We start from the raw sequence: 72,089 nt of genomic DNA on the forward strand, positions 1-72,089 counted from the left end.
TTTGCAATATCGCATGATTTTAAATTTTCATTTGATTTGTAGCTTTATAGGATATCCCCTTGAGATGCAACATCTAATTTTCAAAGGTGACATTCCAACACATACAAATAGTAATAATGTACAAAATAAAGGTAAAGAATTCTGCTATGTTCTTTTTTTTAATCACCCTTACTTTCTCATTACTTGAAATTAATGGAATGTTTGTTTCATTTATGAAACTGCATTTATCATTTTAAACTACTTTTTTTGTTGATAATAGAAAAAAAACATTTGCCATTGAAATGCTTAAATTTAAAAGGATTTAGAACAATTCAAACATGCTCTCAAAAATGATTAAATAATTAATTGGATAGCCAAGTAGTTGATTAATTGTTGCACCCAGTTGCTTGTTTGTCCAAATATGATTCACTTTTTTACATGGTTTAAAATGTCTTCTTTAATTAAAAAAAAAAGGGGGGGGGGCACAATTACATTGACATTACAGAATTGAACGTCTTTGGCGAGATGTCTACACAGCAGTTACTTGCCTCTACTATGCTGCGTTGCACCAAATGGAGGAAGATGATCTCCTGGACCTGTCCAGCAGTGTTCACCTTTTCTGCTGCCATTATGTCTTCATTCCTCGCCTACAAGCCCAGCTTGATGTTTTTAAAGATGGCTGGGACAGTCGAGGGAAATCGTACCCCGAACCAAATGTGGCACATGGGACTGCACTATAATTTACAAGAGTCTAATGATGTTGTAAGTACTTTTAAAAATTAGATTTTTGTCTAATAGGTTTTCTGGTGAGCTAACAAATACACACACGCACGCACGCACGCACATACACATACTCACCCACACACACAAAAAAAAAAAAATGTATATATGTATGTATGTATATATGTATATATATATATATATATATATATATGTGTGTGTATGTGTATATGTATATATATATATGTATATATATATATTTAAAAAAAAAAAAAAAGTAAGTACTTTTAAAAAATTGGTAAGCAAAACTTACTTTAAACAGTAGACAATGAGTTGTTTTTCATATCAACTACAGGATTTGAACATCCCCCTGATAAACTGGGAGAGTAGTGGCCTTGTGTCCAGCAACACCGACTCTTGTGTCTATGTGCCTGAAACTGACTGCCCTTTGACACCTCAAGAACTGGCTGGACTCCATGCTGCTGTGGATCCAGCAGGACCTTCTACACGCATGGGAGTAGACCATTATTTGGCTGCAGTGAACTACATGCACAGTGTAAACTATGTGTAGGGTCTAGCCAAGCGCTTCTGGGCTGTTATTTGTTTAAAACTGCCTGCACTAAATTACATTTTATAATTTAGTGCTATATATTGTCTTTTCGTACAAATTGACAATGAACTGTAATAAGAACCTATCTAGCAAAACATCAGAACTACATTATTTAAAGTAATGAAATAAAGATTTTGATCTATACCAAACCAAAACCAGTATCAGTTGTGGCGATGCAGTTCTTTAAATGGTCACTGAATTCTGTGTAATGGCTGTAGTGGCCAGGTAACTTTAAGTTTTGGAAGCATGTAGAAGACGTGGGATGTTCCGCTCTCACCACCTCCACTTTCATATCTGGCATGGGTATCTCCCATCCCACCCAGAACTTCAGGAGTCTTTTAAGATTCTCTTGAGACCCTAAAAAAAAGGAGAAAAAAAGTGGAATTAAGCTGTGCATGCTATTAAGTAACAATAATCAATTAGATTACTGTTTTTATAATTTAATTTATGTATTTTTTTGAGAAAAAAACAGGTTCTGCAACATCTGGGAAAAAAAGTGATCCCTGCTAGAGGATGATCATTTAAGAAAATCAAATCACAGATGTATCTATAAATTAAAATTCTGCCTTGTAGCAATATGTGTATGCTTATGCTTAATACTCATAATACAACTTGTGTTCATAAACAAGAAAAAATGGTTAAAAAAACCTTGATTTTCAACCACATTTGAAAATCTGCATTTATGCATTACAAAATGTGCACAAATATCAACATGTAATTTACCTGTCCTCACAAACTGACGCAAGTACCCCATTATTCTACATCTACAGTCAACGGAGTAACCATCTTCATCGTCCAACCCAGATTCCTCAGGCCATTTGATTAGGTCCAAAACAACCTAGGACAGCAAATGAGACAATCATTATGGCACCATAGTTGGCATTGAACCAATTCATTCTATTTTACAATTTTCTCTCTAATTTATACATATGGTCAATCCACACATGGGGTGTTAATTGTGTGAAGGCTGATGTTGTGGTCTCAACAGCCTAACAATGAAATGTGTATCCTGCTGAGGAGAACATGTGATTGTTGATTTCTCATCAGACTTTGTTCAAGGTTGGAATTGTTCACTGAAAATGATTCCAAATCAAAATTTCCTTGGAACAAGGAAAAAACATTAAAAATGTTTGCATAACTGAACATATGATGACGAATATTCAATAATATAACCCTAACCCTAAGCAAACACTCTCCCTCTCATTTGGATATGGGCTTAAAGGTTGTATCTAACTGTGCGTCAAAGGTTTGCATGCAAGGGACTGTGCATGTAGCGAGTTTTTCTTTGTTGTCAGTTTTTAATTATTATTTATTCTAAGGTTGCAAAGATGTTCTCAAGACACTTGCAAAGTATATTTACGGCACCAAACATTCTATGTAAATCGCAAAGGAATAATGAACATGTTGAAATTTCTTTGCGAGTGTCTGCCACACAGCGGCCGAAATGAGTTTCTTCCGTTGGGTGTCCGGGCTTTCCCTTAAGAGATTTGGTGAGAAGCTCAGTCATCCGGGAGGGACTCAGGGTCGAGCCGCTGTTCCTCCGCGTGGAAAGGAGCCAGTTAAGGGGGCTCGGGTATCTGGTTCGGAAGCCTCCTGGACGCCTTCCTGGAGAGGTGTTCCGGGCATGTCCCACCGGCGGCAGACCCCGGGGACGACCCAGGACATGCTGGAGAGACTATGTCTCTGGGCTGGCCTGGGAACGCCTTGGGATCCAGCCGGAGGAACTGGTTCAAGTGGCTGAGGAGGTCTGGGCTTCCCTCCTAAAGCTGCTGCCCCCGTGAATCCGACTCCGGATTAGCGGTAATAAATGGATGGATGGGTGGTGGGTCTGGCAAACATCTTTGCAACCTTGAACTAACCCTAATGAAAAAATAAATATTTTTTTGTTTTGCCAGACTGTCACATCAAATCAAAATTGATATAGCTCCTTTCATACATTACATTGCAACTCAAAAGCGTTGAGTGAGTAAAACATCCATAGTACAGCACAAAGAAAACCCTAACCTTCCCCCCAACATGCCCATGAGCAGGCTCACTCAAACTCGCACAACCTTTAAAAAAAAGTGTAATTAAGTTATCTGGTCAATCTTGACCTAATGAATTCCGTTTGCATTCCCATAAATTCCAGTTAATTCCCATGCAAAAAAATTTATTTTGAAAATTACAGACATTTTGGAATCCTAGACATGCTTCATTGAATACCTCCACACTGCACTCAGACTTTGTTTCTGTTGGAAAAACTGATGCCACTGCATCGGGTCGAGACTCCAATAACAGCATAATGAGGGTTTCTTTTAGTCCTTGCTTCAGCTGTTTGAGTTGGCGGGAGTTTCGGCCGAGCACCCTAAAGTATCACAGGGGTGAGTGAGGTATGGATGAAGGGACTCCAAGTAAATATATACATGCAGTAAATTCAATTCAATTATTACTCTGTGCACATTCAAACACTGGTCTGTATATATTGCTGTACAGCCGATCGCCCATACACACCGTGCAAGCCATTGGAGCCACAGGGCGACCATCTTACCTCTCCCATCCTGAGAGAAGACTACTATATATACTATAGGTATACATACAGATTAGACATATACAGCTCCTAGGCTCTTAGTGTCGGGCCGGGAGGCAGGTGTGGCAAGGTGGTCACAATTTTTTTAACAAGTGGACACTGGACAGTATGTGCTGCTTTGACGACCCCTTTTTTCTTTTATCGCTCAGTTCTTTAGACCCCAATATTAGATTTGGCAGAGGCATCTTTTGTTGAGTTAGTTATAATTAATTTATTAAAAAATGTACAATTTTCCTCCTACAACCCTCATTAAGCATATAATGTATACATGTATTTAAGGCAAGTTGTAAAATGTCTGAAGTCCTCTTGTTTATGTTTAATAAATTTATAAACATCGTAAATCAAATGTTCTCCAATTTCAATACGGTAAATATATTCGAGGATCGTGTGTGACATAATGTTCATTGTGACATATTGTGATGGCTGCGAGATATCAGGAGGGTATAATTTGATGCTCAAAGCCTGGTTTCCAGTTGATGCTGACAGGGTTTGTGAGGCTCACTTTATTACCGGTAATTACTTGAGCCTATAGATTTGTTATTTGGAGAGGATTTAAAAAACGAAGAAATCGAGTTTGTGCAGTAGCTATAAAAAAACACTAAGTCATATTTCTTTTTCAGTCTTATTCAGGTGTTCCAAAGCATGATCAACAGCCACCCTGACTTGTTCGTCGCCTTGAAATGGGCGATATTGTTTTACGTCTCATCTATACAGCGCGACTGAGCCCGCTATCATTTTCTGTCACACAACCAACCGCGCATGCGCAAACATTTTTCATCAAAGATCCTCCTATAGGATTGTGTTAGAGTAGACAATATTAAGTATTGTACTCTTTGCGTGTTCAATTAACTGAATGGTGAGATCCTGGTGAAGAAGTCCCCTTGCAAAGGTGAATATTTTTCAGAAGCTTCTGATCACACAATTGAAGTCACCCAAGCAGTGCTCTGTTCAAATGTGTCTTCTCTCCAGCCCACATCATTATTTATTCAAAAGAGGGTTCATAGAAAAGTCAGCCCACAACACACCTGGTTACAACTGAATGAATACAAGAGAATCCGTTCCCATGGGTATAAATCAGATTAGAAAAAATACAATAACAATAAGCCTGACTCCCTTCCGACACAGCAGAATCCGGCCCTCCCATTTAGAGATAGCGAATGAATAGACAGACCCGTTGCTCTTTCTCATGAAAGTAACACAGATAAGAATATATTTCTATTCATTCAGCCATACTGAGTTAACATAATTATACCTACATCTACACAGCTATAACTAATTACAAAATGGTTAAAATATAAAGTAAAACAGTAAAAATGTATACAAAGTTAACAATTGTATGCCGAGAAACATTTATTGAGAGTAGTAATATGGAATTGGCCTATCGGCTATCCAGTTACATATACAGAGGTAATGTGTAAAATGTACATTTATCAAAGCATGATATACTGTTAGATAGGAGACACTTAAGTAGGACAACTTTTGATGGATATAACGCTAGTCAGCCACACTTACTGCATGCTGAAGTAGATTGTGAAGGAGCCAGGTGCTGTTACTAGCCGTTAATATAGGCATGTCCCATGCCAATGCCAGGTCATTAACAGCCGTTGTCTGACACTCATTGAGTCCTCTTTTTTCACTTGTTTCTTCCTTTCCAGCAGATTCTTGATTCTCAAACAGCTTTAAAAAGAAAATACCGCACATTTATTTCCAATAAATTACATTTAAAAAGTAAAAGTATAGTCCATATTTTTTCATTGAATGACAATGTTTTCCAATGGATAACCTTGCACTTTACCGTACTTACCGGGCGTATGGTCTCCCTGATGTCCATGTCTGCCACATCTTCTAACATGATTGTCGCTGTCTGTGGTGATTTACCAAGCAACACATGAATTACTGCTGGGCTAATACCTAACAGACAAGGGCCCCCATGAAGGAAAGAATGCCCAATCATTCTTCCTGCCATGACAAACAGGTCATTCTGTGCAAATACTTGGGAAGTGGCAGGAATTAAATGATCTGGTTGGCCTTCAAACAGCACAGTGCCGCATGCGGTTCCTATAAAAAATTAAAAAAAATGTTAATGGGGTTTGCCATTTTATGTTCAATACGGTTATAATAACCACATGATTGCAATTTCCTGCCTATGATTGTGTATTAATCTTTAGATTGACAGATTTGTCATGTGTTATGGCTATGCTGTCTGTTGTTAGTTATTCATAGTATAGCTGAATGATAACTTGTATTTGCTGAATGATTAATTTACAATAATTTGCAATATAATCACTGACCATAACTAAAGCTGTCTGCCAGGATGGTGCACGTAATTCCTTCATAAGATCATGAGTCAATTATCTAACATTTATGTTCTATTTTGCCTTGCAACTTAAACAAACAACCTTTAGTGGAGTTGGGCCAGTGTCTTTAGGATTCTTTAAGACCTACCGCAATCAAGTTTGAAACCATGTTGTAACTTGTGCATTATCATACTGAAGAAGTGTCTGTTAACCCCTTCTCCAATGGCCACATCTCCTAAAAACACAAGCAATCACATCCATCTTTCAGGTCATGGGTTTTCTGGCCTTCAAATTTGTATTTTTCATGTTTTCATATGTTCATGTGGGATTGCTGTTGTTACAGCATTGTACTCCCACAATAAAAATATTCATGCAACATGCAACATGGACCACTTTCGTGTCATTACATATTTTGAATGACTGCCGTAGCCACAGTACAGTGATGCGAAGATAACTGTCCTTCTGGCAGCACTTGTACGACGCCTTCAGCCACATCTCCATGCAAATGCATCAGTTTCCAGGGAGATAGGCTACTCAAGCTAGCTGTCTTAGCGGTTGTTCATAGAAAGCTTTAAGTGTGAACTTAAAAAAGAAAAGAAAAAAAAATAAGTTTAACAAGTACATTACTACATTATTGTAATTTTGGTGCTCATGCGCACTAACATGCTACTTATCTGCACCCCTACAAATATATAAAAAGCAAAACATGTTACGAATACAATACTCAAAAACAACATGTTTGAATTGAGGTTTGTTTACAGCACCTTTTAGTTTAGCTTGAAATGGTTTGGCCCAATCTATATTGGGAGTCTTGTAAAAAGTGAGGATTCTGGCTTCCTGGTCCATTACGTCTTCTCCAATGTTTATTATTATTTTTAGGTATGGCTTATCTTCATTGGTTTGCAGACACTGCCTTCTGTACTGGTCAGCTGCTAATTCCGGATCCACTACGTTTTGCCATGCTGTAGTAACACACAAAAAATAGAAGAAAACAACTGTTTATTATAATTGAAGTTGTAATTTAAAAAGTAATGAATTGCACAACATTCACTACTCTACAAATTGTGCCTATAACCAATTTGTAGAATAAACAAAGACATATGCAAGTCTATGACAAACTCAATAATTGTAATTCGATTTTTGGTGAGATGGAAAAAAAATTACAGCACTGTAATGAATATTGGCATTTTAACATCTTTCAATGTGATTGTTTTTCTTAACTTTCACCAAACATGTCATTATTTATTCATAATTTTTTTTAGACAAATACTAACGCATCTCATCCATTTCATCAGGTCTGGACTGTAAAAGGGTATTGTCTGTTGAGAGGGTCGCTGTTGATGTCGTTATATCAGGTGATGAGCAGATAACTGATGCACCAGTGCTGCTTTGAGTCATGTGGTCACTCGGCATATATGATTGTGCAGAAGTGGAGCTACCACATGGAAATCTTGAAAAAGATTGAATGAACACACGTTTTAGCACACATATTAAGAAAAAAAACAAACATTTTATACAGTTTGATTATCACACTTGCATCATCCAAAAAAGAAAACTCATACACAGTGGTCATGTGTCAAATTATGTACAATTTTATATCTTGAAAATGTACCTGACGATTTACATGAAGAAATTTACGCTTTATTTATATATTTTTTATTTTTTTCTTAAAGAGCTCAGTATTGTTCATTCGGAAATGTCATCATCATTGCTCTTTATTTATTTTTATTTTTTTTATTTTTTTATTTTTTTTGTGTGTGTGTGTGGGTGAGTATGTGTATGTGCGTGCGTGCGTGCGTGCGTGTATTTGTTAGCTCACCAAAAAAACCTATTAGAAAAAATCTCATACCGTTCACCTAAACCGAACACCGCCGTCAGGAGACCCGAGGGGACCAAAGAAAACCAAGGAAGGTGAAATCCAGCACCGACCAGGCACCACCCACCAGAACTCCTCCCCAACCCAAGAAACATCCAGACCCCAACAAATCCAAAAAACATAAAATCAGGGAGGCCTCAAGAGACCGAAGGAGAGACCGAGAAAAGGAAGGAAGGACAGACGAAGCCGAGTGAGATCCACAGACACCAGCCTCCACCGATTCAATGACCTGAGGAGGAAACAGATTGTGTCTGAGTTTCGGTAGATGCTGGTGTGGTGGATCTGGCATGCTTGAAAATCTCCACCAAAGAGGGGAGCCGTTGACCCCTGCCGGAACAGAGCAAGCGCAACACCTCAGGGCCCCCCAGGCCGCGGCAGCGCCAAAGGACGACCCCCGGGCCCCGCCAGGACCACCGGCCGAAGAGCAATCCCAGGAGCAGGAGCGCCCCCCGCCCCAACACGGCCCGCGCCCCCGACCCAACGCAGCAGAACGGGGCACTGCAGGCCCGCCAGGCACCCCACCGGCCCCCAACCCCCGCACCCCCGCCCCCCATCCACCCCCGCCACCCACCCCAACCCAGCCCCAGCCGCCCCCAGGTCCCCAATTCCCCAGACACCCCACCACCCCCACAACCCCCACCACCGCCCCCGGCGCCGAAGAGGGGCCCGACAGCGGAGCGGAGAGGGCAGCCGCGCCCACCCCACCCCCCGCCCGTGTGGAGGGACGGAACACCGGGGGCAGAAGGAGGAGATGGGGGCACCGGAGGGCGGCCGACACCCCCGAACCCCAGGCCCAGCGGGGGAAGGCCCCGGTCGTCACCCCAGCGTTCTTTGTGAAAGTTAACCCCTGTTACTGAGTCCGCCAGCTCGCCGACTGGCGAACTCTACCCCTAAGGGGAAATTTACGCTTTACATTTCAAGCACCATTATAAGTAATAAATTAATTGTAGTATTTTGTGCATATTCTCATGCAGTTTTGATATCTCTAAATTTACGTCTGTCATACCTGTCACCACATGAACTTGCATGGTGTGCAACAATTTCCGCAGGAAATATATTTCCACAAATTGGACAGGAGTCCTAAAAGTACCAAGCATATAGAGACATGGTTTCATAAAGTAGAAGTAACATAACTGTTGAATACAATATAGAACAAAGTATAGCAGATCATGACATTTGAATAAACACACTACTGTTACACAAATACACGGATTGCTTACCTCACTAATTACTTCTAAATCATGTTCTGCTGTCGGGACCGTTTCGTCTTCACAATCATCCTTCGTCTATGGAAAATATGGAATCAAATGAATAGAATTTTCATAAGACAAACTTGACAGTTCCACCGAAAAAGCCAAATGTTCATAGACAGGTGCCTGTGACAGGAGTTTAAAAAAGAAGTAATTTGACAAAAAAATTGCTATGCTTAAAATGACTTTTATCTGTTAACCCTGTGATTTTTAACAAGTGTGCGGTGAGAAATCGTCAGGTTTTCTAGTGGAAAATAATCAAATGTCAATTACTAGTTAATAAAAAAAAAAGTATATTTTTTTATTGATTTATAGCAACCAGCACGTATAGTAGCAGATATGGGCAACATGCCACGGACTTCCAACTTCTGTAACGCTGCTCAATTGAACGTTGCCGTTGATAGGTGTGAGTGTGTAGGCCAGGGTGTCTCAGTTCTCCAAAGCACTTCGGAGAACTGAAACACCCTACACACGAAAACAGCATAGGTGTCTGACTTACTCAATGCTGACTGAAAAAGAAGTGGGTATACTCAGTATACCCGCGTATACCCTGGACTTCACCACTGGGTGTTATCAAGGGCTTAAAGTTAAAAAAAAAATCCTGAGCCTGAACTTTTCCAGGGAGCGGTGGTGCAGTGTCCAACATGCCGATTCGTTGTTCGACCGGCATCAAGCCATTACTATTTGATTTGTCGCCGTGGATGGACTGGGCATTTGGGAAACTCATTAAATTCCCAATTGGCCAGTCCTCCCCAAGCGTCAGGTCATCTCTTTCATTATCCATTTATATTATGTATGGTACAGTATAGCATCCCCTCTAGTGCTGCAGCTATCAAATATTTAGGTATTCAAACATCATATGGAAAATTCTATTGAATAATCAGGTATTTGGATTAAATATAAATATTTTCGCACGGTGAAAGAACAATTATGAATAAAGAAGACAATAAAAATATATTCCCACTTACTAATGATCGACCAACTTTCATTTCTAGATAATCAACTTTTTTGTTTTACTTAAATTTAAATTGTGCTTAACAGCACATTATTTTCCTCTCTAGAAAGTTTGGGAGATTTTACAAAAATCTCTCCCCATGGATTGAACTTCCGTTAAATATTAGGACACTTTCATCTCTACCCACTCTTAAAACACACTTACTTACCTACTTTTTTTTCATTTAATTGACTTATTCATTTACCCGCTTAAGATAATTATTGATTTTTTTGGTGATATTTTTGTTTTACCTCTTTACACACTTTTATATCCGCTGTCGCACACACTTGTTTTTCCCACGGACTCTTAGAAACAACCCCCAAACACTTCCACCTTGCCAGCGCTTCTGCAGAGCGTGAGAGCGTGCAAACGCCTGACGTCACGCTCAAGGAGAAACCTTACGTTTCCGTCCCGAAACCGTCATCATTATTTGACAAAACAGGAAAAATAGGGGCAACAGCCATTGTGCCACAGTAGTGCCTCCTGTCCTTTAACATTTTTCTTAAGCATGTGTGGGTGATAAATATGGTTGTTTTAACACTCCAAAATTTGACATGCGCCTTTAAGTTACGTGAACTTCCTGCCACGCATATTCAGCCAACATTCAGCCAGTCACGAATGTACGTATGGATGTAGGCCGTGTGCCTCACAATGAACTGAAATAATAAGTAGAGCCATTATCATTGGCCAGTAAAGGAGTAGTCAAATACAACAAAAATCAAACCAAGTGCAGAGTAGACTGAGCTTTGCACTATATTAGAGCTGGGTACGAAAAGATAGCCCTTAGACTACAAAGATAAAGAGAAAAAATGCTACCACAGCTGAGCAAATGTAATAATTTGATTTTATCTATTAGGGAAACATTTGTAAAGACAACTTACATGAGCTCTACAGGACTCAATGTGGACCTGGATCAAGGGCAATGGAACCATCTGGCCACAGGTCATGCATCCATTTTTGGGCATTTTGTTGAACTCAGCAGCATCATACGGCAGTGGGGTAGTATCTATTTCTTCTTGAAGAGGGACAATGTACAGCACATTTTTCCCATTGTTCGAAGCAGTTTTGAGAGATTTGGCAGTGTATCTTTGTGAACCTTGAGCCACAGGATTTAATCTTCTTTGTCCACCGCCTCCTTAAAAAGTAAGAAAAACAAACAAAGAAACTGTCATGTCTGGGAAGATCTGGTTTTGGTTGAGGGTCCCGATTGGTCCTGAGTGGGTTCCAGCCTTTCCGCGGGTTGACCAATCCGGGCCCTCGGCCACTTGTGCCTGGCCCCAGGTGTGGCGAGTTACCCAATTAGTGTGGGTGTATTTAGTTCCCGGGTGGTGATCAGTCGGCGTGCGATCATTGCCGCTTGTCACGGTCACCACCGGAGTTCTGGCTGTCAGTTTGATTTTGTAACTTTTCAGTTTGTTGTTTAGTTAGCATTAACCAGTACCCTGGTTAGTGTTTTCTGAAAAATAAAGCACGCCAGTCTCGCTCCTGCTGTGGTTCTCCTGCCTCCCTGCATTTTGGGTCCTCCACTTCACACGCCGACAGACACCACACCGCCCCGTGACCACACCGTAACAGAAACTATACAAATTTGAAGGACTTTCATCAACAAACAAAATATACCACCATAACCTTTTCAGATATTCACAAAAAATATATATATTTGTGATATGCCGCAAACTATCGGTAGTTTGCAATTCCACTGATCACAAACAGTTGTGGCGATTACTTGACTACTTAGATCATGTTCAGAATAATAACGCATCACCAACTTGCTGCAGTTAAATAACCATCATTACTTTACAGCTTCAATTCGTTGGTGTATGCACATAATTATAATAAAGACAATTACTATGATGGTTAAATTTGCAGCTTGTAACAGCATTCCAGACATTAATAAATAAAATGTTACACTCACAATTAATTCAACTACGCAAAGTTGCAATAATACTAGGAAACCATTCTGTGGCATTAGTAGGCATAATTTAGAAGTATTAAATTGATCAACAAAATTAAAAAAAGAGGTATGTACCTGAAAGGGGGGGATTTTCAAAGATTATGAGTTTCTGCTGAGGCCTTGTGACAAATATGTCATGTTTTGTAACTTTCAGTGTTTTCATTGACAATTGTGATGCTACGTCAAAATGGCAGTCATATACTGCATATGGTTTGGAGTCAGATTTATCCCACTGGGAGTGACCCAGTTCTGGCCTAAAAGCGTTAGAGGCAAATGTAAACAGCAAAGATTGCTGATTACAGTAATTTATTTGTTCTGGTTAATACAGTCATTCCAAAACACATTGTGTCACGTGAACATATTATATCATGTATTTACTGTGCATTTTCCTTGAACGCTTTGAGGTCGGAACTGACAATCTAAGTGGGATAAATCCGATTTTCCACTCAAGTGCAGAAATTATCGTTGGTGAAATGAAGCTTTCCACTCGTTGAAAAGTATTAGACTTTGGATCGTCGTAATTTGATTTGTGAGGATTGTTTTGTTTTGAGAACGTGAAAAACTATAATTTTAACAATATGCCTGCTTTGTATGCTTGTCACGTTGTTGTCACGGTGTTACATTGTGGAAATATAAGAGATGCCAGAACTTCGGAATTGTCAATTTGAGTTCGTAAACGGAGAAAGTTGTGAGCAAGCATGTGTGTTCCTGTTTTGATGTTAACTACGGGCGTACAGTAGCTTTGTTTTAGCTGTTAAAAAACACGAGTTAACTGACTAATGTTTACATTACACGTGGCAGTGTGTTAGCGCACCAAACAGGACATCGTGTACCATTACATCAAACACACATGACAACCTGTGTGTGCTCAGGCTATCTTACTGACACGAATGTACCAATGGATTCAGGCATCATCCGCAACGTGCTTTTCTTTTTATATATCACATTTGATAATGCAATTAATTGTCCATGTAGTCATGATTAACCAACTTATCTTAATTTGCAACAACTGGCAGCGTTGAACCTGAACAAGTTAAACGAACAAAAGCCCATTAATGCATGTATATTGCTGCCCGATGCACACTTAAGTTAGTGTGGTTAATTTTGGCATCTGAGAATGGCAGTTCATTTTCATTATACACTGCCAGGTTTCACTAGACATCAATGAGAAAAGCTGTAAACAAGGCTTCAGATGAAGGGGACCAAATGCCTTATTTGGCAACCACAGCCTCGAAGTGTCACACTGTCGGATAATTTAGAGCTTGGTATAAAAAACAAAATTAAATCAAAGAAAATTGAAGTATGTATTGTTAGAGTTTACAATATTTGTATTCTACTCTTTGCGTGTTCAATTAACTGAATGGTGAGATTCTGTCCCTTTGCAAAGGTATTATAATTATCAGAAGCTTCTGATCACACAAATGAAGTCACCCAAGCAGTGTTCTGTTCAAAAGTGTGTGTCCCTCCTTCTCCTGCACATCATTATTTATTGAAAAGTGGGTGAATACGAAAAGTCTCCTCTCCCCTCCCATTCACAAAAAGGCAGAAGTTCCCAGGAATACAAATCAGATTAGACCTAAACAATAATAAGTCAGCCTGTCCTTGGACTCGACCGACTGAGACTGGTACAAACTCTACTCCCTCTTTCCCAGGCAAGAGAGACAGATAAGAATACAATAGACAATACTATTCATTGAGCTACACAGCTATAACTAAATCCAAAACGGCTAAAATATAAATTGAAACTGAAAAACAATGTTAATAATTCAACAGTATCCAATGAAGAACCATACCTGTAACTTTTTTAAGAAACCAGCCACCTTGTAAATCTCGCATCCTGGGATATTCTTCTTGGAGCAGTCTGCTTATCTGAAAGTAGTAAGCAAGTGCTGCTGACATAGTTAATTGTTATATGTATAAATTTTCATAAAACTTTGTTAGCTGCAAATGAAAATTAACAGTTTTGCGATATGGTGGAAAATTCAAATGACGGTATCGGGAGGGTAACCAAACAGACCGACCGACATCTTAAGATTATAATTCGTTGTCCGTTTGACAGAGGGAGTCAATGCGCACAAGGATCAGAATTAATTTATTTATTTGCAGTAATTGCGGAGCAGTTTTGCGTATCATGACTTCATTTGAGGAGCAAATTTCTTTTTTCCTCTCCTTTTTTTTTCTTTCTTTAAGGAGCGAATTTAGAATTTTGTGGAGCAATTTCTTTTTTCTTTTTGTACCCGGTTAATTCCAGGGACGCTTAGCCTGGCCGAGGGTCAAGAAAAGCCTGGCGGCTCGCCGCTCTATTAAAACGCTGGGGAAAACACTGGTTTCCATTTAGTCTTTTCACGATACCGAAATTTTGACTTTGATACTAAAACCTGCATAAAATACCTCAATGCCGGTACTGAAACGCTAGACAAAACTCTAAAACATCAGCAAAAGCAGCAAAATTAAAACTGGCTAAAGAACTTCAAATTATTTTTACTTATTATTAATTTGAAATATTGGGATGTATACATGTTAAATTTATGTACATACGGTATATATTTATGTTTATACTGTATGTGCTTTCACATTGCATTCTGTATTCTTGAAGTGCTGTATTTGACTGCATTTGATGTCATCCGTTTTAAAAATTGGCAATAGTGGCACTCCAATAACTCAATGTAACGTTGCTTGATTGTTCGTGCATGTCTCGGCTCTTCTCCATTTCGCTCCTAATTAGTCGAATGCATCATCAAATACTACAAATTGGGAACAAAATAATTCAAACTCCACTTATTTTTAAGGGAAGTGTCAAAAATGCGTCACAACCTGTGTCTGTTGCTCTGTCAGTCGTCTGAGCTTTTACTATGCATAAGTGTGATATCCTACTGTGTGCCTGTTCATTGAACGCACCGTGCCTAAGTCCACTGCAGGAATGATTGCTGATTTTTCTTCTGCTTCTTCACGAAAAACATTTGCTCTTGTCACAAAACCTTTCTAAAACTGAAAATTGAAAACCACACGTGTTCTTCGTGTGCTGATTGAAAACATGCGTAGGCAATGCCAATGCTGTTGCATAGCTTACGTGGACGTCCAGCGAGCACTACACTTAATAAGCTTAATTAGCGCTTCATGCTTCTCCACGAGGAGTGCACGTCCAGCAAGCGCTTCAGTGCGTGAAGCTATCTTCCTGCGCCCTCTCGCACACACGCTAAAAGAGGCGTGTCGCTTACTTAAGGCGTTTTCCACATATCGGTAGATAGAAAACAAGAGTTGGCGGGCTGTCTCGTATTTTTTTTTTTAAGTACCGGTACTAAGAAAAAAATTATACCGAGCCGTTTTTGACACCAAAACATAAAGGTACGGTACTGGCACCGGTATCCCGTGCAACACTATTTTCATTACACTTTTGCGAAATACTTGTATTTAGACATGTCTCAAAAACCATGGGAAAATAAAAAATTTTGGGCCGATATTTGCATTTTTTTTTAAATTACAGTGTTTCCATTAACAGTTTGCTTTTGCACAACTTGCATTTTGCGCAAATCTGAGGGTAATGGAAACACACATATACAGAAGGAAACAAAACATTAAAAAACAATACAATGGCAAGACTCAAGTGTAGAATTGTCTTTTAGGCTTACCTCTGCGTGATCGGCATTGTCACCCATATTTATGGTCCTCCTCCCAAGACCCGCTTCCAAGAGAAAAGTTTCCTCTTTTGGCGTTTTTTCCAGGTTTGTTGATAGCAGACAGAACTGCAGTTCTATCAACTTACACACAGAAACATTAGGAGGATTTGCCAAACTTCTTTTGCGCTTCTGACCTCGAGAAGCAAACACTGGGAAACATCTATGAAGCACAAAAAGTTTTTAATTAGTGAACATTAAATTGTCAAGGATCTAATATCTGTCAGTGACTCAAAGACAAATATATATTCTAAATATATTATATTTAATAAAAAAAATTAAATTCAATGGTACAAAGTTGTTGTTTTTTAAAGCTACATACCACATGAGTACTCTCATTCTAAAATCATAATATCGTTAACCAATGTAATATTGGCTTCCATTTTTCAAAAACAAGCTAGCACATTGTAATGGCCACTTACCTCTGCATCTCTTGCTGCACTGTGCCTGGTCTGGCTATGACACTGCTGGTAGGCCTCATAGCTGCTGGTTGAACAGTGTGCTGGGATGTAGGTTGAGCAACAGGTGAAGAACTTGTGGTGCTTCCAAGCTGATGACTTAAGCAGTCAAGCAGCACACGGACTGCTGATTCCACATTTAGTGTATTCTGAAAATATAGAGGTATGTGAAGGCTGCATACAGCAATTAGAGACAGCTGGAACATGAGATTTTTGAGTGACTAAATGGATGTGTTGTCACATGTGCTGAACAGCTGAAAAATGAAAAGATACATTAATTAAATAATTGTTTAATGGATCAAATACAAGACATTCCCAAAAAAGAGGGGGAAACAACCAACTACAGCACTACAAATCACACAAAAGGGCTCATCTCGATTGTCTTAATTGAAACATACAACTACGAGCTCCAAGTTGTCCTTCAAATCTTTGGAAGCAACTCAAAAGATTTTCTTATGCAGCCGTTTTAAGGAGGGAGTAAATTGTTTTAAAGACACATCTTGGAACAAGGATGGACCACTGAAAAGATTTCATGGGTCAGCTTAAGTAACGGGTCCGCTGATAGATCCTCTAAGGAAGTCATATAGCTTCTTGATGTTGAGGTTTGAAAACCAGCTGGACTGTAAATGATCATAAACTAATATTGCATTGTTTATCATATTGGATAGTATATCATATTTCAGATTTAATATACAGTAAATATTTTGTTGCAGTATGTCTGTTCTTTTTTGTGAAGTGTTTGATACTAATATGACTTAATTATATGGGTGTTAAAAAAAGATTCAGCAATATATCACGAAATTACAGCGCACAGCACAATTCTTGAATTGATTTGATACGCGGCCGAATCTATTTTTAAACCTCAATTTTTTTAATGGAAATATTCAACCAACGTCTTACTTTAGGGTTAGGGTTCATACGTTAAACATGGAAGAATGTTATATTAATGGACATTAAGCCTTAATATTTTATTTCAATACTGTTCAAACATCAAACAGATTTCAACAGATTGTTGTTAAATACAGTGGCTCACAGTTATGAACCTGAAGTTTAGTATTAGTAAATAAATAAATGTTCATACAAATCTTACAGTGTACACGTACAAGTTAACTGATGAGTATTTTCTAAATTTGAGTTAAAAACAAACACACGCAATAAACAATTTATAGATTCGTATCAGGATTAATTGGTATCGAATAGAATCGTGACCTATGAATCGTGGTACGGATCAAATCGCCACGTACTAGGCAATTCACACCCCTACTTAATTACACTGGCTCATGATTACCACATCTAAGAAAGTGATACCACCTACGCCTGAGGAATTTGTCAAATTACACAATCAAGGGATGACGTCTCATTTTCCTGAATTATTTACAAAAGGCCAGTTGTTGTTTTTTAAGGTTGGTTGGGTTATTCGAAATGCTCGTCCTGTTGAGTGTAACAGTAGTAGTAGTACGGCATCATAACTGATAAATTAATATTAAAAATGGAAACTCCCGTTAGTTGTTATGTAACTATTGTATACATATATGCTATACATATAAACTTGCTACCGGTAACTCTCCTAAATTAAACTACATCAGGCTCACAACTTTGCGTTTAGACTACTGCATAACTATTACTTTGACAAGAACCGCACCAGGCCCATGGTGTGCGTGCTGAATACTGTATGCAAAATAGACCTGAAAAGAACTCAGACACTGAGTTGAAGCTACGAGAAGCTCAAGGGAGCGCTGGTGAACTATATGTCGACCACCCACTTAAAAAAAACACACCATTAATGTCAAGACAGTAGCGATATTCCGCTCACCTGCTGCTGCAGCGAAGAGCTGTTTCTCTGATCGGTCATTTTTCTAGAAGGCAAAACAAGATAAAGAACACTATGGAGTCAAATGTGTACATACATAACATCGATTGGGTGCATCTTCCCTCCAGTACCTGTCAATGGCGCATATGTGAGCTACATGAATTAGTTTGTTAGCCAGCTAACTTATACAAGAAATAACAATTTTAACCAACACAGGGGAGCAGCGCACTGCACCATTCTTGGCATATAATGAAGTAGTTTAGTTGTTCATTGTTGTCATATAGCCACAATATTCCAAAGCATGAGATGCAATTAAGTCCGTGGCGCCAGAAATGACGATAACGACTAGACTGCTTTAGAATGAAATCAAATGCCAGCTAGCTAGAAAGCTAAATATGTGATGCTAATCATAAAAACAGGTTGGATGACCATCGTCAATATTTGAAAGAATGATGAAGTAACATAATACTTACCTTGTAATAGCAAAAACCAAAAGAGACTGAAGTATTCTTAATATGTATGTTGGTTGGCGACGATGTGTCCTGCTTTTATCCTTCCGCGAGTCCCGCCACCGTCGTTCGCTAAACCAATGAGGTTGCGCTCCAATCCGCTCAAATCCTTCTCACTTGATTGGTCAAAACAACCCTTCATTACACCAAAGCCCACCCCCTTCTTAACGAGTACAAATCACGGCGCTCTACAAGTACAAATTAGTTTTGCTCCATTTGTAGCGCGACAAATGGGGCAAAACTCACGTCACTGAACAGCAGCAGAAAACCCACTTGTGACTCCTAGTGGAGACTTCTTTGACTACAAGTTGTCATTTCTACAGGTACAAATCACAACTTTTACAGATACAAATTTATAGTTTTTGTACAGGTACAAAAAAAAAATTTGTACAGATACAAATCATGACTTTTGCAGGTACAAATTTGTTTTTACAGATACAAATTTGTTTTACACATACACATTTTTTTTTTTACAGGTACAAATTTCTTTTACAGACACAAATTTTTTTTTACAGGCACACTTTTTTTTTACAGATACAAATCACAAATTTAGACTTTTTTCTACAGGTACAAATTTTTTGCACAAGTTAATTTTGCACCATATTTACCTCCATATTCAAACACATCAAATACGTTTCAATACATCGCCAGTATTAACGTGATGTAGTTTAGGATGGGGGAAAACTTGCAAAATCTAACTTATTTAGCATTATACATCAGACTAAAAATAATTGCCGTGCAACACTTACCTCAGACGAGATGAAATGGGACGAGACCGTCGTCGAGAACCTTCTAAAATAGTCTCATTCATGCGTCTTTAATTGGCCACAGCACAGACAAGCAGAAAACGACCAATCAGGGAAAAGAGATAGGACAACACGAACTCCAACTATCAGCAAGAGGGGTCCGTCGTCTAGAACCTTCCAAAATCAAGCGAATGTCATTGGCCACAGCACAGACAGGGAAAAAAGCGGACCAATCAGGGTTAGGATTAGAAAAAAACGCGCGAGAGAAGACAACGCGAAGTCCCAACTATCACAAGATGGGTTGCAGCCCGATGGTGAGGTTGGAGCGCGCTGCATCCGAGGAGGAGTCCAGTTTAAGGGGGCAACTGCGCTGCGTGCAGCTGCAAGGTTCAATAATGCGGATTGTGTCATACAACACTCGCGGGTTGCGAGTAGGACATACTGCTACATACAGGACAGGCTGTCTGGTAGTGGATGCGCTGCTTGACCAATTGTATGTGTTTTTTGCACATCAACATAAAAAAATAAATACATATAAAAAGATAAAAATTGTAATTCAAACATCCACTTTTTTAACCACTAAAAAGAACCAACCATTGTCTAATTCATATCTTTGTTTTCAGTGTTAAGGGAGTGACACATATTTTAATTACTATGCATTTAAAAAAATCTGATTAATCTGTTATTTTAATTTCAGCAATTATCACCTGTCTAAATTATTCAACACAAACAAATCTTTACAAGCGATGAAATATTTCTACAAAAAATCCAGTATTATATATTTTATTATTGGCTACATTGTACATGTCACTGATTTTTTTTTTTTTAAGTATATTGAACATAAAACAATCTAGTTAAATGAACCTTCCAATTTGAATTTGTTGATTTACACCATTAACCAAATTTTATTAACATCTTACAAATTCCTTTTATATGTCTATGTGTGCCCTGAGGAAACTGTGGAGACAACATGCGCACAGTCACTGTTTGTGCATCTTGAAGAACTCATCAATATCACAAAAGAAAACATTTACTTTAGCAAAGGAAATGGACAAGTTTTAGTATTAAATAATAAACCATAATCAGCAAAAAACACAGTAATAGTCACGCTACAAATTTGGAAAATAATCAAATAAAAACATTTTGTGACTGAAAAGTCCTGGCTGTACCTAATCAATTGGCCAAGATGGCCGCCGCCCCGGGTGGGCAGAGGGGAGAGAATCCTTGGTGTACCTAATTAATTGGCCAAGATGGCCGCCGCCCTGGGTGGGCAGAGTGGCGAGAATCCAGGGTGTACCTAATTAATTGACCAGAATCCTGGGTGTACCTAATCAATTGGCCAAGATAGTAGTAGTAGTAATAGTATTTGCAATAGTAGTAGTCGTATATAGGCCAAGCCTTGAGTACACCAAGAAAAAAAGGGGCTGAGTTGAGCTCAACAGTGAGAGATGAGTGGCTGAGGCAGTTGCTATGCAAAAACGACAGATCATTCACGCACCCACAGTTGATTTTAACTTGTTGCGAGACGTCACGCACCCACATTCCATTGATTTTGTATAGGATACGCTCACCTCAAACAAAAGCCTCTCACGACCTAACGGTTGAAGATGCAGATTCCAGAAAGGGCTCGTTAGAACGGCAAGGGTTTGGGGAACGAGCATGTTCTCAGTTTTTTAATCGGATGAAAAATGACCAACTTAGGAGCAGGTTGAAAACTTATGATTGATCGAAAATGAAGAGGGAAAAACGGCGAAAATAACATTGAAAAGAGATCGAAATAGTCCGACTTCTCCTCGCTTAAAGTGAAAATAAAGGTACTAAATGACACCTTAGCCAAATAAAACTTAGTTTTTCAGAAAGCAGAGGCTTGTGGCTACAAAATGTGCCAATTTGATGTCTAGTGAGCAAAGATTGTGGCCATGGTGACGAGTTGAAGTGAAACTTTTGGAAATATATTTTTTGGTTCCCGTCACTGAAGCCTTAATTAGTCACACTCTAAATAGGCGACTTTCACCCTTTGCTCACTGTCTTTGAACCCGCACAGGGGGGAGAGCTTTCATTCCTTAATTTTTTTTTTGACACTGAGCTAAAGATGACAAAAATTCCAACAAAATGAGCTAAAATTCATATCGGTCGGTCAACGTATGCGCGCGCAGCGTGTCTTGGAAAAAGGTGTTTGATTGGAGTTGATGTCTTTCGGATTCCCATTCATTCCTATGGGACTTTATTTGGGAGTTTTTTGGGAATAGCGTCGCCATGGTAACTGGGAATTCCCTTGCGGAAAAATCGGTGGAAGATTAAAAAAATAATAAAAAGAAGAAGAAGAAAAATACTAGAAAAATTTCCGCGGAAATTTTGAATGGGCCTGCTGACTCTTGCAAGGTGGAAACATGCATGCTCTGAACTGTTTGCCAAATGTTGGTGTACTTTACCTCTCAATTTGTGTCAGCAGGAATAGAGTTCAAGACAATTTGTAATAACTGCAGTTATTACATGTGTAATGGCTTCCCTTATGTCTTGATTGACATTTTAGTCATATCAAAAGGGAATCAGTTTAATTTCTTGCTTATAGTGTAAGTGATTAACTAAAATATAAAATGCAATATACTGTATCATGGAGCAAATACAGTATGAATGCAGTGTTTAAATTTGACATTGCATATTAAAAGGCATGTTGGTGCTGATCAATATTGCAGGAATATTACTCCAAAGTACATGTAAAACGGCTCTTAAAAGAGCCGTTTTGGGTCTTTGTTACACAGCATCTTCATCTTTTCCTGAGCACACAAAGGAACAAGTTGTTAGAAAATAGGCAGCAAAACTGAACAGTTAAAACTTAATCTAAATACTCATCCAATACACATGTGACGGTTTTTCAGTGAGGAATCCTGTAGAATAAATCATTTTGGTCTACGTTTGCGGGATCCCTATTTTCATCTTTTCTCTCCACCAGTTGTACCGGACATAACAACCTTGATATCCTTGGCCATGTCAAGTAGCGCCCCTTGCTGCGCTCCATCCACCTGTATTGCATGTGAAAATGAAAAATGAGTGTTCAATGTTTGCCTAGATCAATTCAGTAATCAATCATCCCTTACCATTGCAGTTCATCCCTTACCATCGCAGTACCTCACTGACACCAACACTTTTCATTGTGTTGTAGTCACAATCACAATAAGGACAAACAAAACATTCAAGTCCAAATGCACGATGTCCTGCTAACAGAAAAGCACACTGATTAAAAGTACCGTCATGCAACACTGCTCAAAATAAGGGAGCGCTTAAATGACATATCCCATGTCTTAAATTCAATTTAAAGCTCAATACGTTTAGAACTAACTAAATGATAAATATGTCTACAAAAAAAATGATTGGCCGCTCTGATTTTGAGTGTAGTTCTGTTATGACACCAATTTTGAACGAGCAAAGGATTTAACTTTTCAGCCTTTACAATTTAAAGTACAGTATCCCCCTCTTTTGAGCAGTGGTATGAAAGGCTCAATAACATTTGCAAAGGCACACTTGTGAAAATGGTGCCCTTGCGATCTACAATGAGCTGACACAAGAAGTTAACACACAGTAGACCGGACTGTGGAAACTGTAATAAGTGTGCAGAACGCCTGATTGAACACAACAATCTGGGCGAGATATGTAAATGTGATCAATCAGTGTCTGCTTTCCAGTTGTGGCCTGGGTGATCAGCTGTGAAAAGCCTCTGGACTGAAACAAGTCCAGAATGGATTTCTTTCCCTTTGAAAGCAAATCCTCATTAAAGTCTCCGCAAACAACAATAGGCTGGCAGTCCATCACGGCCAAGGCATCCAAGAGACTTCCAAGGTTTGGAAGAAAGGTGCCAAGACTCAGGTTGGGTGGCCTGTAGACCGTAGCTATCAAAGCCTGGACGGGAGCGTCAACCCTGATGACAGCAAATTCCAGGTCAACCACATTCCGAATAAACCGACGGGGCTCCGCTCGAAGACAATCGCGATAATAGACTGCGACTCCGCCACCCTCTTTTTGGGCCACGTCCAGTCTATTTGAATACGAAACTTGTCTGTTGCGCACAAAAGTGCTGCATCCCTCCAGTTGCAAGGGAGAGGGGGGGAGAAGGATCTGCGATTGGCTGGCAACCAGTTCAGGGTGTACCCCGCCTACTGCCCGAAGCCAGCTGGGATAGGCTCCAGCAACCCCCGCGACCCTTGTGAGGACAAGCGGTACAGAAAATGGATGGATGGATGGGGAAGAAGAATCCAGACAAATGAGTTTCAGTGAGGCAAAGGACATCTGCCAGCCTCAACTCATGATGAGACTTTAAGTCGTCAATATGAGATGGAAGGCCCTCGGTGTTGTGATGAACAATGGTCAAGGTGGGAAAAGCAGTTTGCGGCATTTTGGAAAAGTACAACAATGGTCTTGTACTTTGGAAAGAAGCGCGCGTCATACTGTCCATTGCCGCCGTGACGTTGGGATTGGCGTAGATTTTGGATTCGTCAAAGTCTATGACCCTCAATCCCTGAAGTGACGTCGTGCGGCTTAGGGCAACATAGGCCATTCCAGGTTCAAACACACGCTTAAGAGACACCACTGCAGAGGTCATCGTCATGCCTTGCACTTTGTGAGCCGTGCATCCAAAGGCAAGCTTCATGGGGAATTGCCGCCTGACCACGCCTTTTATGCCCAGGTTTTCCTCCGACCTTTCGATATAGACCAAGTCATCCGTCGGCCCCAGAATTTTCTTGCTTAATTTCTGGCCCGCTTCGGGATTGTCTAGCCTCAGTCCGAGCAAGGTCACTTTCTCCGCCGACCCCTTTGGGGCGTTTTGAACAATGTTGCCTATTGTGCCAAAGGTCCCGTTCACCAATCCGTCCTCGACATCCAAATTCCGAAGAAGCATAACCCGTGCTCCTACACCAGCTTGAAGGGCATCCGGTAGATCCCTTCTCGACCCAATGATGACTTTGGTCACGGTGACCATCGCCCCCGACCGTGGGCTCTTCCTGTAGTCCTCTGCGGGAATATTGACCACAGTCAATTTGAGAGCAGCCACAGTTGCTGCATTGTGCCTATCCACCTCTTTATTGGTGGCAAAGATATGCAGAGTATACGCAGGGAGGTCTCGCGCATCCGTGACAGCCGTGGTGAGTAACGCCCTGTCACCATCGCCGAGTGGATCAGCCTTCCCCTTCTCCCTGATCCTGTTCAAAAGCGACGTCGTCTTTTTGCCGCATGATTTGAGTAAGCTTGACCATCTGAAAATCTGTCCAGAGGTCAAGAAGATCGTTGTCAGAAACGCAGAGGGGTTTGGACCTTCCGAGGGGTGGCAGTTGGTAGAAGTCCCCAACTGCAAGAACGGAGATGCCCCCAAATGGTCTCTGGTTGCCCTTGATTTGCTGAAATCTCCAGTGGACATAGGCAAAGAGTTCCTTGGAGACCATGGAAATCTCGTCGATGATCAAAATTTCCACGTTGCAAAGGGTTGCTCTCAATGCGTCCAACGTATTCCCCAGCGCCTGGTAAGGAGGCTTTAGAGTCCTGGGGAGTTTCAAGAGGGAATGAAGCGTTTTCCCTGAGATGTTGTAAGCCGCCGTGCCAGTAAACGACGTCAGCAGCACAGCAGGCTTGGCCATATCCGCTTTGTCGCGGAACCTGGGAAGCTGGCGGATAATCTTACTGGCCTCCTGGTAAATGCACTTGATGACATGCGATTTACCACAGCCAGCTCCTCCGGAGATGAAATAAAAGAAGGGCTCGAGGAGACGATCCGAAACGCGTTTCAAACACCACTCGCGCACAGCGTAGAAGACGGACGCTTGCGTTTCATTGAGACTGCGGTACATGTTCCTCACAAATTCGGCGCTCAACTTTGGCGCCTCAAACACCGGCAAGACCGCGCCGCTACCAGGAGCGTCCTGGTAGGCCGGAACCTCATCTTGCGGGTCTTCCTGTAACGGATTAGATTCGCGTTCGGCGGCACACTCCAAACGCTCTGCTTCTACCTCCGGCGCAAAAGTGCTCCACGCGTTGAGAACCGCACGAAGCTCTTTCAATTTTTCGAAGGCATTGTCCACGGTCTTTCCCCGTCCTTCGTACCGCCCCCGATTGCGGTCGAATATAGCCCGCACCCGACCGAACTTTGAATCCCCGGCACCGTAGAACTCCTCGTACGTTTTGAGGTTTTCAGACCTGAGCTCGGCGTCGTCTCTGTGGGGGAGGTACAATTTAAGATGGGTCCTGTAATACTTCTCAGCATACTTTTTGATTGAGAAGCGAGTGAATCTGATGACGGCATCTTTTCCAATCCGCTTCTGGATGAATCCCTTGCCGTGTGAGAGGGGAATGACATTCTTGCCCTCAATCTGCTGACCGTAGACGACCCGGTATTCGGATGCGAATTCGGCGAGACACATCCGCTCAAACATTGCCGTTCTAGGTCTTGCCACATATTTGTCTGGCAGACCAGACATCCACACGTTGTCTGCGTCCGGATGCATGGTCCTCAGTCTACTCATGGGTAGACTCAATTTCACGCCATCCTCAGCAGTCTGGATGAAAACTACGCTGCGCGAGCACTTCTTCAGAGGGAGACTGCATGTCCGCGCCACCGCTTCTTGAGCGCTCACCTCTCTGTGCTTGGAATACGCCGCCATTATTTTCCTCATCTCGTCCTTTTTGTCGACAAGAGGCTTTGTCTTCAAGTCTTTGACGACAGACGTGAGGCACTCTGACATCTCGTGCTCCGGTTTGGAAATGTACGACATCATGTACATGAGACACGTGACGTCGAGCACGTACTGAATATCCATGTTGGCGTTCCATGCCCACAGCAGATGTGGGTTGTAAGCATTGATCCAGCTTTCCGTTGGAGCACGCTTCAACATGACAACCATTCCGGAGGTCAGATTAGTGACGCTGTCCTTGTAGCTGTCCATTGTCAAATTGGCCTTTTTGAGAAGCTCCGGCAAGTCCTGCGGGACATCCGCGTCCATGAGGATCTCTCTGATGCGTTTGAGCTCTTCTTTAGCCTCCCTTTGTTTTTCGGTGAGGCGCGCCGATTTGGCCGCCTGCTTCCTATGCTGGCCTTCCACACTCTTGTCCGTTGGGACGTCTTCAGTCTCCGTCTGGAATGGCAACGTGATGGTGGTTTGGTCCATCGGCAGTTTGGGGTACCCAAATCTGCAAGAAACGTTTCCTTTCCGACAAGACTTTGTGTGTTTTTTGCTGTGTGCCTGAACGCTGGTGACAATGTCGTGCAGTTCAGGGTCCTCAATCGGGTCTGGTATTTTGCAAGTGATGTACTTGTCGATTAAGTCAATGGCTTCTTGACAACATCTGAGGTCGGGTTCTTCGATGACTGGCGCACCCTTAATCCAGAGCAGCATGTGAGCGTGCGGACTTCCTCTGGCTTGAAATTCTACACGATAGAAGTGGTCTTCTACCGGACCCAGGGACTGTGCAGGAGACAGGATGAATGCCATAAGAGCATCCATCCTTTTCTCAAAAAGGCGCATCACTGTGACCGGATTGCTGCGAAGAACATCGCATTTGGCATTCCAGTCGAGATGGGAAAAGTCCCCTTGTTCGCCTTGCTGCGCTTTGACGACCTCGATTACTTCAGGCCATCTCATTTCCGCAGCAGAAAAGGTAAGGAAGAATGTGGGCTTGCCCAACTGCCTGGTCATTGCATGGAGGTCCCTAAGGGCACCCTCCCAAAAAGCCGGCGTGCCTCTCAAGGGCTGCATGAAGCGCATCGCATGCTCTCTTTGGATGAGCTTCTCCAGTTCATCTTTGTCCTGAAGCATCCGGTTTGAAATCTTCTTCCCATCCCGAGTGAGGGCTGTCCGCTTGCGGGCCTGAATGGACATGCTGTTGGTGGCCAGATGCGTTTCTGTCACAAACTGCGCAAAGAAAAGGTAACTTTGATCTTTGGCAAATCGAGTGTCAACGGAGAATAACCTTGCATTGAAATACAAACTGGGTGACAGCTTAATTTCTCTCGCCTCATCGAGTGAATTCTGTCCTGTTGGGAACTGAACGGGAAAGGCCATGGCTTCGAGGTTTGGCACGGCAAAAAATCCCACCGGCTTGTTTCCTTGGGCAGGAGCGATGCTAAATATGCCGTCCGCATATGACAGCTTTTCCTGCGCGATGTCAGGAGGCTGCATACAGGTGTCGAGTGTCAAGCCCGGCCTGAGCTCCTCTTTGCTCTCTTGGGGAGTCTGTTGCTCTTTGTTTGCGGGGGTGTCGCTGCTCTCTGGCTGTGCATCGGCCTCAGGGATGTCCTCTTCTCCTACCCCCTCGTCTTCCTCTTCTTGGAGACTTTCAAACTGAGCGCTTTCATCTATCGATACAGTTTTGTATTCTGCATGAATGCGTTTCAGTGTCCTCAGCGCTGCCAAGACATTTGTCATGTTGACAGTGTAAAAATGCTGGTAACCTTTGTACACAATGCGGCACTTCAGCTTCACCTGGAGAAGCTGGGCCTCACTGCGCGGCCTTGGGAGGGAGTTCACTACGGCTTCCATCTCTGATGGAACGCACACCACAGAACCGTGTACGGCCCTTTGCCGTCCTTTGGGCAACGCAACAATCTTTGCAAAAGGGATGATTTTTGCAATTAGCTGTCGTTCAAGTACATTTAATTCCGACAGCTCTTCGGGAATGGGTGCCAGTGCCAAGTTATTTGCCACCGCCTGGGGTGGCATGCCACCTCTGAACAGATGGTTGTCACAGGTATGACAAATCCACTCCTGCATCCGTTCTTGAGGAACGGTACATGGGGCGGGGCAACTACAAGTGTGAACAAACTGGCCTGTCAAGCACGCAAGCGCCACATCAACATTTTTGGTGTATCTGGCTCGTTTGCAACGCTTTACTTGATTGGGGAAAAGCGCACGGTGGCACACTGTGCAGATATACGTAGGCCCATGCCGAACCCTTTCCCGGAAAGAAGCGATGGTGGCTTCCATTTCTGGATCTACGAGTGCCTGCTTCAATTCCACAGAGACGTCTACTACACCATTTGCCTGATCCTGCTCAATTTCCTGACACTGGGGAATGACGCGACTATATTTATTTTTGATTTTCACAGCACAATTTAACTTGTGGCGAATACGTTGCAGCGCGTTTGAATCACGCCTGTCCTTTTTGTTTTGTAAACAGCGCCTAATATGAGAAAGCCGAATCTTTTTGGTACCTCTCTCGCACGTAATTTATCTTTTTACTTTGAAAAGATATATCCTTTCTGTACCTCTCTTGCATGTACTTTTTGTGTTTACTTTGAAAAGAAATATCCTTTCTGTACCTCTCTTGCATATAATTTTTGTGTTTACTTCGAAAATAAATGTCTTTTCTGTACCTCTCTCGCAAGTAATGTTTCCGTTTACTTTGAAAAGAAAGGTCATTTCTGTATTTCTCTCTTACGTACCTTTTCATCAATATCTTCTGCTTTTGTTGAAAAGCAAGATTGTGTTGGTATTTATTAATCAGATATTGCTGCCGTTTTGCCTTAAAAGCAGAATCACTGTTATATCTATTCTTTTGATAGAGCTTCTTTTTTTCCTTAACGCAAGGATCACTGTGATATTTAGAATTAGATGACAGTTGTCGTTGGCACTTACGAATGTGTTGACGTTCCCTATACAAATGTTTTGCACGCCGACTTTTACTACATTTGGAAATATCTATATTAACATCCAGCAGTTTGAGTCCTTGCTGAGGTTCCGGAATATTTTGACTCTCATTAATTTGACTTGCTTGGCTATTTGGTTCAACATGTACCGCACTATGTAGCTCTTGATTTGGTACAATACCGATCACAATTTGTATCGCTTTAGTTGGGGAATCACCTAATTCAATTAGTAGCTCTTCATTTGCCTTTGATATGGTTGTAGTAGAATCCCGATGCGTGTTAATGGAACTGCCGTCAATATGAAAAGAGACTGGCACAAACTCATAGGTTGCAAACCGGCCATGTCCTTCAAAAAGCTGACGCAAATGCTCAACCAAGCCACACAAGTGAGAAAAAGTCAACATAATTGCAGTTCCGTTTGGGTGTGGCAAGCCCACTTCAGATCTGGAATGTGAATCAAATAACCCAAAGTATCCTGATCTGTCACGGAATACTGCAAAACACTCTGGATTCACAATCAAGAAAGCATGAGTGACATTTTGTGACAAGCACTCAAGCTGAGCTCCAAGAGACAATCCCAAGTCTCTTTGGGAATGACCGTCATCTATGACATAACCAACGCTGAGCTCATGCATCTGTACATTATAGACATTGGTGTCCGTCATGACTTGTTTTGGCATCTCCTCGACAGTCAAGTGATCATTCCCAAAGTTATGGTCCAAAATCAATTGCTGTTTAGCACCCACGTAAAGAGAGTCCCCGTGTTCAAGCACTCTGTCAAGTTCAAGCGAATTAAACTGCAACCCCTCAGCGTGGAAGGCCAAGAAAGTGAGAGCCATACAAGTACACTGGTGGTTGCGAGAAAAACTTGAGTACCTTTCATCCATCTGTGAATGTGTGGCCCTCACGGATAGCGTGCGTTGAGGAAGTCCCACAGCAGGATCCTGAAATGATTGAAACCATTTTAATTATCTTAAATTCTAACTAATATAATTTTAAACATTTCATATGTTAATGGTTAATGTTGTGAGCATAAAAAAGTTACCTCAGTCCCAGGACGACGGGGGGATGATGGTCTGGAAGGAACCTCCGCAAGGGCTGGCCTTTCCTCTGGCTGAAACGACAAGCAAACAATAATTCTTTAACACACAGCACTTGAGTGAAGAGTCACTAATTTCTGTTTGTGATTTTAAGTAAGACTTCTCAGGGCTGATAAGAATGCAATGCAAACCTGGTGCTCTCTCCGTGTGCTCTTATGGGCTGGCCGCTGTCGTCTGTGCCCTGCGGTGGATGTCTAACAAGAAAGAGCAAAAAAAAAAAAAAGAGAAATATATATATATATATATATTTTTGCTTTTACTGCGAAGCATTGTTACTACAAGAATGGACAATTAACTATACTTTTTTTTTTGTCATGAAGATAGATATGTAAACATAACGGGCAAACAAAATAGGAAAACTGAAATACCTTCTTATCCTTTGGATCCTGGGCAGTCCTCAGGGCTGGAAAGATGAGCTGGAGACAGCTTGTCCATCGCCTCCAACATGGGTGGGCTGGACCAGAGAGGGTTCAATGGGATGTTGCACTGTAAAAAACACAACAAAATAGAAATAGAGAAATATAATTTTAACATGTGCCATGGTAAAAGGCTGAATGAATCCATGATCACCATCACAAACCTGGAGAGTGCCCATCCACCCAGTGGGCCCACAGGTGACCTCAGAGTCCACAACCGAGCTGCTCTGAAATGACTAGTGACATTATTGCAACACACACATTCATAAAATTTAAGGTTTTCAAAAACATGTTAGGAGGTTCTCAAAAACATGTTAGGCTTGCGTTTACCTCCTTGGCCTTCCCGACGAGTGTCCAGTCAAAAGGGTTGGAAGGCTGAGGCGCAGTGACCTCACCCTTAACAACCACTTTTGGTCCGAACACTCGAGCTGGTGGCGAACGCTGAGGAGCAGCCGGTGCAGGTGGTGCAGTCCTCTCCATCCGCAGGTTGACGGCAGCCCACAGCAACCGCGCAAGCACCGACATCCCATCGCTGTCACTGAGGTGTACCTTCCAGACATGATCAGAAAAAATATTATACATCTACAAACATACTTTTGATAGGAGGAGCACTAATAAAATGTTTGTTTTTTGCAGCAATTAATGTACTTACCCCGTCTCTACACCACAAGTGAAGATGTGACAGCGGGAAGTGGCCAGCAACAGATAGGTAGCGAATACCTACAGTAACAAAGAAAAAAAAACATTAGCCCAAGAGTCCCCCGCTGAGACACCAATGAAATCAGATCAGGAGGTGACTTAAAGAAAAGTAGAACACTTTGTGTGTGAAAACAATTTTCAACATGGAACGTACCCATAAGTGCTGCCACCCGGTTGTACTCCTGGCGAAGAAGGTCCTGCTGGGCCAGCTCGACGTTCAGACGAGGGGGGAAGTCCAGCACAACGACCTGCACAAAGTTTAAAACTGTAAAATATACATCTGGAGCAAGATGAACTTTCAATCGTATTCCATCCTTCAATATTCATTAACTGTTTAACTACGGGAAAAGGCTGAAATGTATTTTAAACAGAACATATTTGACATATGCAAGTACATACTTGAAATGTAAATGTATGATCTATATAAAGGAAATGTGTGAACTTCCGTTGGGCCAGCGGCTGCAGACGGTGTGCAAGAACTGGCCAAAGTCAGCCGCTGCCTCAGCGATGGGGCGGCCCAAGTTGTTGCTGGGAGCCAAAATGCAGACCACCTCGGGTGACCGAGGCAGAACAGCATTCAGCACCTCAGCACGCAACTCGGAGGCCCTGGCACCCGGGGTGGACATCACGGCAAACGAGAAACGTCCCTCCGGCATCTTCACAACCCCATCGGCAATGGCTCGCAGGTGGGAGTCACCAACAACCAGGACAAACTATTGCAAAAGAAAAAAAAAAGTAGTAATTGAAAAAAGGAAAGAAGTAATTTAAAAAAATAGACACAAATGAAGGTTGTTAATTTGTTATAAAGGCAGAGTTGATTATAAAACATACCGTGTTGTCCTGGTTCAGTGCTGGAATGACCAGTTTGTGCCTCCGCCCAGTCACAGCTGAAACTGGCCATTCCCGAACTCTGTGGCGCCAGCCAGTGCCTCTGCCTAAAATGATGCACACACAGAATACCATGTCAAGTCTCAACTTCAATTGCTGACAATGCACAGTACAAGTACATGTTCCACTTTGAGTGTATATGAACCTGCAAAATATTGGAATTGTTTAAAATAATCGATTGTAAAACTGCTGCAAAAGCAATTAAAATTATGACTGACCTGGTACCAGAGCCTTGGCACCAACAGGGGACACCTAAAACATAAAGCATAGACATTACACAATTGTAGGCATGTGCAGTCACCATAATGCAGAGTAAAAAGCAAACATGGGTTGTAATGGTTAAATTAGTTTCAATTTAAATTGACCAGGTATTTTGTACATACAAGTGATGTTAATTCAGGCCAGGTTTATTAATGAAATTCTTAATCACAAAAGAGATTCAAGGACTTAACTGATACTTTTGTTTGTGTCTGAAATGCAGTCACAATTGCTCAATTTTGCTAGAATTTTCTGATCAAATACATGAGCAGAAAGGCAGCAGATTGTACCAGATTAGATTATAGTATAAAGGAAGTATATAGAAATATGTTTATGACAAAACAATGACATACACTGTTTAGATAGACATGAAGTCTAAAACAAAACATTAGTTATTAAATATAACCGTCTTAGTTATTATTATTTACATCTGGTCTATGTAACTTAAAAGAAACCATGTGAAATATCTGTGTCCGGGCTCGGCATCTCACAAATTTGTGATCAATGTTAGTGAGTTTATTTTCGACATCAGTAAAATTTTTGAAATCTTGTTAAAAACAGACTTCATCACAATTAAATTCAGAATTAGTTTGACATGAATAAAGCAATGCACAAATATCGCTCAGTCATACACTATATTTGTCAAACTATGCCCTGGTGAAGACAATCTTGTGTTGAAACATATTGGTAGTCCATTTTTAATAAAGGATTTTTTTACATTACTATTGAGTGTCTTGAATACACAGACTGCTTTTTACATAAGCATTTTAGCATTTTTTTCTGCTTGACTCTATATTTGTAGCCGGAAATAATGTGTATTGCACATTAACAAAGTTAATTGCATTTTGCCTGCTGTGGAACATACCTGGTGGGTAGCCACAGTAGAGGTATGCGGTGGGGAGCGGGCGTCCACAGTGGCGAGCCGACTGGCTGGAGCTGAAGTTCGGACTCTGGCCTTCTAAATACACATTGCAAATGTTTAGGATATTAAAAAAAAGTGTAATAGTAATAAAAAAATGATAAACTCCTGCTAAAATATGGCGTGAAACTCGTACCTTGTTCACTGGAGACTGCATCGTGGTCCCATCACTGGTGGCAGAGGGTGGGGACCGAGGCTGAAAACAAAATATACAGCACATTGAGGACCTAGCAGTGTGACTCAAAATAACTCAACACAGAATACACCACCGCCAAGTGCAGAATTGAATAGAGGCAAAGTACCTGCTGGGGTGCGATGTTTGGGCTCAGTTCCGGAGCAGCAAGGTCCAGCTTCTTCCATCGGCGCTTGGCTGCCTCGGAACGCTTCCCCTTCCGCGGCATGCTGCTACAGCTACCTTTACTGTAAGCAAAAAGAAAATAAAAAAAACTTCCCAAGACAAAGTCAAAAGTAAACTGGCAGTAAAAAAGAAAATAAATTTAAACACAACAAAATAGTAAAGTAATGATATTAAAGTGTTTGTAATGTGCTGTTGAGTGCAAGTTCAGCTGTATTTGCGTTCTAGACTCTGTGATGTAGATCTTATATATGTATTATGTTGTTTGAGGGCAAGATGGAAGCAGGTAGATGAGGTGGAAGTCCAAGGCGGTGCTGAAGGTTTGAAATCCAAGTATCACGGTCAGAAGCTTTCCAATTCGCACAGTGCTCAGCGGATCGCTAAAAGATTCAAGATAAAATTTGTAGTTAATCTCAGATGTGTATGAAACATTAAAAATGTACATTGAGTCTAATGAGGCAGTGGTGTCATTGTAATAAAAATAAGAAACCGTCATCAATTGAAGTATAGTAACATCACACATTGTATAGTTCATTGATTATAAATAATGGATGGGGTGAGCAGAGCCTTCAATAAATCCTCAACAATAGAAAAAATGGATCCACTATAGACTTCCTTGTTTACTTATTAACAAAGAAAACAGTATTGTAATAACATTGTTACTTTTTTTTTCTTTTAGATTAATTTCCATGAGGTGAAACGGTTTGGCAAAATGGATGGATATTCTGGATGGCCGTGAAAAAAACGATCGCTACAGAAACCAACGGTAATCTTTCAAGGGGGAAAATAAAGGCAGCTTTGACAATTTACAAATGTGTGCTGTAGTCAATCAATGAAGGTCATTTAACAGTGTAAAATACTTCCAAAATCCCTCATCGGCGCCGCTCCGCGACACGGTCGAGCAGGACACGCCACTCAACAACCGACGCCCCCCTCCCCCACCCCCACCACGACGATGACAGACGAGACAAAAGCCTTACTGTATATTGTAGCAACGAGGGCTATACACAATTGAGATTTAGAGCCTACTCAAACTTTTCTTTGTTTTTGTTTTCTTTTACTGCACATTAAAACCTTAAAGTGAGATCTGCTAGCTCTAGCTAGCGCTAGCAGGTGTAGTTAGCATGTAGGCTACCATGTCTAGCACTTAACTTTACCTATCTTGTTAAAACAGCAGCCGGATAACACAACGTTCAAACACATCAAATACGTTTCAATACATCGCCAGTATTAACGTGATGTAGTTTAGTATGGGGGAAAACTTGCAAAATCTCACTTATTTAGCATTATACATCAGACTAAAAATAATTGCCGTGCAACACTTACCTCAGACGAGATGAAATGGGACGAGACCGTCGTCGAGAACCTTCTAAAATAGTCTCATTCATGCGTCTTTAATTGGCCACAGCACAGACAAGCAGAAAACGACCAATCAGGGAAAAGAGATAGGACAACACGAACTCCAACTATCACAAGATGGGTTGCAGCCCGATGGTGAGGTTGGAGCGCGCTGCATCCGAGGAGACCAGTTTAAGGGGGCAACTGCGCTGCGTGCAGCTGCAAGGTTCAATAATGCGGATTGTGTCATACAACACTCGCGGGTTGCGAGTAGGACATACTGCTACATACAGGACAGGCTGTCTGGTGGTGGATGCGCTGCTTGACCAATTGTATGTGTTTTTTGCACATCAACATAAAAAAATAAATACATATAAAAAGATAAAAATTGTAATTCAAACATCCACTTTTTTAACCACTAAAAAGAACCAACCATTGTCTAATTCATATCTTTGTTTTCAGTGTTAAGGGAGTGACACATATTTTAATTACTATGCATTTAAAAAAATCTGATGAATCTGTTATTTTAATTTCAGCAATTATCACCTGTCTAAATTATTCAACACAGACAAATCTTTACAAATGATGAAATGTTTCTACAAAATATCCAGTATTATATATTTTTTTATTGGCTACATTGTACATGTCACTGATTTTTTTTTAAAAGTATATTGAACATAAAACAATCTAGTTAAATGAACCTTCCAATTTGAATTTGTTGATTTACACCATTAACCAAATTTTATTAACATCTTACAAATTCCTTTTATATGTCTATGTGTGCCCTGAGGAAACTGTGGAGACAACATGCGCACAGTCACTGTTTGTGCATCTTTAAGAACTCATCAATATCACAAAAGAAAACATTTACTTTAGCAAAGGAAATGGACAATTTATAGTATTTAATAATAAACCATAATCATCAAAAAAACACAGTAATAGTCACATGCTACAAATTTGGAAAATAATCAAATAAAAACATTTTGTGACTGAAAAGTCCTGGCTGTACCTAATCAATTGGCCAAGATGGCCGCCGCCCCGGGTGGGCAGAGGGGAGAGAATCCTTAGTGTACCTAATTAATTGGCCAAGATGGCCACCGCCCTGGGTGGGCGGAGTGGCGAGAATCCAGGGTGTACCTAATTACTTGGCCAAGATGGCCGCCGCCCTGGGTGGGCGGAGAGGCAAGAATCCAGGGTGTACCTAATGAATTGACCAGAATCCTGGGTGTACCTAATCAATTGGCCAAGATAGTAGTTGTAGTAATAGTATTTGCAATAGTAGTAGTCGTAGATAGGCCAAGCCTTGAGTACACTAAGAAAAAAAGGGGCTGAGTTGAGCTCAACAGTGAGAGATGATTGGCTGAGGCAGTTGCTATGCAAAAGTGACAGACCAGGCAGTATAGCTAAAAAAGCACTATTTAAATAGCAGTCCATTCCATTTCATTTAAAAATAATAATAATGTGTGTGTATTGTGTGTGTTTTTTTAAACTTATTATTTTTTTTAAATGTAAATGAGCTGAACATCAATCGGTCAATAAATGTGGAAGTTAACCATAATCAACTAAAAGTATCTTACTGTCCCTTAAAGAAACATGCACATTCACGCACACACATTTGATTTTAACTAACATTTCAATGAGCTGAACAGTTTAAAAATAGGGTTTTAAACTAGGGTTAGGGTTTCAAACTAGGGTTTTACATTAGGGTTAGGGTTTCAAACTAGGGTTTTATATTATTGTTAGGGTTTCAAACTAGGGTTTTACATTAGGGTTAGGGTTTAAAACTAGGGTTTCAATTTAGGGTTAGGGTTTCAAACTAGGGTTTTACATTAGGGTTAGGGTTTCAAACTAGGGTTTTACATTAGGGTTAGGGTTTCAAACTAGGGTTTTACATTAGGGTTAGGGTTTCAAACTAGGGTTTTACATGAGGGTTAGGGTTTCAAACTAGGGTTTTACATTAGGGTTAGGGTTTCAAACTAGGGTTTTATATTATTGTTAGGGTTTCAAACTAGGGTTTTACATTAGGGTTAGGGTTTAAAACTAGGGTTTCAATTTAGGGTTAGGGTTTCAAACTAGGGTTTTACATTAGGGTTAGGGTTTCAAACTAGGGTTTTACATTAGGGTTAGGGTTTCAAACTAGGGTTTTACATGAGGGTTAGGTTTTCAAACTAGGGTTTTACATTAAGGTTAGGGTTTAAAACTAGGGTTTTTAAATTAGGGTTAGAGTTTCAAAGTAGGGTTTTAAACTAGGGTTAGGGTTTCAAAGTAGGGTTTTAAACAAGGGTTGGGGTTTCAAAGTAGGGTTTTAAACTAGGGTTATGGTTTTAAAGTAGGGTTTTAAACTAGGGTTAGGGTTTCAAAATAGGGTTTTAAACTAGGGTGAGGGTTTCAAAGTAGGATTTAAATCTAGGGTTAGGGTTTCAAAGTAGGGTTTTAAACTAGGGTTAGGGTTACAAAGTAGGGTTTAAAACTAGGGTTAGGGTTTTAAAGTAGGGTTTAAAACTAGGGTTAGGGTTTCAAAGTAGGGTTTTAAACTAGGGTTAGGGTTTCAAAGTAGAGTTTTAAATAAGGGTTACGGTTTCAAAGTAGGGTTTCAAACTAGGGTTAGGGTTTCAAAGTAGGGTTTTAAACTAGGGTTAGGGTTTCAAAGTAGGGTTTTAAAGTAGGGTTATGGTTTCAAAGTAGGGGTTACGACTAGGGTTAGGGTTACAAAGTAGGGTTTAAAACTAGGGGTTAGGGTTTCAAAGTAGGGTTTTAAACTAGGGTTAGGGTTTCAAAGTAGGGTTTTAAACTAGGGTAAGGGTTTCAAAGAAGGGTTTTAAACTTGGGGTAGGGTTACAAAGTAGGGTTTTAAACTAGGGTTAGGGTTTCAAAGTAGGGTTTTAAACTAGGGTCATGGTTTCAAAGTAGGGTTTTAAACTAGGGTTAGGGTTTTAACATAGGGTTTTAAACTAGGGTTAGGAATTCAAAGTAGGGTTTTAAACTAGGGTAAGTGTTACAAAGTAGGGATTTAAACTAGGGTAAGGGTTTCAAAGTAGGGTTTAAAACTAGGGTTAGGGTTTCAAAGAAAGGTTTTAAACTAGGGTCATGGTTTCTAAGTAGGGGTTTAAACTAGGGTTAGGGTTAAAAAGTAGGGTTTTAAACTAGGGTTAGGGTTACAAAGTAGGGTTTTAAACAAGGGTTAGGGTTACAAAGTAGGGTTTTAAACTAGGGTTAGGGTTTCAAAGTAGGGTTTTAAACTAGTGTTAGGGTTTTGAACTAGGGTTAGGGTATCAAAGTAGGGTTTTAAACTAGGGTTATGGTTTTAAAGTAGGGTTTAAAACTAGGAATAGGGTTTTAAACTAGGGTTAGGGTTACAAAGTAGGGTTAAAAACGAGGGTTAGGGTTTCAAAGTAGGGTTTAAAACTAGGGTTAGGGTTTCAAAGAAGGGTTTTAAACTAGGGTTAGGGTTTCAAGCTTGGGTTTAAAATTAGGGTAAGGGGTACAAAATAGGGTTTTAAACGAGGGTTAGGGTTTCAAACTAGGGTTTTACATTAGGGTTAGGGTTTCAAACTAGGTTTTTATATTAGTGTTAGGGTTTCAAACTAGGCTTTTACATTAGGGTTAGGGTTTCAAAGTAGGGTTTTACATTAGGGTTAGGGTTTCAAACTAGGGTTTTACATGAGGGTTAGGGTTTCAAACTAGGGTTTTACATTAGGGTTAGGGTTTCAAACTAGGGTTTTATATTATTGTTAGGGTTTCAAACTAGGGTTTTACATTAGGGTTAGGGTTTAAAACTAGGGTTTCAATTTAGGGTTAGGGTTTCAAACTAGGGTTTTACATTAGGGTTAGGGTTTCAAACTAGGGTTTTACATTAGGGTTAGGGTTTCAAACTAGGGTTTTACATGAGGGTTAGGTTTTCAAACTAGGGTTTTACATTAAGGTTAGGGTTTAAAACTAGGGTTTTTAAATTAGGGTTAGAGTTTCAAAGTAGGGTTTTAAACTAGGGTTAGGGTTTCAAAGTAGGGTTTTAAACAAGGGTTGGGGTTTCAAAGTAGGGTTTTAAACTAGGGTTATGGTTTTAAAGTAGGGTTTTAAACTAGGGTTAGGGTTTCAAAATAGGGTTTTAAACTAGGGTGAGGGTTTCAAAGTAGGATTTAAATCTAGGGTTAGGGTTTCAAAGTAGGGTTTTAAACTAGGGTTAGGGTTACAAAGTAGGGTTTAAAACTAGGGTTAGGGTTTTAAAGTAGGGTTTAAAACTAGGGTTAGGGTTTCAAAGTAGGGTTTTAAACTAGGGTTAGGGTTTCAAAGTAGAGTTTTAAATAAGGGTTACGGTTTCAAAGTAGGGTTTCAAACTAGGGTTAGGGTTTCAAAGTAGGGTTTTAAACTAGGGTTAGGGTTTCAAAGTAGGGTTTTAAAGTAGGGTTATGGTTTCAAAGTAGGGGTTACGACTAGGGTTAGGGTTACAAAGTAGGGTTTAAAACTAGGGGTTAGGGTTTCAAAGTAGGGTTTTAAACTAGGGTTAGGGTTTCAAAGAAGGGTTTTAAACTTGGGGTAGGGTTACAAAGTAGGGTTTTAAACTAGGGTTAGGGTTTCAAAGTAGGGTTTTAAACTAGGGTCATGGTTTCAAAGTAGGGTTTTAAACTAGGGTTAGGGTTTTAACATAGGGTTTTAAACTAGGGTTAGGAATTCAAAGTAGGGTTTTAAAGTAGGGTAAGTGTTACAAAGTAGGGATTTAAACTAGGGTAAGGGTTTCAAAGTAGGGTTTAAAACTAGGGTTAGGGTTTCAAAGAAAGGTTTTAAACTAGGGTCATGGTTTCTAAGTAGGGGTTTAAACTAGGGTTAGGGTTAAAAAGTAGGGTTTTAAACTAGGGTTAGGGTTACAAAGTAGGGTTTTAAACAAGGGTTAGGGTTACAAAGTAGGGTTTTAAACTAGGGTTAGGGTTTCAAAGTAGGGTTTTAAACTAGTGTTAGGGTTTTAAACTAGGGTTAGGGTATCAAAGTAGGGTTTTAAACTAGGGTTATGGTTTTAAAGTAGGGTTTAAAACTAGGAATAGGGTTTTAAACTAGGGTTAGGGTTACAAAGTAGGGTTAAAAACGAGGGTTAGGGTTTCAAAGTAGGGTTTAAAACTAGGGTTAGGGTTTCAAAGAAGGGTTTTAAACTAGGGTTAGGGTTTCAAGCTTGGGTTTAAAATTAGGGTAAGGGGTACAAAATAGGGTTTTAAACGAGGGTTAGGGTTTCAAACTAGGGTTTTACATTAGGGTTAGGGTTTCAAACTAGGTTTTTATATTAGTGTTAGGGTTTCAAACTAGGCTTTTACATTAGGGTTAGGGTTTCAAAGTAGGGTTTTAAACTAGGGTTAGGGTTTCAAAGTAGGGGTTTTAAACTAGGGTTAAGTTTTCAAAGAAGTGTTTTAAACTAGGGTTAGGGTTACAAAGTATGTTTTTAAACTAGGGTTACGGTTTCAAAGTAGGGTTTAAAACTAGGGTTAGGGTTTTAAGCTAGGGTTTTAAACTAGGGTTAGGGTTACTTAGTAGGGTTTTAAACTAGGGTTAGGGTTTTAAAGTAGGGTTTAAAACTAGGGTTAGGGTTTTAAACTAGGGTTTTAAACTAGGGTTAGAGTTACTTAGTAGGGTTTTAAACTAGGGTTAGGGTTTCAAAGTAAGGTTTTAAACTAGGGTTAGGGTTTCAAAATAGGGGTTTGAACTAGGGTTAGGGTTTCAAAGTAGGGTCTTAAACTAAGGTTAGGGTTACAAAGTAGGCTTTAAAACTAGGGTTAGGGTTTCAAAGTAGGGTTTTAAACTAGGGTTAGGGTTTCAAAGAAGGGTTTTAAACTAGGGTTAGGGTTTCAAAGTAGGCTTTTAAACTTGGGTTATGGTTTTAAAGTAGGGTTTAAAACTAGGGTTAGGGTTTTAAACTAGGGTTAGGGTTACAAAGTAGGGTTTAAAACGAGGGTTAGGGTTTCAAAGTAGGGTTTAAAACTAGGGTAAGTGTTTCAAAGTAGGGTTTTAAACTAAGGTTAGGGTTTCAAAGTAGGGTTTCAAACTAGGACGAGGGTTTCAAAGTAAGGTTTAAAACTAGGGTTAGGGTTTCAAAGTAGGGTTTTAAACTAGGGTTAGGGTTTCAAAGTAGGGTTTTAAACTAGGGTTACGGTTACAAAGTAGGGTTTCAAACTAGGGTTAGGGTTTCAAAGAAGGGTTTTAAACTTGGGGTAGGGTTACGAAGTAGGGTTTTAAACTAGGGTTAGGGTTTCAAAGTAGGGTTTAAAACTAGGGGTTAGGGTTTCAAAGTAGGGTTTTAAACTAGGGTTATGGTTTTAAAGTAGGGTTTAAAACTAGGGTTAGGGTTTAAAACTAGGGTTAGGGTTTTAAACTTGGGTTAGGGTTACAAACTAGGGTTTTAAACTAGAGTTAAGGTTTTAAACTAGGTTTAGGGTTACAAAGTAGGGTTTAAAACTAGGGTTAGGGTTTCAAAGTAGGGTTTAAAACTATGGTAAGTGTTTCAAAGTAGGGTTTTAACTTAGGGTTAGGGTTTCAAAGTAGGGTTTAACATTAGGGTTAGGGTTTAAAACTAGGGTTTTTACATTAGGGTCAGGGTTTAAAACTAGGGTTTATAAATTAGGGTTAGGGTTTCAAAGTAGAGTTTTAAACTAGGGTTAGGGTTTGAAAGTAGGGTTTGAAAGTAGGGTTAGGGTTTCAAAGTAGGGTTTTAAACTAGAGTTAGGGTTACAAAATAGGGTTTTAAACTAGGGTTAGGGTTTAAAACTAGGGTTTTACATTAGGGTTAGGGTTTCAAACTAGGGTTTTATATTAGTGTTAGGGTTTCAAACTAGGGTTTTACATTAGGGTTAGGGTTTAAAACTAGGGTTTTACATTAGGGTTAGGGTTTAAAACTAGGGTTTTTAAATTAGGGTCAGAGTTTCAAAGTAGGGTTTTAAACTAGGGTTTGAGTTTCAAAGTAGGGTTTTAAACTAGGGTTAGGGTTTCAAAGTTGGGTTTCAAACTAGGGTTAGGGTTTCAAAGTAGGGTTTTAAACTAGGGTTAGGGTTTCAAAGTAGGGGTTTGAACTAGGGTTAGGGTTTCAAAGTAGGGTCTTAAACTAAGGTTAGGGTTACAAAGTAGGCTTTAAAACTAGGGTTAGGGTTTCAAAGTAGGGGTTTAAACTAGTGTTAGGGTTTCAAAGTAGGGTTTTAAACTAGGGTTATGGTTTTAAAGTAGGGTTTAAAACTAGGGTTAGGGTTTTAAACTAGGGTTAGGGTTACAAAGTAGGGTTTAAAACGAGGGTTAGGGTTTCAAAGTAGGGTTTAAAACTAGGGTTAGTGTTTCAAAGTAGGGTTTAAAACTAGGGTTAGGGTTTTAAAGTAGGGGTTTGAACTAGGGTAAGGGTTTCAAAGTAGGGTTTTATACTAGGGATAGGGTTTCAAAGTAGGGTTTTAAACTAGGGTTAGGGTTTCAAAGAAGGGTTTTAAACTAGGGTTAGGGTTACAAAGTATGGTTTTAAACTAGGGTGAGGGTTTCAAAGTAGGGTTTAAAACTAGGGTTAGGGTTTCAAAGTAGGGTTTTTAACTAGGGTTAGGGTTTCAAAGTAGGGTTTTAAACTAGGGTTAGGGTTTCAAAGTAGGGTTTTAAACTAGGGTTAGGGTTTCAAAGTAGGGTTTTAAACAAGGGTTAGGGTTTCAAAGTAGGGTTTTAAACTAGGGTTAGGGTTACAAAGTAGGGTTTTAAACTAGGGTTAGGTTTTCAAAGTAGGGGTTTGAACTAGGGTTAGGGTTTCAAAGTAGGGTTTTATATTAGTGTAAGGGTTTCAAACTAGGGTTTTATATTAGGGTTAGGGTTTTAAGATAGGGTTTAACATTAGGGTTAGGGTTTAAAACTAGGGTTTTTAAATTAGGGTTAGAGTTTCAAAGTAGGGTTTTAAACTAGGGTTAGGGTTTCAAGTTAGGGTTTTAAACTAGGGTTAAGGTTTCAGAGTAGGGTTTTAAACTAGGGTTATGGTTTTAAAGTAGGGTTTAAAACTAGGGTTAGGGTTTCAAAGTAGGGTTTTAAACTAGGTTTAAGGTTTCAGAGTAGGGTTTTAAACTAGGGTTAGGGTTTCAAAATAGGGTTTTAAACTAGAGTGAGGGTTTCAAAGTAGGATTTAAAACTAGGGTTAGGGTTTCAAATTAGGGTTTTAAACTAGGGTTAGGGTTACAAAGTAGGGTTTTAAACTAGGGTTAGGGTTACAAAGTAGGGTTTTAAACAAGGGTTAGGGTTACAAAGTAGGGTTTTAAACTAGGGTTAGGGTTTCAAAGTAGGGGTTTGAACTAGGGTTAGGGTTTCAAAGTAGGGTTTAAAACTATGGTTAGGGTTTCAAAATAGGGTTTTAAACTAGGGTTAGGGTTTTAATGTAGGGTTTTAAACTAGGGTTAGGGTTTCAAACTAGGGTTTTATATTAGGGTTAGGGTTTCAAACAAGGGTTTTATTTTAGGGTTAGGGTTTCAAAGTAGGGTTTTAAACTAGGGTATGGGTTTCAAAGTAGGGGTTTTTAACTAGGGTTAGGGTTACAAAGTAAGGTTAGGGTTTTAAACTAGGGTTAGGGTTTCAAAGTAGGGGTTTGGATTAGGGTTAGGGTTTCAAAGTAGGGTTTTAAACTAGGGTTAGGGTTTCAAGAAGGGTTTTAAACTTGGGGTAGGGTTACAAAGTAGGGTTTTAAACTAGGGTTAGGGTTACAAAGTAGGGTTTAAAACTAGGGGTTAAGTTTTCAAAGTAGGGTTTTAAACTAGGGTTAGGGTTTCAAAGTAGGGTTTTAAACTAGGGTTAGGGTTTCAAAGTAGGGTTTAAAACTAGGGTTAGGGTTTCAAAGTAGGGGTTTAAACTAGGGTTAGGGTTTCAAAGTAGGGTTTGAAACTAGGGTTAGGGTTTCAAAGTAGGGTTTTAAACTAGGGTTAGGGTTACAAAATAGGATTTTAAACTAGGGTTAGGGTTTCAAACTAGGGTTTTACATTAGGGTTAGGGTTTCAAACTAGGGTTTTATATTAGTGTTAGGGTTTCAAACTAGGCTTTTTTATTAGGGTTAGGGTTTAAAACTAGGGTTTAAAATTAACATCTTACAAATTACTTTTATATGTGTATGTGTGCCCTGAGGAAACTGTGGAGACAACATGCGCACAGTCACTGTTTGCGCATCTTGAAGAACTCATCAATATTATAAAAGAAAACATTTACTTTAGCAAAGGAATTGGACAAGTTATAGTATTTAATAATAAACCATAATCAGCAAAAAAAAACACAGTAATAGTCACACGCTACAAATTTGGAAAAGAATCAAATAAAAAAAAATTGTGACTGAAAAGTCCTGGCTGTACCTAATCAATTGGCCAAGATGGCCGCTGCCCCGGGTGGGCGGAGGGGAGAGAATCCTTAGTGTACCTAATTATTTGGCCAAGATGGCCGCCGCCCTGGGTGGGCGGAGTGGCGAGAATCCAAGGTGTACCTAATTAATTGGCCAAGATGGCCGCCGCCCTGGGTGGGCGGAGTGGCAAGAATCCAGGGTGTACCTAATGAATTGACCAGAATCCTGGGTGTACCTAATCAATTGGCCAAGATAGTAAAAAAGAAACCAAACCGAAGTAAATCGCGCATTTAGCTAGCGCTGCATTAGTGACGTCACTGGCAAGCGCGAAGGCGCTTCTATCAATTTTATTATTTCTTTAATCTTCAAGTATCTTGCTTTTATATTCTTAGGTTTATTCACGTTTTTACAATTTCCGTCCATTCATTTGTATATTTCAATAACATATTTAATCATTTCTTTCCAATGTTTTACCGTCAAAATTTTTTATCATATAACTTTATTGAACAAATGTCAATGGACAATTTCCAGCCAATCCTGTAGCGTGACATCATCTGTAGGCGACCCCGATACAATCTAGCATACCGATCCCATCCGGTACCGACACCAAACCATGTCTCGAGTCACAGGACACTGTCAGTGCTGATCCACACCACTTTAGGTGAGGATGGCGGCTGCCATACAGATTCGTGTCCAAACCCCCGAACTATCCCTTTAAAGTACATTTCAATTCAGCTATAATTGAGTACATACATACTACAAGACTTATATAGCTTAACAGAAAAAAAGTTACAAACATCTACTGAGAGTTGTTTTATTTTTCGCATTGAGCAGAAGCTTCATTATTTATTTATTTACAGCGCGGTTAGACCCGTGCTGCTCGCAACCCAGACCTACGTGCCCCTAGCGCTTGCCAGCCCTTGTTAAAGTATAACAAAACGTGTGACTTCATTGTTTACATGATTAGCGGATAGCATCAATACAATGTCTGCCTTGCTGAGTTGGAGTCTTCAGGAAGGGGGGTTTAGTAAAATTCTGAGCTAGATACAAATTCCGACATATTCTGTGTCTCTTACACGCATCAGTAGTTGTAGCAGAAGCAGTACACCGGTCACCGGAGATTTTTGCAGTGGCGAAAGTGGATGGGAAGGATCGTGGTCTTTATGAAAGTGTGGGATACATGTTCCTCGTACCCTCAGAGCCAACCTTATGGCGAACAACTTCCTGACAGAAGGTGGAGCGGTGAGCGACCTGGCTTCGAATGAGAGCGCGTCATCCAAGATCATAATCATTTGTTTTATGCAAATTATGTTGCTGAATTTTAGTCTTGCAAGGCAACAAAATTACTTTCACAAACAAAGGAAAAGCAAATCATAATATATATATATATATATATATATATATATATATATATATTTTTTTTTAAACTATAAATAAATAGATAAAGGGGCACTTTGGGCCAATAACCCCCCCCCCCCCCCCCAAGCTCCTTTAGCCATGTTGTGGCTACATTCACCATCGAAACTAAACAAAACATCAAGTAAAATTATAATAAAAATATAAATTTGTTGGGGAAAAATATATATAAACATTTTTTTCAGGTAATACCACATGATGTCCAAATACATACATGTTGCTAAAAAGTTATTTATTTATTTATTTTACATAGTTGTGAGACAAACCTGATAGATGCTTCCATGGGTTCTTGGTTGTCTTGTGGATGATACAAACTCCTGTCTTTAAATGTATTTCAAAATAAAAGTCCCACATTGGCTATTTCTTTTTGGTTGCACCACATGATAATTCAATGGGCCTCGTCTGACAAATGCATCTCTCAATGGCCCATGTATTAAAAAAAAAAAATAGCCTTCAACATAAAGGGTTTAAATAATCAAAGAATAACCTCATACCCTCGTACATAAAAAAGACAGTTCAAGCTCAAGGATGGCACAAATTGGATTCACAGCAAACCAAAATTAAGTGCAAAAACTTATTTGTCCAGAAAAATCAACTCACTCAAAATATGAATAATATTCTGGTACTATGTTTGTCCTGCATGTCATTCCAGATCTGAAAAAAAGAAGAAGTTTTTCTCATAGCAATATGCCGGTATACTCTTTTATTGTCAGATTTAGTTGAGCATGCCTTTAAGTCCTCCCTATGTGCATGGCAAGCATACGCCACTCTTGATAAACTGGAACACTTGGCATCTCCTCTGTTGCACATGGAGAAGTTAGAACTCCATCAGGCTAAGGCCAGGATCTGCTGTTGGGTTACCGTTGTATTGATCTCAATTTCGCATTCCGGGCATATTCCACTGGTTAAATCAATGAGGAACTGTGAGAGAACAAACATTCATAATAAGAGCAAGAATGTGTACTTCTTTGCTGGGCGCGTCATGTATTGCATGCACTTACTTGTTGGATGATCTCTGTCACGTTAACTCCCAGGGCATGGATAACCTGAGCTTTTATATGCCCGTACACTGTTGGGCAATACGAAGAAACACAACAACTAAATTACTTATTTCTTTACTCTTTAGTTGAACGTGACTTGCTTTAGTCCACAACAAAATTATGCATAATGTCGATGGAAAACTGCTGTTTTTCTCTTTGAGTGGCAATTTTATGTCATCAGCCCAATTAAAGTGATATCTAGACTACTACAACCATTAAGTGGAATAACATCGAGACGCTTCTGAGTCTGTTGGTGAGTTTTCACAGCATTTTCTCACAGCGCATGAGTGATAGCAACCATTTGTGCTTTGCTGGCATCTACTGGTGAAGGCACAGCAATGCTAGTTGTTTTTGATGAACAAGTAGATTTGCTCCCAGTGATTGGCAGTACATGGACCATGTGAGCACATGTGCGTGTGATGTCACAGTACCTCTTCCTCCTCCAGTGGGTTCCTCTTGGAGAACTACCAACAAAAGACAACAATTCTATTATTTCACATCTGAGTGGTAGTAGTCAAAATAGATTTTGTTCCTTTCAAGAAAAAGCCAGACAAAACATTTGTTAAAATTACTGTGTGGTAGAATGTGGGAAATTGAGAGCTTTATATATTAGTTGATGATGGCAAGGAAAATGATCGACTAATTAATCAATGATGTGACTGGTGAGGCATGGGCTTTTTTGAAGTCAAGAATAAAACTATGAATCCAAAATAGAATATTAGCCTCTATTTCAATTTTTACCTTAATTGGAACATTTGTTTTCAAAGCTTTTAATTGTGCTTTAATCAACACCACACTGTAAAAAAAATAAAAAGGCTTTACATTCCAGAATGAAGATTTCTGGTCAACTACTTGCATATTCCGATCTTCCGTGTACATGCTCCGCTACCTTCATCAGATCGATGTAAACATGTGATTTATCAAGACGAAGTTCATTGATCTGTTCTATAGTTTTTACACTTAAAGCAACATCTTGATTGAAAACAAGCTACTAGTACTTTAAAACAAGTTCTCCCATCGTAGACGTTTTTTATTTTTTGCTAACCTGGTTATGAAAGCCCCGATTATAAATGTAACCACTGGTAACATAACTGCATGTCTGTTTGTAAGTTGTAACAAACCAATCCGTGTTAAAATCAGTAAATAATTTTTTCAGTTAGGATCAGTGTTCCCGATAATTTTCTATGTGTGTTCCATGTTTCTGGGGCAATGGCACTTGAGGGTTTGAGCTTTCCAAGTAGATCACTGTTCTGGTGTACAATGTGCAAAGTGTAGGTGTGGGACTTTACTTATGTCGTCGTTAGCTGAAAAGGAAATAAAAGAGAAAAACATGTTATTTATCCCATTATACTTGAGGAATGTACAGCATTGGTTATACATTAGGATTTTGTGGAAAAAAAGTGGAAATGATTTTGGTTATGAGATAATGAGGAAGGTTGAGAAGTGGCAGCCAGATGAACGGCAAGTAGTGCATCCTTATATTGTAGTTATAACATAGCTAGGCTATTTCATGTAATAATAATAATAATAATCATTATTATTTTACTCTTCACACGCAGGACGGAGTAAGGTAAAGGAGCCTCCCCTACCTGCCTCTGACCGCAAGTCCCTGATAATAATACATGCTAAAATTATAGTTGTAATGTAGCTAGCTAGCCGTAAATTCTTGAAACGATATTATGAATCAACTACAACAAAAGTTTGGCTGCACTGTAACAAATTGACTCTAGAATTTACAAGAAATAAGTGGCAAAAAAGTTGCCAGCTAATTCTTGTAAAATCTCAGTACATTATTGCCTTTTTTACAAGTATTTACTGTATATAAATTAGTTACTGTATTTACTTTTACAGCAATTCACTATAATCTAGTTTACAACCGTTTCCTTTATTCTACATCATTTACTTATTTGATTTAAATACACAAATACAGTATGTCGTAGTAAAATCATCCATTCATTTTCTTAACCACTTATTCGTGCGTAGAGCAAGAATCGATGGGGACGGGTTACTAATAAGCCATGGCTTCTACCCGTCAGCCCTTCTTTCGTATGTCATTGTTACAAATGATATGATGTGATCGATGTAACCTGTAATAATGTGTTCGAAAGGAAAAAATGAATAAAACAAAACAAACAAAAATATATTATGAATCAACTGAAACAGTTATTTGGAAAATTCTGACTCCTTTGGCTGGATGCAGTTGAGTACTTAATGTTTGAGCTTCCCATGTACAATAGATCATTTTCTGGTGTACAATGTGCTAACGACTTAGGTTATGCGATAATGACAACGGTTGTGAGGTAGATATTAGTTAGTGGCAGCCAGATGAACTGCTAATAATCCATCTACTGTAGTAATAACGTAGCCAACCGGCTTCATCTAAGACTTTGAGAGAGACAATAACTGAAGTATTTTGGCTGGGGACAGTGTGCAATTGAGGGTTTGAGCTTCCCTTGTAGATAGCAGTTTTGGTGTACAATGTGCAAAGTGTAGGTTTGGTGACTTACATGCATCTGAAAAGTAAATAAAAGAGAAAAACATTATTTATTCCATTATACTTGAGGAATATACAGTATTACCTTGTCTATACATGAGTATTTGGAGGGAAAAAAACGACTTAGGTTATGCGATAATGACAACGGTTGTGAGGTAGATATTAGTTAGTGGCAGCCAGATGAACTGCTAATAATCCATCTACTGTAGTAATAACGTAGCCAACCGGCTTCATCTAAGACTTTGAGAGAGACAATAACTGAAGTATTTTGGCTGGGGACAGTGTGCAATTGAGGGTTTGAGCTTCCCTTGTAGATAGCAGTTGTGGTGTACAATGTGCAAAGTGTAGGTTTGGTGACTTACTTGCATCTGAAAAGTAAATAAAAGAGAAAAACATTATTTATTCCATTATACTTGAGGAATATACAGTATTACCTTGTCTATACATGAGTATTTGGAGGGAAAAAAACGACTTAGGTTATGAGCCAAGGAAACGGCTGAGGTCATGATTAACCACGTCTTTCGAGTTCATGGGTTCCGTAGAGACATTGTGTCGGACCGGGGGCCCCAGTTTGTGTCTCGCTTTTGGAGGGAGTTTTACCGCTTAGTCGGAGCCAAAGCCAGCCTAACCTCAGGTTACCACCCTGAGGCTAACGGCCAGTCTGAGTGCCTCAACCAACAGTTAGAAACCGGTCTCTGGTGCCTAGTCTCCCAGAATCCTTCAACGTGGAGCAAGCACCTGGTCTGGGTTGAGCTTGCCCATAACTCGCTGCCTACTTCTGCCACAGGACTCACTCCATTCAAATGTGTTTTTGGCTACGATCACCCCTTCTTTGCTAACCTGGAGTCTGAGGCCTCTGTTCCTTCTGCCCATGCCTTGGTCCGCCGCTGCCATCGCATCTGGGCAGCCGCTCGGCAGGTACTGGAGCGCCAGAGGGACAGAGTCAAGCGAGCAGCTGATCAAAAGAGGAGACCTGCTCCAGCATACCAGCCGAGGCATAAAGTGTGGCTGTCCTCCAAGAACCTCCACTTGAAGGTGCCATGCCAAAAGTTGGCACCACGGTTTGTGGGTCCGTACCCAATCTCCAAGGTGATCAACCCGGCCGCTGTCCGTCTCCACCTGCCTCAGTCCCTTCGTGTTCATCCATGTTCCACGTGAGCCAAGTCAAGCCAGTCAAGGAGAGTCCCCTGGTTCCGGCTCCCTCGCGCCCGCCGCCTCCTGTGATTGTGGATGGGGGCCCCGTCTACAAAGTGAAGCGACTGCTGGCCGTCCGCAATCGTGGCCGGGGCAGGCAGTTCTTGGTGGACTGGGAGGGGTATGGGCCCGAGGAGAGACAGTGGGTTCCTTCCCGCTTCATTATGGATGACTCTCTAATTGAGGACTTCTATAGGGATCATCCTGACCAGCCTAGGCTGTCGGGAGGGGTACTGTCACACACCGCGGTGAGGTTGTCTTGTCATTTCCTGTTTTATTTGGAAAATTCTGACTCCTTTCGTTTCAGGTCACTTGCCCTTCCTCATGTGGTGTTAGTGTCAATCCTGATTGTGTCCACCTGTTTCCCATTACCCACATGTGTTAAATAGTCTGCGTCTCCCCTGTCTTGTGCCTAAGTGTTTTCGTCAGAGCCAGTCAGTCCTCAGCCTTGTTGTCCTGTATAGTTTTAGTTAAGGAGTGATATTGGTTTGTTTGTAGTTTAGACATCCTCCCTTTTGGAGCGCCTTTAGTTTAACATTTAATAGCCTTTGTTTTTTCCCTCTAAACGAGGAGGTTTTTTTTTTTGTTTAATAAATATCTGCCTTGGCCTCAAACTACTATCTCTGCGTCTGAGTCCTAAATCTGCCACATCGTGTCATGAACTGCGAGTAATACATCTACTGTAGTAATAACGTAACTAGGCTTAAACTATTAGTAAATTATGCAACAGCTACAACCGGCTTCATCTAAGACTTTGAGAGAGACAATAACTGAAGTATTTTGGCTGGGGACAGTGTGCACTTGAGGGTTTGAGCTTCCCTTGTAGATAGCAGTTGTGGTGTACAATGTGCAAAGTGTAGGTTTGGTGACTTACTTGCATCTGAAAAGTAAATAAAAGAGAAAAACATTATTTATTCCATTATACTTGAGGAATATACAGTATTACCTTGTCTATACATGAGTATTTGGAGGGAAAAAAACGACTTAGGTTATGAGCCAAGGAAACGGCTGAGGTCATGATTAACCACGTCTTTCGAGTTCATGGGTTCCGTAGAGACATTGTGTCGGACCGGGGGCCCCAGTTTGTGTCTCGCTTTTGGAGGGAGTTTTACCGCTTAGTCGGAGCCAAAGCCAGCCTAACCTCAGGTTAGCACCCTGAGGCTAACGGCCAGTCTGAGTGCCTCAACCAACAGTTAGAAACCGGTCTCCGGTGCCTAGTCTCCCAGAATCCTTCAACGTGGAGCAAACACCTGGTCTGGGTTGAGCTTGCCCATAACTCGCTGCCTACTTCTGCCACAGGACTCACCCCATTCAAATGTGTTTTTGGCTACGATCACCCCTTCTTTGCTAACCTGGAGTCTGAGGCCTCTGTTCCTTCTGCCCATGCCTTGGTCCGCCGCTGCCATCGCATCTGGGCAGCCGCTCGGCAGGTACTGGAGCGCCAGAGGGACAGAGTCAAGCGAGCAGCTGATCAAAAGAGGAGACCTGCTCCAGCATACCAGCCGAGGCATAAAGTGTGGCTGTCCTCCAAGAACCTCCACTTGAAGGTGCCATGCCAAAAGTTGGCACCACGGTTTGTGGGTCCGTACCCAATCTCCAAGGTGATCAACCCGGCCGCTGTCCGTCTCCGCCTGCCTCAGTCCCTTCGTGTTCATCCATGTTCCACGTGAGCCAAGTCAAGCCAGTCAAGGAGAGTCCCCTGGTTCCGGCTCCCTCGCGCCCGCCGCCTCCTGTGATTGTGGATGGGGGCCCCGTCTACAAAGTGAAGCGACTGCTGGCCGTCCGCAATCGTGGCCGGGGCAGGCAGTTCTTGGTGGACTGGGAGGGGTATGGGCCCGAGGAGAGACAGTGGGTTCCTTCCCGCTTCATTATGGATGACTCTCTAATTGAGGACTTCTATAGGGATCATCCTGACCAGCCTAGGCTGTCGGGAGGGGTACTGTCACACACCGCGGTGAGGTTGTCTTGTCATTTCCTGTTTTATTTGGAAAATTCTGACTCCTTTCGTTTCAGGTCACTTGCCCTTCCTCATGTGGTGTTAGTGTCAATCCTGATTGTGTCCACCTGTTTCCCATTACCCACATGTGTTAAATAGTCTGCGTCTCCCCTGTCTTGTGCCTAAGTGTTTTCGTCAGAGCCAGTCAGTCCTCAGCCTTGTTGTCCTGTATAGTTTTAGTTAAGGAGTGATATTGGTTTGTTTGTAGTTTAGACATCCTCCCTTTTGGAGCGCCTTTAGTTTAACATTTAATAGCCTTTGTTTTTTCCCTCTAAACGAGGAGTTTTTTTTTTTTGTTTAATAAATACCTGCCTTGGCCTCAAACTACTATCTCTGCGTCTGAGTCCTAAATCTGCCACGTCGTGTCATGAACTGCGAGTAATACATCTACTGTAGTAATAACGTAACTAGGCTTAAACTATTAGTAAATTATGAAACAGCTACAACCGGCTTCATCTAAGACTTTGAGAGAGACAATAACTGAAGTATTTTGGCTGGGGACAGTGTGCACTTGAGGGTTTGACCTTCCCTTGTAGATAGCAGTTTTGGTGTACAATGTGCAAAGTGTAGGTTTGGTGACTTACTTGCATCTGAAAAGTAAATAAAAGAGAAAAACATTATTTATTCCATTATACTTGAGGAATATACAGTATTACCTTGTCTATACATGAGTATTTGGAGGGAAAAAAACGACTTAGGTTATGAGATAATGACAACGGTTGTGAGGTAGATATTAGTTAGTGGCAGCCAGATGAACTGCTAATAATCCATCTGTTCACCGTAGTTATAACGTATAGCTAACCTAGGCTCCAATTAATGGTTAGACTACATCAGATTTCACATTAGACCTTTAGGCATTCGCAAACAACTTATTACTGGAGGCAAATGGGTGTGTTTAGCTTCCCTTGCAAATCATTATTCTGGTGCGCAATGTGCAAAGAGGTGTGGGAGGTTACCTGGGGCGTTGGTAGCTGAAAAGTAAATAAAAGAGAAAAGCATGTTATTTATTTCATTATACTAAAGGAATGTACAGCATTACTTTGTTTATCTATACATTAGGTGAAAACAAGTGAAAATGTCTTTGGTTATAAGATAATGACAAAGGTTATGAGGTGGATATTAGCTGTTTTTGTTTAATAAATATCTGCCTTGGCCTCAAACTCCTATCTCTGCGTCTGAGTCCTAAATCTGCCACGTCGTGTCATGAACTGCGAGTAATGCATCTACTGTAGTAATAACGTAACTAGGCTTAAACTATTAGTAAATTATGCAACAGCTACAACAGGCTTCATCTAAGACATTGAGAGAGACAATAATTAAAGTCTTTTGGCTGGGGACAGTGTGCACTTGAGGGTTTGAGCTTCCCTTGTAGATATTGTTCTAGTGTAGAATGTGCAAAGTTTAAGTAACGTAAAATGTATTCAATTTTAGTTTATGAATGTAAAGTGTTTCCTAATCTATACATTGGGTTTTTGGTGAGAAAAAAAGTGAAACCAACTGTATCTATGGGATAATGGAAAACATGAGGTGGATATTAGCTAGTGGCGAGGATGGATGAACTGCTAACAATGCATCCTTAAACTGTAGTTTTAATGTAACTAGGCTGAAATTATTGGTAAGATATGCAGCAGTTACAACCGGTTTCATCTAAGACCTAGACATTCACTAAAGACTTTTGGCTGAATGCATTTGGACAGTTGTGTGTTTGAACTTCCATTGTCGGTGTTTTTTATGGTGTACAATGTGCAAAGTATAGATGTGGAAGGTTACCGATCCGAAAAGAGAAAAACATGTTAAATATCCCAGTTTTATTTTTGTATAGTAGGGATGGGATGAGAATTCGTAATACGAGAATTTGCGGGATTAGAATGACACGAGATTTATCATCCTGCAAAGCACGAGATGTATTTTTTTCCGAGGCATAAATCTGCTTATTTGTGACAAAAGTGTGCTAATTGGTTAAGAAAAAAATTTAATAAATACAAATTTAGATATTCATATATTCAAATTCTACACTTATTTTCCTTTAAAATGATTTAAATACATGGGCGTACCTAAAAAATATACAAAGTTACACCAATTTTAATGTTGGCACGATGAAATTTGTTTAAAAAAAATTGAATAATCGATATTGAATCGATTTTCCTTTTTGAGCCTGATATCGATTCATAAAACCATGAATCAATTATTTTAAGAAAATATAATTTTCAAGGCCATTTTTTAGGTATCTTACTGTTTTCTTGGAAAGTTTTTGTAACCCACTCAAGTTGTACACTTCACTTGTTTCATATTGTTCACATTAATTTAAAAGTCTTTTTTTACATTTATGAAAGACCTAATTGGTTGAACTTTGAGTCCATTCAGAATCTTTATTTAGAATTATTAAATTAGAATTATGGAAATATTTTCATCAATGTTTGTGTAACACTTAAGTGATTAAAACTTGTGTTACTTTCATTAAACTAAATCATTTAACCAGTTACGACCTCAAAATAATTTAATTTGAAAGTTGTTTGTGGCGTTTTTAATCATTCCCTTGATTTTTAAGAAGAATTGATGTTCCATAATTAAGCAATATTGATTGAATCGAAGCGGATCGAATTGGGAAAAATCTAAATCGAATCGAACTGAACTCCTGTGAATCGAAATCAAATCGATTGAGGAAATTAGAATCGATACCCAGCCCTATTACATTATGTACAATATATACATTACATACAATACATTATTACATTAGCCTACATTATTACATACAATGTATTTAACAACTTTTATACTAGTCTGTCACTCTGCTCTGGTGGAAACTGCTTGGCTTCTCGCTTGAGTTTCACCCTCGCCAATGTGAAATGCTTTAGCTCATGAATCCATTCATTTAAATTAAAAGTAGAAATATATTTGTTTAAGAAAGAGATCCCAGAATTGGAGATTATCACTGTTTGGATTACAAACCTTCGCCCCGGACTGATGACATTTAGCTGTTCTACTCCAATGTTGGATGCCGTTGTTATGATGTGTGTCTTCTGTTCACTTTCATGCTGAAGGGTCACATTATGGTGTATTTTTATTTATTTTTTTACTTTTTTTTGGTTTCCATTAATATAAATTATTTGTTAAGTGACGTTAGAGGCGAGGAACTCTTGGTTATTTTGAGGCAGGTTTCCGAGACAGGCTACTAGCTAAAAACACGTTGCCCAAATTGTTCCAATAATGACTTATTTTCATTCATTTCTATTACAAATTTAACTTTGATGATGCTGGGAAATAATAATAGAGACATTAAGGAAGCTATTTTTTGGAAATTTTCAAAATCGACATTTTTGTCTAAACTATCTTTTTTTTTGTTGCCCCAAACTCAAAACTAATGGCACCGTCATGCGGACCCTTTTTTTTTTTGGAGCAGGTCACATTTAGCGTACACTGTCAGGAAGACAGTCACAGCAACTTTTTTATGACGGGAAAACGCAGTGAGAAGGCCATCTTCAAAATAAACCTTACTATACCAATAATATATGGACATCAATGCCTTGCTAGGCTCTTATTTTGAAGTTATTCTCGGCAGCGTGTCACGGCCTATGACGACTTGACTCGTCGTTGCCTTGAACTGGAAGATTTATATTAGCCATCTTTTTGTTACAAATCTCATCTCATTCTCGTGGACTCATTCTTGTGAGACATCTGGTCTCGTGGGATTTCTGTCTCGTCCCATGCCTAGTGTACAGTATTACGTTATCTATACATTAGGTATTTGGTGAAAGAAAAAGAGAATAATTGTAAAACGTGGTGTATTGGATATCAGCTGGTGGCAGGTGTAGGCTGATGAATATTGCATCCTTATACTGTAGTTATAACGTAGCTCGGCTCAAATTATTGGTTAGACATTATGCAGCAACTACAGCAATCAGTTTATGTCTTGCCATGTCAAGCCCCACTCTGGGTCTGGACTTTGTTCTGTTTTGTTCTTTTTGACCTGTGCCTAGTTTGCCTCCTTGTTTTTGCTCGATTAAAATAAACCTTTTTTTGGAGCTCGCCTGTGCCTCCTCATCTCTGCTGCCCTGCGTTTGGGTCCTCAAACACCACCCTCGTGACAAGATGATGGTCATCCATATTTGTTTTCATCAGCGCACACTGCGTGTGTTGGTGTGTGCGCTTTCCAAAGTATGCCGAAGAGGACTGGTACCGTGCTTCTTAGTTCCGCATTATTTTCAACGTTCTGTACTATATTAACCTTTGATTCACCAAATGTCAAAAGCCGTCATGACGTTAACACTAGGGGTGGGAAAATTTCAGATTCTTTCTGATTCAGACGGGGACAAATCTGAATTGATCCACAAACGTCATTAGACCAGTTTAAGGGGGCAACTGCGCTGCGTGCAGCTGCAAGGTTCAATAATGCGGATTGTGTCATACAACACTCGCGGGTTGCGAGTAGGACATACTGCTACATACAGGACAGGCTGTCTGGTAGTGGATGCGCTGCTTGACCAATTGTATGTGTTTTTTGCACATCAACATAAAAAAATAAATACATATAAAAAGATAAAAATTGTAATTCAAACATCCACTTTTTTAACCACTAAAAAGAACCAACCATTGTCTAATTCATATCTTTGTTTTCAGTGTTAAGGGAGTGACACATTTTAATTACTATGCATTTAAAATGATGTGATGAATCTGTTATTTTAATTTCAGCAATTATCACCTGTCTAAATTATTCAACACAGACAAATCTTTACAAGTGATGAAATGTTTCTACAAAATATCCAGTATTATATATTTTTTTATTGGCTACATTGTACATGTCACTGATTTTTTTTTTTTAAGTATATTGAACATAAAACAATGTAGTTAAATGAACCTTCCAATTTGAATTTGTTGATTTACACCATTAACCAAATTGTATTAACATCTTACAAATTCCTTTTATATGTCTATGTGTGCCCTGAGGAAACTGTGGAGACAACATGCGCACAGTCACTGTTTGTGCATCTTGAAGAACTCATCAATATTATAAAAGAAAACATTTATTTTAGCAAAGGAAATGGACAAGTTTTAGTATTAAATAATAAACCATAATCAGAAAAAAACACAGTAATAGTCAAGCTACAAATTTGGAAAATAATCAAATAAAAACATTTTGTGACTGAAAAGTCCTGGCTGTACCTAATTAATTGGCCAAGATGGCCGCCGCCCCGGGTGGGCAGAGGGGAGAGAATCCTTGGTGTACCTAATTAATTGGCCAAAATGGCCGCCGCCCTGGGTGGGCGGAGTGGCGAGAATCCAGGGTGTAGCTAATTAATTGACCAGAATCCTGGGTGTACCTAATCAATTGGCCAAGATAGTAGTAGTAGTAATAGTATTTGCAATAGTAGTAGTCGTATATAGGCCAAGCCTTGAGTACACCAAGAAAAAAAGGGGCTGAGTTGAGCTCAACAGTGAGAGATGATTGGCTGAGGCAGTTGCTATGCAAAAACGACAGATCATTCACGCACACACATTTGATTTTAACTTGTTGCGAGACGTCACGCACCCACATTCCATTGATTTTGTATAGGATACGCTCACCTCAAACAAAAGCCTCTCACGACCTAACGGTTGAAGATGCAGATTGCAGAAATGGCTCGTTAGAACGGCAAGGGTTTGGGGAACGCGAGCATGTTCTCAGTTTTTTAATCGGATGAAAAATGACCAACTTAGGAGCAGGTTGAAAACTTATGATTGATCGAAAATAAAGAGGGAAAAACGGCGAAAATAACATTGAAAAGAGATCGAAATAGTCCGACTTCTCCTCGCTTAAAGTGAAAATAAAGGTACTAAATGACACCTTAGCCAAATAAAACTTAGTTTTTCAGAAAGCAGAGGCTTGTGGCTACAAAATGTGCCAATTTGATGTCTAGTGAGCAAAGATTGTGGCCATGGTGACGAGTTGAAGTGAAACTTTTGGAAATATATTTTTTGGTTCCCGTCACTGAAGCCTTAATTAGTCACACTCTAAATAGGCGACTTTCACCCTTTGCTCACGGTCTTTGAACCCGCACAGGGGGGAGAGCTTTCATTCCTTAATATTTTTTTAACACTGAGCTAAAGATGACAAAAATTCCAACAAAATGAGCTAAAATTCATATCGGAGCTAAAATTCATATCGGTCGGTCAACGTATGCGCGTGTCTTGGAAAAAGGTGTTTGATTGGAGTTGATCTCTTTCGGTTTCCCATTCATTCGTATGGGACTTTATTTGGGAGTTTTTTGGGAATAGCGTCGCCATGGTAACTGGGAATTCCCTTGCGGAAAAATCGGTGGAAGATTAAAAAATATAATAAAAAGAAGAAGAAGAATAATACTAGAAAAATTTCCGCGGAAATTTTGAATGGGCCTGCTGACTCTTGCAAGGTGGAAAGATGCATGCTCTGAACTGTTTGCCAAATGTTGGTGTACTTTACCTCTCAATTTGTGTCAGCAGGAATAGAGTTCAGGACAATTTGTAATAACTGCAGTTATTACATGTGTAATGGCTTCCCTTATGTCTTGATTGACATTTTAGTCATATCAAAAGGGAATCAGTTTAATTTCTTGCTTATAGTGTAAGTGATTAAAATATAAAATGCAATATACTGTATCATGGAGCAAATACAGTATGAATGCAGTGTTTAAATTTGACATTGCATATTAAAAGGCATGTTGGTGCTGATCAATATTGCAGGAATATTACTCCAAAGTACATGTAAAACGGCTCTTAAAAGAGCCGTTTTGGGTCTTTGTTACACAGCATCTTCATCTTTTCCTGAGCACACAAAGGAACAAGTTGTTAGAAAATAGGCAGCAAAACTGAACAGTTAAAACTTAATCTAAATACTCATCCAATACACATGTGACGGTTTTTCAGTGAGGAATCCTGTAGAATAAATCATTTTGGTCTACGTTTGCGGGATCCCTTTTTTCATCTTTTCTCTCCACCAGTTGTACCGGACATAACAACCTTGATATCCTTGGCCATGTCAAGTAGCGCCCCTTGCTGCGCTCCATCCACCTGTATTGCATGTGAAAATGAAAAATGAGTGTTCAATGTTTGCCTAGATCAATTCAGTAATCAATCATCACTTACCATCGCAGTTCATCCCTTACCATCGCAGTTCCTCACTGACACCAACACTTTTCATTGTGTTATAGTCACAATCACAATAAGGACAAACAAAACATTCAAGTCCAAATGCACGATGTCCTGCTAACAGAAAAGCACACTGATTAAAAGTACCGTCATACAACACTGCTCAAAATAAGGGAGCGCTTAAATGACATATCCCATGTCTTAAATTCAATTTAAAGCTCAATACGTTTAGAACTAACTAAATGATAAATATGTCTACAAAAAAAATGATTGGCCGCTCTGATTTTGAGTGTAGTTCTGTTATGACACCAATTTTGAACGAGCAAAGGATTTAACTTTTCAGCCTTTACAATTTAAAGTACAGTATCCCCCTCTTTTGAGCAGTGGTATGAAAGGCTCAATAACATTTGCAAAGGCGCACTTGTGAAAATGGTGCCCTTGCGATCGACAATGAGCTGACACAAGAAGTTAACACACAGTAGACCGGACTGTGGTAACTGTAATAAGTGTGCAGAACGCCTGATTGAACACAACAATCTGGGCGAGATATGTAAATGTGATCAATCAGTGTCTGCTTTCCAGTTGTGGCCTGGGTGATCAGCTGTGAAAAGCCTCTGGACTGAAACAAGTCCAGAATGGATTTCTTTCCCTTTGAAAGCAAATCCTCATTAAAGTCTCCGCAAACAACAATAGGCTGGCAGTCCATCACGGCCAAGGCATCCAAGAGACTTCCAAGGTTTGGAAGAAAGGTGCCAAGACTCAGGTTGGGTGGCCTGTAGACCGTAGCTATCAAAGCCTGGACGGGAGCGTCAACAACTGATGACAGCAAATTCCAGGTCAACCACATTCTGAATAAACCGACGGGGCTCCGCTCGAAGACAATCGCGATAATAGACTGCGACTCCGCCACCCTCTTTTTGGGCCATGTCCAGTCTATTTGAATACGAAACTTGTCTGTTGCGCACAAAAGTGCTGCATCCCTCCAGTTGCAAGGGAGGGGGGAAGAAGGATCCAGACAAATGAGTTTCAGTGAGGCAAAGGACATCTGCCAGCCTCAACTCATGATGAGACTTTAAGTCGTCAATATGAGATGGAAGCCCCTCGGTGTTGTGATGAACAATGGTCAAGGTGGGAAAAGCAGTTTGCGGCATTTTGGAAAAGTACAACAATGGTCTTGTACTTTGGAAAGAAGCGCGCGTCATACTGTCCATTGCCGCCGTGATGTTGGGATTGGCATAGATTTTGGATTCGTCAAAGTCTATGACCCTCAATCCCTGAAGTGACGTCGTGCGGCTTAGGGCAACATAGGCCATTCCAGGTTCAAACACACGCTTAAGAGACACCACTGCAGAGGTCATCGTCATGCCTTGCACTTTGTGAGCCGTGCATCCAAAGGCAAGCTTCATGGGGAATTGCCGCCTGACCACGCCTTTCATGCCCAGGTTTTCCTCCGACCTTTCGATATAGACCAAGTCATCCGTCGGCCCCAGAATTTTATCACGCAATTTCTGGCCCGCTTCGGGATTGTCTAGCCTCAGTCCGAGCAAGGTCACTTTCTCCGCCGACCCCTTTGGGGCGCTTTGAACAATGTTGCCTATTGTGCCAAAGGTCCCGTTCACCAATCCGTCCTCGACATCCAAATTCCGAAGAAGCATAACCCGTGCTCCTATACCAGCTTGAAGGGCATCCGGTAGATCCCTTCTCGACCCCATGATCACTTTGGTCACAGTGACCATCGCCCCCGACCGTGGGCTCTTCCTGTAGTCCTCTGCGGGAATATTGACCACAGTCAATTTGAGAGCAGCCACAGTTGCTGCATTGTGCCCATCAACCTCTTTATTGGTGGCAAAGATATGCAGAGTATCCGCAGGGAGGTCTCGCGCATCCGTGACAGCCGTGACAGCCGTGGTGAGTAACGCCCTGTCACCATCGCCAAGCGGATCAGCCTTCCCCTTCTCCCTGATCCTGTTCAAAAGCTCGGCAAAAGCGACGTCGTCTTTTTGCCGCATGATTTGAGTAAGCTTGACCATCTGAAAATCTGTCCAGAGGTCAAGAAGATCGTTGTCAGAAACGCAGAGGGGCTTGGACCTTCCGAGGGGTGGCAGTTGGTAGAAGTCCCCAACTGCAAGAACGGAGATGCCCCCAAATGGTCTCTGGTTGCCCTTGATTTGCTGAAATCTCCGGTGGACATAGGCAAAGAGTTCCTTGGAGACCATGGAGATCTCGTCGATGATCAAAATTTCCACGTTGCAAAGGGTTGCTCTCAATGCGTCCAACGTATTCCCCAGCGCCTGGTAAGGAGGCTTTAGAGTCCTGGGGAGTTTCAAGAGGGAATGAAGAGTTTTCCCTGAGATGTTGTAAGCCGCCGTGCCAGTAAACGACGTCAGCAGCACAGCAGGCTTGGCCATATCCGCTTCGTCGCGGAACCTGGGAAGCTGTCGGAGAATCTTACTGGCCTCCTGGTAAATGCACTTGATGACATGCGATTTACCACAGCCAGCTCCTCCGGAGATGAAATAAAAGAAGGGCTCGAGGAGACGATCCGAAACGCGTTTCAAACACCACTCGCGCACAGCGTAAAAGACGGACGCTTGCGTTTCATTGAGACTGCGGTACATGTTCCTCACAAACTCGGCGCTCAACTTTGGCGCCTCAAACGCTGGCAAGACCGCGCCGCTACCAGGAGCGTCCTGGTAGGCCGGAACCTCATCTTGCGGGTCTTCCTGTAACGGATTAGATTCGCGTTCGGCAACACACAACAAACGCTCTGCTTCTACCTCCGGCGCAAAAGTGCTCCACGCGTTGAGAACCGCACGAAGCTCTTTCAATTTTTCAAAGGCATTGTCCACGGTCTTTCCCCGTCCTTCGTACCGCCCCCGATTGCGGTCGACGATAGCCCGCACCCGACCGAACTTTGAATCCCCGGCACCGTAGAACTCCTCGTACTTTTTGAGGTTTTCAGACCTGAGCTCGGCGTCGTCTCTGTGGGGGAGGTACAATTTAAGCTGGGTCCTGTAATACTTCTCAGCATACTTTTTGATCGAGAAGCGAGTGAATCTGATGACGGCATCTTTTCCAATCCGCTTCTGGATGAATCCCTTGCCGTGTGAGAGGGGAATGACATTCTTGCCCTCAGTCTGCTGACCGTAGACGACTCGGTATTCGGATGCGAATTCGGCGAGACACATCCGCTCAAACATTGCCGTTCTAGGTCTTGCCACATATTTGTCTGGCAGACCAGACATCCACACGTTGTCTGCGTCCGGATGCATGGTCTTCAGTCTACTCATGGGTAGACTCAATTTCACGCCATCCTCAGCAGTCTGGATGAAAACTACGCTGCGCGAGCACTTCTTCTGAGGGAGACTGCATGTCCGCGCCACCGCTTCTTGAGCGCTCACCTCTCTGTGCTTGGAATACGCCGCCATTATTTTCCTCATCTCGTCCTTTTTGTCGACAAGAGGCTTTGTCTTCAAGTCTTTGACGACAGACGTGAGGAACTCGGACATCTCGTGCTCCGGTTTGGAAATGTACGACATCATGTACATGAGACACGCGACGTCATCGAGCACGTACTGAATATCCATGTTGGCGTTCCATGCCCGCAGCAGATGTGGGTTGTAAGCATTGATCCAGCTTTCCGTTGGAGCACGCTTCAACATGACAACCATTCCGGAGGTCAGATTAGTGACGCTGTCCTTGTAGCTGTCCATTGTCAAATTGGCCTTTTTGAGAAGCTCCGGCAAGTCCTGCGGGACATCCGCGTCCATGAGGATCTCTCTGATGCGTTTGAGCTCTTCTTTAGCCTCCCTTTGTTTTTCGGTGAGGCGCGCCGATTTGGCCGCCTGCTTCCTATGCTGGCCTTCCACACTCTTGTCCGTTGGGACGTCTTCAGTCTCCGTCTGGAATGGCAACGTGATGGTGGTTTGGTCCATCGGCAGTTTGGGGTACCCAAATCTGCAAGAAACGTTTCCTTTCCGACAAGACTTTGTGTGGTTTTTGCTGTGTGCCTGAACGCTGGTGACAATGTCGTGCAGTTCAGGGTCCTCAATCGGGTCTGGTATTTTGCAAGTGATGTACTTGTCGATGAAGTCAATGGCTTCTTGACAACATCTGGGGTCGGGTTCTTCGATGACTGGCGCACCCTTAATCCAGAGCAGCATGTGAGCGTGCGGACTTCCCCTGGCTTGAAATTCCACACGATAGAAGTGGTCTTCTACCGGACCGAGGGGCTGTGCGGGAGACAGGATGAATGCCATAAGAGCATCCATCCTTTTCTCAAAAAGGCGCATCACTGTGACCGGATTGCTGCGAAGAACATCGCATTTGGCATTCCAGTCGAGATGGGAAAAGTCCCCTTGTTCGCCTTGCTGCGCTTTGACTATTTCGATTACTTCGGGCCATCTCATTTCCGCAGCAGAAAAGGTAAGGAAGAATGTGGGCTTGCCCAACTGCCTGGTCATTGCATGGAGGTCCCTAAGGGCACCCTCCCAAAAAGCCGGCGTGCCTCTCAAGGGCTGCATGAAGCGCATCGCATGCTCTCTTTGGATGAGCTTCTCCAGTTCGTCTTTGTCCTGAAGCATCCGGTTTGAAATCTTCTTCCCATCCCAAGTGAGGGCTGTCCCCTTGCGGGCCTGAATGGACATGCTGTTGGTGGCCAGATGCGTTTCTGTCACAAACTGCGCAAAGAAAAGGTAACTTTGATCTTTGGCAAATCGAGTGTCAACGGAGAATAACCTTGCATTGAAATACAAACTGGGTGACAGCTTAATTTCTCTCGCCTCATCGAGTGAATTCTGTCCTGTTGGGAACTGAACGGGAAAGGCCATGGCTTTGAGGTTTGGCACGGCAAAAAATCCCACCGGCTTGTTTCCTTGGGCAGGAGCGATGCTAAATATGCCGTCCCCATATGACAGCTTTTCCTGCGCGATGTCAGGAGGCTGCATACAGGTGTCGAGTGTCAAGCCCGGCCTGAGCTCCTCTTTGCTCTCTTGGGGAGTCTGTTGCTCTTTGTTTGCGGGGGTGTCGCTGCTCTCTGGCTGTGCATCGGCCTCAGGGATGTCCTCTTCTCCTACCCCCTCGTCTTCCTCTTCCTGGAGACTTTCAAACTGAGCGCTTTCATCTATCGATACAGTTTTGTATTCTGCATGAATGCGTTTCAGTGTCCTCAGCGCTGCCAAGACATTTGTCATGTTGACAGTGTAAAAATGCTGGTAACCTTTGTACACAATGCGGCGCTTCAGCTTCACCTGGAGAAGCTGGGCCTCACTGCGCGGCCTTGGGAGGGAGTTCACTACGGCTTCCATCTCTGATGGAACGCACACCACAGAACCGTGTACGGCCCTTTGCCGTCCTTTGAGCAACGCAACAATCTTTGCAAAAGGGATGATTTTTGCAATTAGCTGTCGTTCAAGTACATTTAATTCCGACAGCTCTTCGGGAATGGGCGCCAGTGCCAAGTTATTTGCCACCGCCTGGGGTGGCATGCCACCTCTGAACAGATGGTTGTCACAGGTATGACAAATCCACTCCTGCATCCGTTCTTGAGGAACGGTACATGGGGCGGGGCAACTACAAGTGTGAACAAACTGGCCTGTCAAGCACGCAAACGCCACATCAACATCTTTGGTGTATCTGGCTCGTTTGCAATGCTTTACTTGATTGGGGAAAAGCGCACGGTGGCACACTGCGCAGATATACGTCGGCCCATGCCGAACCCTTTCCCGGAAAGAAGCGATGGTGGCTTCCATTTCCGGATCTACGAGTGCCTGCTTCATTTCCACAGAGACGTCGTCTACTACACCATTTGCCTGATCCTGCTCAATTTCCTGACACTGGGGAATGACGCGACTATATTTATTTTTGATTTTCACAGCACAATTTAACTTGTGGCGAATACGTTGCAGCGCGTTTGAATCACGCCTGTCCTTTTTGTTTTGTAAACAGCGTCTAATATGAGAAAGCCTGAAAGCCGAATCTTTTTGGTACCTCTCTCGCATGTAATTAATCTTTTTACTTTGAAAAGATATATCCTTTCTGTACCTCTCTCGCGTGTAATTTTTCTGTTTACTTTGAAAAGATATATCCTTTCTGTACCTCTCTCGCGTGTAATTTTTCTGTTTACTTTGAAAAGATATATCCTTTCTGTACCTCTCTCGCAAGTAATGTTTTCGTTTACTTTTAAAATAAAGGTCTTTTTCATACCTCTCTCGCAAGTATCGTTTTTGTTTACTTTGAAAAGAAAGGTCTTTCCTGTACCTCTCTCGCAAGTAATGTTTTTGTTTACTTTGAAAATAAAGGTCATTTCTGTATTTCTCTCTTATGTAACTTTTCATCAATATCTTTCGCTTTTGCTGGAAAGCAAGATCGTGTTGGTATTTATGAATCAGATATTGCTGCCGTTTTGCCTTAAAAGCAGAATCACTGTTGTATCTATTCTTCTGATAGAGCTTCTTTTTTTCCTTAAAGCAAAGATCACTGTGATATTTAGAATTAGATGACAGTTGCCGTTGGCACTTACGAATGTATTGACGTTCCCTATATAAATGTTTTGCACGCTGACTTTTACTCCATTTAGAAAGATCTATATTAACATGCAGCAGTTTGAGTCCTTGCTGAGGTTCCGGAATATTTTGACTCTCATTAATTTGACTTGCTTGGCTATTTGGTTCAACATGTACCGCACTATGTAGCTCTTGATTTGGTACAATACCGATCACTATTTGTATCGCTTTAGTTGGGAAATCACCTAATTCAATTAGTAGCTCTTCCTTTGCCTTTGAGATGGTTGTCGTAGAATCCCGATGCGTGTTAATGGAACTGCCGTCAATATGAAAAGAGACTGGCACAAACTCATATGTTGCAAACCGGCTATTTCCTTCAAAAAGCTGACGCAAATGCTCAACCAAGCCACACAAGTGAGAAAAAGTCAACATAATTGCAGTTCCGTTTGGGTGTGGCAAGCCCACTTCAGATCTGGAATGTGAATCAAATAACCCAAAGTATCCTGATCTGTCACGGAATACTGCAAAACACTCTGGATTCACAATCAAGAAAGCAAGAGTGACATTTTGTGAAAAGCACTCAAGCTGAGCTCCAAGAGACAATCCCAAGTCTCTTTTGGTATGACCGTCATCTATGACATAACCAACGCTGAGCTCATGCATCTGTACATTATAGACATTGGTGTCCGTCATGACTTGTTTTGGCATCTCCTCGACAGTCAAGTGATCATTCCCAAAGTTATGGTCCAAAATCAATTGCTGTTTAGCACCCACGTAAAGCGAGTCCCCGTGTTCAAGCACTCTGTCAAGTTCAAGCGAATTAAACTGCAACCCCTCAGCGTGGAAGGCCAAGAAAGTGAGAGCCATACAAGTACACTGGTGGTTGCGAGAAAAACTTGAGTACCTTTCATCCATCTGTGAATGTGTGGCCCTCACGGATAGCGTGCGTTGAGGAAGTCCCACAGCAGGATCCTGAAATGATTGAAACCATTTTAATTATCTTAAATTCTAACTAATATAATTTTAAACATTTCATATGTTCATGGTTAATGTTGTGAGTATAAAAAAATTACCTCAGTCCCAGGACGACAGGGGGATGATGGTCTGGAAGTGACCTCCGCAGGGGCTGGCCTTTCCTCTGGCTGAAACGACAAGCAAACAATAATTCTTTAACACACAAGCACTTGTGTGAAGAGTCACTAATTATGGGCCTGCTAAGCGGAGCAAGCAGCTGCTGCTTGCGAGGAGAAGTCGGACTTTGGCGCCTATCTCCTCCATGTTAATTTCGCCGTTTTTTCCCTCTTCATTTTTGATCAATCATAAATTTTCAACCTGCTCCTAAGTTGGTCATTTTTCATCCGATTAAAAAACTGAGAACATGCTCGCGTTCCCCAAACCCTTGCCGTTCTAACGAGCCATTTCTGGAATCTGCATCTTCAACCGTTAAGTCGCGAGAGGCTTTTGCTTGAGGTGAGCGTAATCCTATACAAAATCAATGGAATGTGGGTGCGTGACGTCTCGCAACAAGTTAAAATCAAATGTGTGTGCGTGAATGTGCATGTTTCATAAAGGGGGCAGTAAGATACTTTTAGTTAATGTTGATTATGGTTAACTTCAACATTTCTTGACCGATTTCAATGGTTTAAATTTTAAACTGTTCAGCTCATTGAAATGTTACTTAAAATCAAATGTGTGTGCGTGAATGTGCATGTTTCTTAAAGGGGCAGTAACATACTGTTGATTTTGGTTAACTTCCACATTTCTTGACCGATTTCAAACAGCTTGGATGAAATTGAAAATGCATGCTATCCCTTTCCTGATTAAAATACAAACAAACAAACAGTGAGTTTATGAGTGAAAAATTGGCAGGATGATCCTTTTTTTAAATACACATTCTTAGGTTAACAACTTTAATATTTAAGTAGCCCTTATGTATAATATATATATATGTGTGTGGGGGGGGGGGTGTGTGTGTGTGTGTGTGTGTGTGTGTGTGTGTGTATGTATGTATGTATGTATAATTTTTTATCCTAAAAAACAGGTAAAACCCTGCTATTTATCTCTTCCCTTTAGTAGGGCAGCATGGCTTTTTTTTCTCAATGTAACCTATTGTTCCCTACAAATACCACAACATTAATTTAATAGGCACATGCACTTCAGGACTCTGCAATGATTTATACTTGTGAGTTAGGGGGCATTTGGCGCGTCAGCTCCACTCCTTTTCTTTAATATTACCTTTTCTGCGCCACTCGTTTTCTTTTCTGCTATCTGACTTTACTTTTGACAAGACCGGACAAGTGTGTATTGCTTAAAATAAAAAAATAAAAAAAGAGAGCAATGATGATGACATGTCAAATCGGTAAAATTACCAAATGAACAATACTGAACTCTATTAAAAAAAAAAAAAGAACACAAAGGATTCAATGCTCGAGCCGAGGTCACATTCAACCAACCAAGTCATTAAGAAGAAAATCTTTATTTTTAGAATTGAACGCGATTGGCAAGTATGAGTATCTTGTATTGACACATCAATAACCACATGATGATCATTAAGATTAATGCAGGTGTGTTGTATTCACAAACAGTAACAGGTTATTCAGGTGGGCAAGGTGGTGGTCCTGGTGGGTCGTTTCAGAGCAACTGGTGTTGGCCAGGTAGGTCCTGGTGGAGGCCAAAGTGGTGGTCCAGGTTAAATGTTTTTATCAGACAGATGGTCTGGGTGGTTGTCCAGGTTGGCAGGGTTCTAGTCCAGGTGGGTTGTTTTCATCCAGAATAACCGGTGATGCCAGATATTGTTCTGGTGCTGTGTTGAAGGCAAGTTGGCAATTTGGTGTCCAGGTGGGCAATTTTCATCTGCAGTAACAGGGGGTAAAGGTGGCCCTGGTTGTTAAATTGATTGATCAACAAATTCATATTCAGACGTTGTGTCTGATGGTGGCCCAGGTGGATCAGATGGACCAGATGGACCATGATATGGACCAGATGGACCATGATATGGACCATATGGACCATGATATGGACCATATGGACCGTAATATGGACCATATGGTCCATATGGATTTGGTTGCGGTGGCCAATATGGACAAAGTGGTGGTGCCCCGGGTGGCCCGGGTGGTCCTGGTGGCCCAGGTGGTCCTGATTGACCACTTCCTGATGTATCATTGAGTCCAGGTGGTCCAGGTGGTCCAGGTGGTCCAGGTGGTCCAGGTTCACCATTAGTTCCATTTGTTCCATCTGTGCCATTATAGCCAGGTGGACCTTGTGGCCCAGGTGGTCCTGTGGAACCATTTTGTCCTGGATGACCGTCAGTTCCATTTTGTCCTGGTGCACCGTTTGTTCCATTTGTTCCTGGTGGTCCTGGTGGTCCTTGTGGTCCTGGTGGTCCTGGTGGTCCTGGTGGTCCTGGTGGTCTCGGTAGTCCTGGTGGCCCAGATGGTGGATCAGATGGCGGACCAGATTCCGGATCAGATGGCGGATCAGATTCCGAACTAGATGGTAGACCAGATGGTGGCTCATTTTCATCTGGAGTAACAGCTTGTCTCCTTATTCTAGGAGAGATACAGCTGGCTCCTGCGATAAAGAGGTAATGTCTGTATTACATGGTGGCCTTTCACTTAATCTTTGTTACTTGGTAGTTGAGAGTTTGTTGACTTACCAACCAGGAGGAAGGCAACAGTAAACACCTTGAGAATGATCATCGTGGCTGATAATGTCCTGAAAGGTAGTAAAAGGGAAAGGTAAATGTACATCTAGAGCAAGTCCATCAGGCGCACATGATGGGCTGCTTGGATAGTGACAGGTTGTCGAGGCTCTGGTTCAATGTTTGCCACAACTGTCATGAGGAAGAGGGCTGACAGCTCTCTGCCAATCTTAATTAATGTCAGCGCTGTCAGACGAAATTTTCATATCAACCAAAACCACTACTTTTCAGCAAATACATTTTTGTGTTTAATTGCTAAATAATTGTTTATTTATTATAATGTCATTGATTCACAAGGTTATCTTATAATATACTAGAAGGTAAGTGCATATTACACCAACTTTTAAATATTTGCATTGGCTGTATGTGTGCTTCAGGGTTGACTTTAAGGTATTTTTTAAGTGTCTTAATAGTTTGGGACCTTTATATCTTTCCCTGCATCCACTGCCATGTCTTTTTATGTGTTATGTACAGCACCTTGTGATTGTTGTGAAGGTGCTATGTAAATAAAATTGAGGATGTTTAAATTGCTGTCCCTGTCAACTTCTTCTGACTTTCAGTACACAGTACACATGACTTCAGTATACACTTTCCATGGCCAAACCCAGAAAACAGGTTAGCGGACTTCCAGTGTATGCCATGATGATAAACATGATGAATATGACATATGAGATATGGTCATCTCTGGGCGCGCTCAAAGACATCCTATGTAAATCAAAAGACGATGTAGATGTTTCAAGTTACTACAGGTTACCTGCCTCGGGGCTCTGCCAGGTACCTGATTCAGAAGGAAGTCTGGAGCTATCAATTTTTTTTGTACTTCACTATTTATGCTCACGTCTGGGTGATGAAAAGCGGCTCTCGTGTCAGTCTCCACTATATCATATGTTTCTTGTCTATTGGAACATTTCCATCATTATGATAATAGAGGAATGATTATGTTGTGCAAGTTATGTTCTTGACATTATTTTAAAAAATCGGGAAATTCAGACAAATTATCTTGGAAGTGAAATTCTGCAACTCCTGTAAGATGATCCACATAAGACAAAATTTCAAGAAACTTTGTTACTGTGCCTTTTTTAAATCTGCAGTGCACAAACTTTTCAACTTCATTCGACAAGCTTCCCAAAAGTGCATGAAGGAATGTCCACTTTGACCTGAGTCCAAATGCATATACAGTATTTCACTTGAATCTACAAAGTGCAAGACCAAATACTACTGACATGGATGCTGTCTTCCCTGAAAACACTTCAAGATGGAGAAGGTACTCACCACGCTCAATCAAGTTTGGTCTTGAAGTCGCTCTCGGCTCCTCTGCTGCCTTACAGCTGTTAACAGAGGTCTTATATCCCTTGTCCAACCGCAGTTAAGGTGGAGTACTTGTTAAGGTGAGGCATTTAATTGATTTCGCTTTCGTTTTCAAACAATAAATCAGTGAATGGCTTTTATTAGGCGAGTCTTGTCAAACTGCATTTTTTTGTTTCCATACTGTAGTTTAACGGGGAATGGAGTCACTTTGAAGTGAATAGAGAACACAACTTCTGGAATGTTATGTGGTTGTATTTGCAGTCCTTACATGTTTTCAAACGGCCTGCATTATAGAAACATGTTTACTTCTCTTATTTTTTTTTACCTACCTAACAACAAGGAGCTATATAATGAAGGCCTATCGACACACCGGTATGTCTCCTAAGTTATGAAGTACCAATCACTATGACATGGCATGTTTGTTGAAATAATCACGTGTTGAACACAAATGTATTCAATTTCACAAAAGTCTTCGAAATAATTTAAATATGCAGCTGGAAAGAAAACACAGCACCTTTTACATATTTTGGTACGTTACAGCAGTGGTTCTCAAACTTTTTTCAATAATGTATTCCCTGTGAAAAAAAAAATTCAGCTAAGTCCCCCGTCACCAGTGTGAAGCATATTTGGATAGGGGGATTGGGTGGGGTTGGGGACGTGGCCTAAACCGGAAGTGGGTGTGCCCCCCCCCCCCCCCCCCCGAAAAAAAACGGAAAATGGACGAGACCTAAACCAAAAGTGGCCGTTGTTTGGTCGGAAATAAGTGGGACTTACATGATTCGGAAGAAATTTTCAATTTCACTCTTAAAATAAATGGTAAAATAAAGTGTGACATTGATATGGATGATCAAAAGTTGCTACAATTTTTGTTGATTTGAAAACTATTGCCAAAACAGCCTAATTGAGATTTAAATCAGTGCTTTTGATTACGAAAGTAAGAAATATTTTTCAAACAAGTTTCAACTCAGAAAATGTTTGCATAA

General features: G+C 40.9%; 1 protein-coding gene and 1 long non-coding RNA gene across 2 annotated transcripts; both read right to left on the reverse strand.

Annotated features, from left to right (window-relative positions):
* Positions 1-45,981: 45,981 nt before the first annotated feature.
* On the reverse strand, positions 45,982-48,178 carry LOC147155383 (uncharacterized). Its single transcript, XR_015092293.1, has 2 exons — positions 46,772-48,178; positions 45,982-46,691 (listed from the first exon to the last, which is right to left on the reverse strand). It is a non-coding gene; the product is annotated as an uncharacterized LOC147155383 (long non-coding RNA).
* A 20,469-nt stretch (positions 48,179-68,647) lies between these two features.
* LOC147155384 (uncharacterized) lies at positions 68,648-71,150 on the reverse strand. The gene is made up of 3 exons (XM_086066689.1): positions 71,071-71,150; positions 69,754-69,812; positions 68,648-69,668 (listed from the first exon to the last, which is right to left on the reverse strand). Exons 2-3 carry the CDS (start codon positions 69,794-69,796, stop codon positions 68,986-68,988), a joined length of 726 nt encoding a protein of 241 aa, XP_085922815.1. The 5' UTR covers positions 69,797-69,812; positions 71,071-71,150; the 3' UTR covers positions 68,648-68,985.
* Positions 71,151-72,089: the final 939 nt, after the last annotated feature.

This window comes from Leptonotus elevatus, chromosome 22 (genome assembly GCF_054856555.1).
Source record: "Leptonotus elevatus isolate MCC_2025b chromosome 22, RoL_Lele_1.0, whole genome shotgun sequence".
Taxonomy (NCBI): Eukaryota; Metazoa; Chordata; class Actinopteri; order Syngnathiformes; family Syngnathidae; genus Leptonotus; species Leptonotus elevatus.

What these genes read in the sequence shown, in the direction of transcription:
- LOC147155384 (XM_086066689.1), bottom strand. Translation starts at nt 69,796, where the DNA reads ATGATCATTCTCAAGGTGTTTACTGTTGCCTTCCTCCTGGTTG. An exon ending in TGTTGCCTTCCTCCTGGTTG is followed by an intron (nt 69,669 to 69,753) that starts GTAAGTCAACAA and finishes TCTTTATCGCAG; the next exon opens with GAGCCAGCTGTATCTCTCCT.